Source organism: Chiloscyllium plagiosum, unplaced genomic scaffold (genome assembly GCF_037043375.1).
Source record: "Chiloscyllium plagiosum isolate Xiang-an unplaced genomic scaffold, Cpla_swu_hap1 HiC_scaffold_6, whole genome shotgun sequence".
Taxonomy (NCBI): domain Eukaryota; kingdom Metazoa; phylum Chordata; class Chondrichthyes; order Orectolobiformes; family Hemiscylliidae; genus Chiloscyllium; species Chiloscyllium plagiosum.
The window spans coordinates 13,432,155-13,504,243 of NW_028270144.1; the positions used below are offsets into that span (position 1 = coordinate 13,432,155).

The 72,089-nt window shown below is 41.2% G+C and overlaps 1 protein-coding gene across 2 annotated transcripts; it reads left to right on the forward strand.

The window, feature by feature from the left end:
- The first annotated feature begins 3,685 nt into the window (after window positions 1-3,685).
- LOC122551111 (uncharacterized protein C3orf85-like) lies at window positions 3,686-34,598 on the forward strand. 2 transcript variants are annotated; one of them, XM_087987783.1, is made up of 5 exons: window positions 3,686-3,787; window positions 4,040-4,089; window positions 20,966-21,102; window positions 31,253-31,344; window positions 34,266-34,598. In XM_087987783.1, the coding sequence occupies exons 2-5, from the start codon at window positions 4,041-4,043 to the stop codon at window positions 34,339-34,341; spliced, it is 354 nt and encodes a 117-aa protein (XP_087843909.1). In that variant the 5' UTR covers window positions 3,686-3,787; window position 4,040; the 3' UTR covers window positions 34,342-34,598. The 2 variants fall into 2 exon arrangements, with proteins under 2 accessions (XP_087843909.1, XP_087843910.1); XM_087987784.1 differs by lacking the exon at window positions 3,686-3,787 and adding an exon at window positions 3,817-3,951.
- Window positions 34,599-72,089: the final 37,491 nt, after the last annotated feature.

Below are 72,089 nucleotides of genomic sequence, written 5' to 3' on the forward strand. Positions count from 1 at the left end.
TTTATAGGATCCTTGTTGCATCAGATGTTTTTTGAGAGTCATACAAGTCTTTCAGCCTTCCCCAAATATCACCTGACTTCTGTCATTATGAACTTGTACCTGCTCATTAACTTTAAGTATTTTTGGTAAATCAACTGCTAAATCTCTCTGCTCTTCCCTAATATCTCAATTCAGAAAATACTCTGAATTGCATCACCTTGTATTTCACCATGTACTACAATTTCCCCCCTTCACCGAACCTACCATTGTCCATCTACACTTTTTTTTAACATGAATCGGGAAGTCATTAAGAAGAAAGAGACAGACAGGAAGGGTAATAGCTATGACCTCCATTTGGCCAGGTCTTGCTAAAGGAATCTGTCTTGTTTCAAGAATCACAGAATGGCCATAGCACAAAAGGAGACTATTCAACCCATGTCTTTGCTGGGTCGGAAGGAGCATTCAACTAGTGTCACACCATCACCTTCTCCCCATATCCCTGGACAGTCCTTTGTTTCTTCTAACTCCCTCTTGAATGGCTCAAATGAATTTGCCTTCAATACACAATGACACTGTGCAGGTCCTAACCATTGGCTGCATGAAAATGTTTCTCTTTATGTTTTCATTACTTCTTTTGCTAATTATCCTAAATCTGTGCTGATTGGTACCTGATCCTTTTATTAATTGGAATGTTTTTTTTCCATATCTACTCTCTCCAGATCCCCTAATAACTGGACTAAATTCTTTTTCATGCAGAGGTGGTGCCTGTATGGAATGAGCTGCCAGAGGAAGTGGTGGAGGCTGGTACAATTGCAACATTTAAAAGGCATCTGGATGGATACATGAAGGGGAGGATTTAGAGGGATGTGGGCCAGATCATGGCAAGTGGGACGAGGTCAGATTGGGATGTCTGGTCAACATGGATGAGTTGGATTGAAGAATCTGTTTCCATGCCAAATGGCTCTATAACACTTAAAAGACTTTGGACAGGTATATGGAAAGGAAAGGTTGAGAGGCATATAGACCAAATGCAGACAAATAGAACTAGTTCAGTTTGGGACTCCTATTAGATTTATGATGAAGGGCTTATGCCCAAAATGTTGACTCTCCGCTCTACAGATGCTGCCTGACCTGCTATGCTTTTTCACCGCCACACTTTTCAACTCTGACTCTTCAGCATCTACAGTCTTCACTTTATCCTAATATATATTAAATGGACAAGTTGGACTGAAGGATCTGTGTCCGTGTTATATGACTCTATGAGTCCTCTCAATCTTCTCAAAAAAAAATGTCCCAACTTATCCAATCTAAGTAACCGAAGTTCCTTATCCCTAGAATCGTTTCATAAATCTTTTGTACACAATCCTCTTCTTGATAAAGTCCAGGGTATTAACCATGCTCTCAACCTATCCTGACACCTTTAGTGATTTACTGGACCTCAACCTTTCATTGTATTTATTAATAACAGAGGTATAGGGACAGATTCCTGAAGAAGGGCCTGTGCCCGAAACGTCGAATCTCCTGTTCCCTGGATGCTGCCTGACCTGCTGTGCTGTTCCAGCAATAAAGTTTCAACTTTGATCTCCAGCATCTGCAGACCTCACTTTCTCCTCAATAGGGATGGAGAGCTGTATGTCCTAGTTTGTGAATGATGAGGTCAAATGGCATTGTCTAAATGTTGACTGCAATTCTGTGTTTTATCATTTTTGTTGACAATTTAATTTGTGAAATCTTATCAAAATCATTATGGAAGTCTAGATGGATAACAGCCATGGACATTACACAACTTTATTATGATAGTGACCTCCTCAAAACATTCAAATAAATTTGTTAGGTATGACCTATCATTTACAGATACATAGATCAGAATTATATATTTCCCCTCAGTGCAGGATGGCAGGCTAGAGGTATAAAATTGGATACCATGCCAGTTGTCTGTCTGCTCACTGTTGCTCCGTGAGTATTTTGCCTGCAACGGGAGAAACCCCACATCAAGTCATCAGGCTGCCTGGCAAGACTAGTAAGCTTGGCAGACAGGTTGGGGCTGGGATGACCTTCTGGTCAGGCACCCCTGTGCTCCTTGGAGGCTCTGGCCAATGATGTGAACCTCCCACAGATGCCCCATGGACCAGTCACACCCTCCATCCCATCCTCCATCCCTCCATCCCAAATGGGGAAAGTGTTGATGTGTATGTATAAGCCTCCTGTACTTGAATTCGGTTATATTGAGATGTTGCCTGTACGCACAAATATCCAATATTGTCCAAGCTGCCAAGCTTGTGGACCATTCCTGATGAAGGGCTTATGCATGAAACGTCGATTCCCTTGCTCCTCGGATACTGCCTGACCTGCTGTACTTTTCAAGCACCACACTTTTTGACTTGTGGGCTGTATAATTCTGGAGGCTTCGTGACTAGTTGGTGAGGGAGTGGTCACAATACATGTTAAATCTATAATGCCAATAATTTGTTATTTTTCAAGTCTGCAATGCTACATCAAGATTTTAATTTAAGATTATTTAACAATGAGGGTCCACTGCTAAATGCTTTCCTTTCCAAACTGCAATTACCTCAACCAAAATAAACAATCTTAAAATATAACACAATATCACTGAATTGTCTGAGCTTTGAGGGATGCATAATTCCTTGTAGTTAAGGGATGGCTGTAGCGTTGCCACAACGGTGTCTCAGTTGCTACTTCTGCCTAATATTGGAACTTTAACCTACTTCATCATATGCTGCACAATCCGGATTGGTCATCTTAGGGTAACTAATAGGTGAAGCTGGACAAAAGAAACCCCTGTTTGTTCTTGCTCCAGTGACGTAGTACAACGTTAAAAATGGTGGGTGGGGATGATCTGAAAGAAAATTTTGTCCTGCTATCAGTGAGAGAGGAGAGAGCCTTAGACTAAGGCATCAAAATTAAAAATTACTAAAATGAAGTCTATTTAAGTGCAGTAAGTTTTAGTGATTAAAACCCATAATTATTGTATGTGCTGTGGGAGAGGGATGAGGTTACTGGGAAATTCTGCAAAGGTGTCAACGCCGTTCTTATGTGAAACCTCGTGCTTAATGAACACAATTTGCAGCTTTCCTGGCGCAGTTACCTCAGTTTGAAGTGTTGAGCCCAATACTAATAACACTTGTTTCTCAATAGGCCGTGAATTAGGTGCACAAATCAGGGGTAATGCAGCGCTGCAGTGCCGGAGAAGTGCTGCTTTACCAGTAACAATATTTTTCGATTGAATCTTAAACTGAGTCTGCAAGGTGAGGTGAACCTAAAAGGATAACTGCGCTATTGGAAGAACAGCAACGGGTATTCTTTCTTCCGACCTGGCCCAGTTTTGTGCCATGAACAACATCACCTACAGACAGACTATGAGGCGATTAACTGATTGCAAACCGAACTGCCGTGTCTCCCAGCAACAAAAGTTTCCCTGCTTCAAAAGTGTCTCTCAGTTCGGGAAAGGTGCTATCTAAATTCAGTTTCTCTAAAGCGCCCAAGGCACCCTTTCAAAAACTCCTCTGGGCGGGTACAGATCACCTCCTGTGTTTTGAAGTCATTTGGATTGTCAGGAGAGTAAGGAATTTCCACTCTGCCAGGTGCCAGAGGTGCCTGGGACTCCTGAGGAACCTTTGAACTACAGTCAGGGAGTAGGAGCAGCGTCAATGGAGGTTCCTTGTGAATGGGCAGAGGCGGGGTCACTGTCAACTCTCCAGTCAGTAAAAAAACAGTCTTGGGGTCTCCGGGTGCGAGTCAGTTCGGTTCATGAGAAACTTGAGTTCGAGCATTCAGGGGGGGAAAAAACGTGAGTTGTTGGCTTCCTCATTTTTCTAGGACTAATATAGTGGCCAAACACTTGATTTTTATCTTAAAAACTGCGGATGCTGGAGATTACAATAAGAAGAGTCAAAACGTTAACTCTGCTTTCTCCCCACTGATGCTTTGGGAGCTGCTGAGTTTCTCATGCAGGTTTCTGATTTTGCTTAATTGTATCTGTTCAGTTCTGTCATCATGTGGAAAACTTCCCTGATGAAATCGGTTTTGTGTTTTCTTACAGAATGTGGTTTGTGAGCTTCCAACTGAGTCTCGGCGCTCTGCTCATTCATGGTAAGGTTAAAGATTATTGTCCCTCTCAACTACCTGCCGGTCCCAACAACCCCCCCCCCCCCCCCGTGGAACACTCTTTAGTCACTCAGGATTTGAAATGTTAACAGCAGGACGTTTCTGAAAAGTATCGTTTTATGTCTTCTAATCCACGACACTGAATTACTAAAGAGTCAATTTTGTACACTTTAATTAATGACACTTCTTACAAAAAAGTTAAATGCAATATAAAGACCACATCCCATTCTGCAAAATAGAATATCCTTCTTCTGAGGAAGGGTCACTCGACCCGAAACGTTAACTCTGATTTCACTGCATGGATACCTCCAGACCTGCTGAGCTTTTCCAGCAATTTCTGTTTTTTGTTTCAGGACATTAATCTTTTCAGGTTGTGATACAGACTCACAACACGTAATTCGCAAACTGTCTAAGATGACGTGAAATACATGCTCCACTGCGATATATTCGATATTTAAAATACTTCAAAAATAAGATTGTCTGTATCCTGTTGTGGAATGGTGATTAGATCAGTCTGCCATGCTCCACTTATGAAGAGCTGGAAACTAAAGGTTTGACCAAATTCTGATCAGGTTACCATTGGATTATTCGGTTTGGCATCTGTATAATTTTCTGGCAAATTGTGAATTTTGGAAACCTTCGCAATTAACAAATAGGTCTGGATGATCCATAGGTGTCTGGATTTTTCTATGAACACTGAGCCTGAAGAAGGACAGCTGTCAAGGTATAGCTCTATAACCCTCTGGGTTTGAATGACCATGTCTCTTTCAAGCTTGTTGCACTGGGCTCCAGTCTGACGCAGGGCAGCCTTGACCTGTTTAATAAGCTTGCTGGATGTGAAACCGTCACATGTCTGCACTGGGACACTGAAATGGGCTAAGTCTATAAAAGTTTAAGGTGACGATCATCTTCACTGCTACAGGCAATGGTTGACTCTCTGTTCCCACTGGTCATCCTCCAACATGGTACATAGTTCAATGACTATCAGGTTACGATACACAGTTCAATGACTACCAGGTTTGACATTCACAGTCTGTGGTGACACTGTTACTCCGACAGGATGAGTGCCTTTTACTGAATGTAACCCCTCAGTCATTCCCTTTGCCGCATCCAGATTCAACTCCCTCTGTTTGATGCTGCAGATGAACAGCATTGTAGTTCCTTGTCAGTTTGCACATGGAACTCATGTCCTTGTTTACGAGTGTTGTGTTCAAGGTTGATGCTGCTCTTTATTTCTCTGGCTGGTATCAATGTTATATCCATGATTACAGATTATAAGCAAGCATCTTCTAATCCAACAACCACAATTTAAGCTGGTGCCTAATTCTCAGAGCACAAATGAATCCCAGTCTATGCCCCATTTGGCTTACAAATAAACATAATTAGGTTAATGTTTTGGAGTAGAGGGCTGTTGTTGTACTGTGACAATGTCCCTTTCTCTGATCCAAGATGTGGAGCTGACAGTATTGGACTGGGATGCACAAAGTCTGAAGTCACACACCATCAGGTTATAGTCCAGCAGGTTTATTTGAAAGCACTCCAAAAGCTTGTGGTTTCAAATAAACCTGTTGGACTATAACCTGGAGTCTTGTGACTGCTAACTCTGATCCAGGAGACCTAGGTTCAAGTCCTACCTGCAGCAGTGGTATATAATATGTCTCCAAACAGGTCAATTAGAAAATATCTTAACATCGCAAACTGGACCAACGGTCAATTATTACATTTAGTTAGTCAATCTTTTATAAACAATAGTATTGTTAATGCAATTTTCCAGTTTCTGGTGTTTGCACTTGTGACCATCATTCTCATTTATATTTCTGCAGAGAAGTCTGTTTAAATATTTGGCTTATGTTTTAAAATTACCCAGTCTACTGCATTTCTAACATTACTTGCATAACTGCACTTTTCATTACTATATTGTCAAAGACAGTGTCCTGCTCTGACAATAGTGCATCAACAAAAGAATCAATAAAACAATTGTTAGTAAATTATTTCACAATTGTCTTCTATAACATTTTGAGGAAGCATCACTCTCGTATTGCACATTTCACTCATTCATTTCACTCTAATTCCTTTGTCAAAGCGTACAATTGAATCTGGACAACTAACGTTCTAAATTATTGATCAAAAAATATTCAAATATAGCTCTTCATTTTACAACTTTAACAATTAAATTTTTTCTCGCAATTTGTGAAAATTCATAAACTTTAATTTATTCTTACACATACTTCATGTTAAAAATAAAAAAGAGAAAGTTACACTGTCCCCTACAGTGTTCACATTCTGGAAGAGAAAATCTTCACTTTGGTGTAATTTATTTTAATGAAAGCAACAAATTCTAAATTATCTGCTGTTTCTGCAAGTGTTTTATTAAACATCACAAGTAACCTACTATGATTATTAATATAGCCAATAGAATTCCTCAAACACATCATAATCATAATCATAAACCAAAACCTGTTCTAATGAAGAATCACCGACTCAAAGCATTAAAGCAATTATTTGTTTTACATGAATAATAAAGCATATTTTCATCCAATGTTGACTCAGATTATACACTACTTTCCAAATTATGATTTCCTACTGCTGGTATGCCCATTTAATGTTTTATAGCATTATTATTGTTTGTCACTCTGGGTTGTAGAAACATAGAATCCCTACAATGTGGAAGCAGACCATTTGGTCCATTGATCCAAAGAATATCCCACCCAGACCCAAACCCCCTACCCTATCCCTGTAACCTTGCATTTCCCATGACCAATCCACCTAACCTGCACATCTTTAGACTGTGGAAGGAAACAGAGCAATGGGAGGAGAACTACACAGACACGGGGAGAATGTGCAAACTCCACACAGACACTTGCCTGAGGGCGGAATCGAATCCAAGTCCCTGTGCCACCCTGCTGTGCCAAGTCTTCTAAAGTTAAGCTTAAGATCAAGAGCTAAGAGTGGTATGGAATGGCCAAACTCCCCCATGTGCTTTCAGGCCTTCATGTTGCATCATAGCAGTGACTTGTATCTGACTGATATGGGTTCTGTGGACATTTCCCACTCAGATTGCTCTGTGGGTTTCAAGCAAAATGTTGGATATTCAATATGACCAATATTCAGGCCATGGGGGAGCCTGGAAGACGTGGTTGTGTTGCCCCGTACAATAATCTACTGAAGCCCGGTTCCTACTGTCAGTTTGGTTGCATGGCATGTTTGTAGCTATGTGGTATTACATGGTACATCTGTAGTGAATCCACAGGCAATGTTTCATGGACTATTACTATTGTAATGAGCAATTACTATTGTACAGTAACATTTAATTTGAGTTCAAAACTCCAAGTTACCTGTTTTCCCTGTCATCTTTTATTGTATATCAGAGACGTTTTTGATGTGAACTGTGTCTCCTACAGTCCTCACATATTTTGTTCACATTTGTCACAGCTATGTCTAGGGCCGAAATCCCTGGAACTATTATCCTTCTACTACAGCATGGTAATCCACATGGTAAACATGACAGGCCCTGTTCCAGAAAACGACATCATTGCTCGCACTTATCAAAACAAATCTCAGGTGATCACCATTACAGAATTCAGTTTCTGATTGCTTACAAAGTCTGTTGATCCCATCTGCACCTTATTGAAGAGAAAGTTTTTATACCTAGGATACATGATTGCTAGATAGCTCCCTCAAAGTAGCTAACCAGACCTGTAACAATCAATTTTGTCCGTAATATAATCCACGTGTTGGCAAAATATCGTGAAGAAGAGTCATATCATACTCAAAACATTATCCATGTTGTTCTTTTTGCACAGAGGCTATCAAACTTGCTGAGTTTCTCCAGTATTCTTTGTTGTTATATCAGTAGTATTCACATTTTTACAGTTTTTACATGATTCATGTGAAACTAATTGGTGCACTTTGGATTTTCCCTCTCTGGAATCTGAACTAGATTAACAATAAGACAGGCTCTATCGATTACTGAATTATTGTTTGCCAGTTTAGTTCAAAAACATCTACCATATTTTAAGACTGTGTCTCCAACCTGATGCCCAAATGGTTGAACCTTTATGACAAAATATTTATAAATCTGATTTTTAGGATTTTCCCAAATTATGTGTTGCAAGTTGATTAATCCAAGCATTGAATTCATATTCTTGACCGTGTTTGTTCCCCAAAATTCTTGCCTTAACTTAATTTAAACAAATTTGAACTCGACACAATGCACAGTCTGATCCCTATATTAGTTAAATAAAATTTCAAACTCTATTACACTTTTACCTTGAACATCTTTGATTATTAAAATATTTTTAACACACACCTTTTTAATTCATATTGATTATAATGAATGATTTTGAACTGAAAGCGTCTTGTAGCGAAGGAGCAAAGATACTTTTACAACTTACCTTTTCACTTTCCAGACATTGGTTAGGCCACGTTTGGAGCATCGCATTCAATTCTGGCCTCCGTGCTGGAAAGATGTTGTGAAACTTCAGAAGGTTCAGAAAAGATTTACAAGGATGTTGCCAGGTTTGGAGGGTTTGAACTTTAGGGAGAGGCTGCATAGGCTGGGTCTTTTTTACCCAGTCGGAGGCTGAGGAATGATCTTATAGAGGTTTATAAAATCATGAGGGGCATGGATAGGATAAATAGACAAGGTCATTTCCCTGGGGTAGGGGGGGGGGGTCCAAAACTAGACGACATAGTTTAAGATGAGAGGGGAAAAGTTTAAAAGGGACCTAAGAGGCAACTTTTTCACGCAGAGATTGGTGCATGTCGGGAATGAACTGCCAGAGGAAGTGGTGGAGGCTGGTACAATTACAACATGAAAAAGGCATCTGGATAAGTCCTTGAAAGGAAGGGGTAAGAGGGATATGGACCAAATTCTGGCAAATGGGACTAGATTAATTTAGAATATCTGGTCGGCATGGACGAGTTGGACTGAAGAGCCTATTTCAGTGCTGTACATCTCTATAACCCTATAGCTCTGATCAGATCTGCATAGAGTTAATTAAGTAGTAAAAACATCCAAATACGCCTTCATGCTAATTTCAATTTATTTTTATATAGCCAAGAGACAACCTGAGCTAACTGAGATGTCATTATTGCTGACCATTTCTGGAAATCAAAATTCCAAGTATGTTTGTGCAGTGATCTAATTTTGAAGCAAATACTTAAAATTATTGATCCTTTTTGTTGCTGCATCTACATTGCTAATTTGTAAATAAATGTTTCCTGCAAAAGGAATCAAAATTGGATGAAGTTTGATGCAAGCATGAACAATATTGTTATTTAATGTACTTTTAACAGCTGCCAGCCCAGTAGGTCATACATCCTGTTGAGAAACCAATCTTCTGTAAATTGTTTAGATTATGCTAATTGCCTACAGCCAAGTCATGCAGCTTTGGATATTACATTTAAATTAGTCATATCTATTCTGTGTATTGTTCATAAGAAGTGCTAGATAACATGAATACTTTTGGTCAATAATTCGGAAAGATTGTTTGCTATGTTAAATTGTACTATGAATTCTAATATAAGGGAGGAATAACTTTGCAGTTAAAATTAAAGTGTCCCCTCTAATACATTCACGTTCGTCCAAAAAAATCCTTCCAAAACAAATGAAGCTTCACATCTTTTTTAATTGAAAAGCCAAATCTTTCATCACGGAATCACACGGAATGGTGACTGGACTGCCTTGTTTTCTCTTTGTCAATTAGATCTTATTGATACAGATTTAATTTTAATGTTTAAAATCTTACCTGTAAAATTCATGGATCTGATATGCAATTAATGGGTAGTTTTGTCAAGTCCTGACCCTGTTGCAAATTCCGATGACAGTGTATTTCCAATAAGAATGTAAATAGAGGTGCTTTTTTCAAGTTTCCAGAATGTCACAGGGAATATTAATGCAGTACATCAGGACATCATCTGCTGAATTAGTAGAGGTGGCTCATTTTGATCCAGGCTTTTATTAGGCTGCAAACTCCATGTTAGCTTTGTAAATATGTCCTGAGGTGTGGTGACCCTCAGCTTAAGCCATCTCCAGTCATTAATGTCTCTCATGAGTGGACAGCGAAGAGGGTTCCTTCAGATTACAACAGGATCTTGACCAGATGGGCCAATGGGCTGAGAAGTGGCAGATGGAGTTTAATTCAGATAAATGCGAGGTGCTGCATTTTGGGAAAGCAAATCTTAGCAGGACTTATACACTTAATGGTAAGGTCCTAGGGAGTGTCGCTGAATAAAGAGACCTTAGAGTGCACGTTCATAGCTCCTTGAAAGTGGAGTCGCAGGTAGATAGGATAGTGAAGAAGATGTTTGGTATGCTTTCTTTTATTGGTCAGAGTATTGAGTACAGGAGTTGGGAGGTCATGTTGTGGCTGGACAGGACATTGGTTAGGCCACTTTTGGAATATTGTGTACAATTCTGGTCTCCTTTCTATCAGAAAGATGTTGTGAAACTTGAAAGGGTTCAGAAACGATTTACAAGGATGCTGTCATGGTTGGAGGATTTGAGCTATAGGGAGAGGCTGAACCGGCTGGGACTGTTTTCCCTGGAGGGTCAGAGGCTGATGGGTGACCTTATAGAGGTTTACAAAATTATGAGGGGCATGATAGGATAAATAGATGAAGTCTTTTCCCTGGGGTCGGGGAGTCCAGAACTAGAGGGCATAGGTTTAGGGTGAGAGGGGAAAGATATAAAAGAGACCTAAGGGGCAACTTTTTCATGGAGAGAGTGGTACATGTATGGAATGAGCTGCCAGAGGATGTGGTGGAGGCTAGTACAATTGCAACATTTAAGAGGCATCTGGATGGGTATATGAATAGGAAGGGTTTGGAGGGATATGGGCTGGGTGCTGGCAAGGTGAGACTAGATTGGGTTGGGATATCTGGTCGGCATGGTCAGGTTGGACCGAAGGGCCTGTTTCCATGCTGTACATCTCTATAACTCTATGACTGTATGAGAGAGCAATCCTGGTATGACTATTAGCAACTTTATGGCAGCTACATCCTAAAGCATACTTTCGCTTATCTGCAGGTAAGAAAGATTTCTGTTGGAGGGAATTATATTGTCAGTCCCACTGAACATTGGGTAAATCTTTGACCACCTTGTTCCTAAATTGTGGAATAAATCGGGCACAGTAAGGCCACCTTTGAGGACAAATGTCCAGCTCTCAAAATGTATCAGTAAATCATCCAACCTGAGGTTGGTGGAATTTATTTCCAGCGTTTTATGAGAATGTGAGCCTTGGGGTATGTTCATTTCCAAGAGGTGCGCGATGGCAGAATTCACATCTGGCCAGCAGTAGGCGTCAGGCATCTTACAATGCTTTTGATAGACCACTCAAGACAATTCAGGTTTACTGAAAAGGAGGTGAAAACTTACATGCTGTGCATGAGGATCTGGCTAGGAGATAGAGAGAACACTCAATGTCTGGGGTGGCGAAATTAGTTCTAAGGCAGCAAAGCAGCCATATTGGATAGATTCCAGGTAAAGGACTCATTGAGGACTCAAGAACAGTTGGATTGCTCTTTGCTCGGGGAACCCAGGGGAAAATTCAAGGAATCAGTAAGCAGCTAGATGTTGGAATCAGGTCTCAGACGAAGCCTGGGAAGCTTAGAAAGAGGAATAGTCATTGTGTTTGAGAAGCTGTGATGGGCTCAGAAGAAATCTGAAAGCAATAATGCATCAGAGCAGCTGAGCCAGGGGGGGTTGAAAAGTTCATAAGTATTTGCTTGATGTAACTGAACGAAATTCAGGTGTGGTGGATCACAGGGGCAGTTCTGTGTCAGTGAAGCTAGCTGTCAGTGAAGAGTTTTGGGTTGTATCCTTGAGTGCTCAAGTGTAATTTCCAGAATCCAGGGAAGCATAGAAACAGGATAGGAGACAAATGGACAGGAACGTGGCAGTCATGATGGAATGACATTTGAGGGGAGTTTCAAGGCTAGATTAGCAGAAGTGAAGAATTATAATCTCTTGTGAAGTTTGATGAGATTTGATGGTCTATTGTATCATTAAGTTCTGGGGGGAGTTGTGGAGAAATTTTGATTGCATTTGCTACTTTTTGTGGAATGCGCAATCACTGTTTCAGAGAACACCTCTGGGACACCCGCACCAACCAACCCAACCGCCCCGTGGCTGAACACTTTAATTCCCCCTCCCACTCCGCCAAGGACATGCAGGTCCTTGGCCTCCTCCATCGCCAGACTATGGCAACACGACGCCTGGAGGAAGAGCGACTCATCTTCCGCCTAGGAACCCTCCAGCCACAAGGAATGAATGCAGATTTCTCCAGCTTCCTCATTTCCCCTCCCCCCACCTTTTCTCAGTCCCAACCCTCGGACTTAGCACCGCCTTCTTGACCTGCAATCTTCTTCCCGACCTCTCCGCCCCCACCCCCTCTCCGGCCTATCACCCTCACCTTAACCTCCTTCCACCTATTGCATTCCCAACACCCCTCCCCCAAGTCCCTCCTCCCTACCTTTTATCATAGCCTGCTTGGCACACCTTCCTCATTCCTGAAGAAGGGCTTATGCCCGAAACGTCGATTCTCCTTCTTCTTTGATGCTGCCTGACCTGCTGCGTTTTCCAGCAACATATTTTTAAGCTCTGATCCCCAGCATCTGCAGTCCTCACTTTCACCTCTGATATCTGTCCTATATTTGTGGGTGGCACGGTGGCACAGTGGTTAGCACTGCTGCCTCACAGCGCCAGAGATCCGGGTTCAATTCCTGCCTCAGGTAACTGTCTGTGTGGAGTTTGCACATTCTCCCTGAGTTTGCGTGGGTTTTCTCTGGGTGCTCCGGTTTCCTCCCACAGTCCAAAAATGTGCAGGTTAGGTGAGTTGGCCATGCTAAATTGCCTGTAGTGTTAGGTGAAGAGGTAAATGTAGGGGAATGGGTCTGGGTTGGTTGCGCTTCAGCGGGTCAGTGTGGACTTGTTGGGCTGAAGGGCCTGTTTCCACACTGTAAGTAATCTAATCTAATCTAATATCCATCACCCCTCAATTTGAAGCTATGCCCCCTCATGCTATCCATCACCATCCTCAGAAAAAGGCTCACACTGTCCACCCTTTCCATCCCTCTAATTATCTTTTATATGTCTCAATTAAGTTACCTCTCAACCTTCTTCTCTGTAATGAAAACAGCCACACGTCCCTCAACCTTTCTTTGTAAGACCGTCCCTCCATACTGGGCAACATCCTTGTAAATCTCCTCTGAATCCTTTCCAAAGCCTCCACATCCTTCCTATAATGTAGTGTCCAGAACTGTATGCAATGCTCAAAGTGCGGCCGCACCAGAGTTTTGTACAGCTGCAACAGGACCTCATAGCTCTGAAACTCAAACCCCCTACTAATAAAAGCTAACACACTGTATGCCTTCCTAACAGCTCTATCTACCTGGGTGGCGATTTTGAGGGATGTATGTACATGGACACCGAAATCTCTCTGCCCATCTACATACTAAGAAGTTTACCATTTGCCCAGTGCTCTGCATTCCTGTTACTCCTTCCAAAGTGAATCACCTCACACTTTTCCACATTAAACTCCACTTGCCACCTCTCAGTGCAACTCTGCAGCTTATCTGTGTTCCTCTGTAACCTACAAAATCCTCCGGCACTATCCACAAATGAAACGACCTTAGTGTTTATCCGCAAATTTACTAAGCTTCTTCAGAGATGAGCCAAAATACTGTTACCTCGCTGTGTTGTGGGTGCACTTTCTTTCCACAGATTGCAGTAGCTCAGATCATACCGATCTCCGAGTAGAAACTGGGCTATTGGACTGTTGTGACTGTTCCATCATTCAATGAAAGTATGTCTGATCTGCCACCTAATTTCCCACATCCACTTTGTCTCACATTCCTTCTATTTTTGGACAGTAAAGAATGATCAATCTCTGATTTAATATTTCCAATATCATCTAGCCTCATTTGCAGTTGTAGAAGAAAGTTCTAACTGTCTATTATCTGTAAAATTTGGAGAGGTAATATCAACTCCCCTCTTGTTAACCTCCTAGGTTGACCACAACAAAGACTTGAATTCCTTTCAGAGCTCAGCTATATGGGACAGCAAACACACAAATACAAAGAATAAAGTTTAACAATGAAAGAGGACAAGAAAAAGCAGATAAAAAATGCAGTTTAAAGTCCTTTGAGGATCATTGAGAGGCGAGGTTTTAACATGAGACCCCGGTTGTTTAATTAATCCTCAGCAACAACAAATACTGTCGATACAATCCTCGCTTTGAGTTGTCCCATTTTAGCATTGCTTTATTTTCATCTTATTTTTCTGACATGCATCACCTATCATCATTTGAACGTCATTTGTGTGCAGTGTTGATGTTGAGGTTGTATATCATTGTCATAGATCAGTGTACCAACTACCTCCAAGACACAATTCTGGCGGAGGGAAAAAGGGGTGTCACCACACTGATGTATTCAGACCATTTCTGGCATCATCCATTTGCACTGAAGCTGGGGAGGAAAGTGAATGAGGATCAAGGTGAGAAGAGGGTATTCTGACTACTCAGTGGCGAGATAGAGCAGGGAAGAGATTCCTATCCAGGAACAAGATGGAATGTATAAATGGCTGAGATTAGGAGTGGAACAGATGGCGCCAGAGGTGACAACTGGGCACTGTGGGCAGTGCTGTAGTCACAACTTCGTGTTTTCAGGGCCCAGCCTGAGGGTTCTCCACCCTCACATACCAGGAGCTGGAGGAGGGATGGGGGGAGCAGTAACTCCCATTGAGGAAACTTAGAGCATCCTCAATTTCCCACTCCTGGGTTTCTAGTGACTGTGAGGCATGAAACAGAAAAGAACATCCCAGGAAGAGAAAGACAAAGGCAGCTTAACATGATCCAGTCTTCAAAAAATGCAACTTCCTTCACATTTAGCTTTTCCTTCTCATTTTGAATGGCTTTTAATGGTTTTTAATTTTAAATTGGAGCTCTAATATTATTTGTTGATATTATCCTATTTGTTGGGCGCTCTGCTATAGGAAGGATGTTATTAAATTGGAGAGAGATCAGAAAAGATGTACCAGGATGTTGCTGGGAATGGAGGGTTTGAGTTATAAAAATAGGCTGGAACTTTTTTCACTGGAGCATAGAAGGTTGAGTGAGTGACCTTATAGAGGTTTATAAAATCATGAAGGGCGTAGATAAGGTGAATAGCAAGAGTCTTTTCCCTAAGGTGGGGGTGTTCAAAGCTAGAAGACATATTTTTATGGTGAGAGGAGAAAGTTTTAAAAGGGACATGAGGAGCAACTTTTTTTACACAGAGAGTGGGTCGTGTGAGGAATGAACTTCCAAAGGAAGTTGTGAATGCGGGTACGGTTACAACATTTAACAGATATTTGGATAAGCACATGAATAGGAAAGGTTTGGAGGGATATGGGCCAAATGCAGGCAGGTGGGACTAGTTTAGTATGGGAACTTGGTCAGCGTGGACTAGTTGGATCAAAGGGTCTGTTTCCGTGCTGTATGACTCTATGGCAGAGAGACTGCCCACTGAGTTACCAGAAATGCCCATTTTAAAACCTATTCTGCAAATTGCAATGTTTTCTCTTCAATTAAAATGCTAGTTCTTTATCATTTGGAAACCTAGTTCATTTTGAAAATTATTTCAGCTAATAACGCACAGCATTGCACAGGTATAGTACAGTATATGGACTGTATATTGTTTTTTCTGTGCAAAATGTCCAAAATATCTTAAGTCTGACTTCAACGTTGAATCCTGTGAGAACGTATGATTCACTTAAAGTTTTTCTTTCCCTTAAACAGGCAATCAAATTGAATGCAACCATAACAATAACATGATGCTATATCTTTAACTTCTTGGTGAATGGATTTTTTTTTCCGATTTGTTTTATCACTAGCATCAAGAGAAAGCAAGGAGTGGAAGGGTCTGCCTTCTCCAGCTCCACCCACAAATCTGTATGTTTCTCTGCTGCTGAGCTAAATCTGCTGCTTGAAGTGCAGTTCATTCATGTATTCCCATATCTGGGTCAATTGTTTTCTGAGCTGGACAATTTGACCACATTACCTCAAAAATATTTTAAAAGTCCATAGAGGTAGAAATCAAACAGGGAATACGGTTCTCAATTTCAAAGCCTTTTGAAAACATTCATTTTGGCTTTGTCTATCTCATATGAAGCTGAGCTAACTTGTGGTTAGCTGATTGCTGTGACCATTTTAAGTCAGTACTTTTCCTTCTACTTCCTGAAGGTGCTAAGTATTAAAATCAAATGATGGCAACTGAAAATCGAATGCCCTTATTATACAACTATCATTACAGAATGTAATGATTACTCATTTCAATCCTGAAAGAATTCGTTCCAATTTTTCAATACAACACCAGTCCTCAATTGTGCAACCAGCAATAGTAGTTTATCTCAATCTACCCTTTCTGTTCTCCTTTAATATCTTGAAATCATTGAGCAAATTGCCCTTCTAAATTTCAGGAAATGTTTCTCTAATCTCCTTTTGCAATTTAAACCGATGACATTAGATATCATTCTTGTAAATCACGGCTACACTCCCTCCAGGGCTAATGTTATCCTCCCAAAAATGTGGTGCACTGAACTGCTTTCAGTACTCCCAGGTGTGATGTAACCAGGAATTTGTGTTGCTGCTGAATAGCTTCCAGTGCTTTGTTTCTCAACAGTTCAAGAAGAAAGGACATTATCACCTTTTAAATGTGTTTAGAATTTGACAGTAAATATCAATCATAGCAAACCATAACAAAATCACAGCAACTTTTTAAAAATCCCTGTTCTTTGGATGGCACCTTCCGCAAGTCTAAAAGCTCTTTCACAACTGCTGAGCTAGTTTTAAATTCTAACTTAGCAGGGATGACTTGGGTGGCTCAAATGACACCACGCCTGGAGAAAGAGAATGCAACAACATTTTTGTTCGAGCAATCAGGCCAGAAGTTAATATTGCCGGAGATGTGTTGCTGGAAAAGCGCAGCAGGTCAGGCAGCATCCAGGGGACAGGAGAATCGACGTTTCGGGCATAAGCCCTTCTTCAGGAAGGACTTATGCCCGAAATGTCGATTCTCCTGTTCCCTGGATGCTGCCTGACCTGCTGCACTTTTCCAGCAACACATCTCCGGCTCTGATCTCCAGCATCTGCAGACCTCACTTTCTCCCCAGAAGTTAATATTGTACATTAGGGGGAGTTGATGGTCCAGTGCTATAATTGTTCGACTATTCATCCAGAGTCCCAGTGTATGCTCTGGGGACCTGGGTTACAATCCTGCCATGAAAAATGGTAGAATTTGAATTCATTAAAAAAAATCTTGGATTAAGTGTCGAATGATGACTGTCAGGAAAAAGACTCATCTGATATCCTCATGCCCCTTATGGAAGGAAGTCTATCATCCTTACCTGGTCTGGATTACATGTGACTTCAGATCCATAGCAACGTGGTTGACTCTGAACTTCTGTCTGGCCAGTTAGGGACGGACAATAAATGTTGGCCTAGCCAACAACATCCACATCCTATGAAAGACTAAAACATAGTTATTTCCTGCCTGAATTTGGCAGGAATGATGTAGAGTCAGCAGGTGTGAAGTGAATGGTGCTAGGACTGAACAGAGTTAACCTCGCGCTACGGTATTTGGTGGAGGGAGTGTGTGTGGGAAGGGACTGCTTGCAGAGATGATGTAAATGTGGGAAAGGAGAGAAGTAATCACAGCAGGAGGTGCCCAAAAGGTCTTTGAAGCATTTAAAGATAGCTCGATTCTCCAGGTGCACAATGTCTAAAAGATCAATTTGCATTTTGTGGTTGTTCTCCCTCCCACTGAGCTTTGGAAGGGAGATTTGCTATGCTGGGAATGTCCCCCTGATTTCCAGTGAACATAGTGTTGTGCTGGTCATGTCAACAAGTCATGGCATTTACATTTAAAATGGACACTTATCTTGATTGGGAGTATTGATTGCCTTGAATGTTGATAAAGGCTGAGCATAAATAGAGATTTCATACTGCTAAGTTACCTTCTTCAATTTAATGCTACCACTCACCATTCCCACCTGATCAAGTGCAGCATTCAGTGATTAAAACCACTGTTTTTTAAGGAAGATGTTGCAGTCAGATCCAACAAACAACAACCAGAGAAATTGCTGGTTAATCTGCTCTTGGTGGCATTGGTCAAGAAATGAACATTAACTGGGAGAACTCTCTACTACAGTGGGAGCTGCAGTTGGCATTAGTTTCAGACAGTCCACTCATCATCTACCCTCCCACCAGAGGAAGGAGGTTGACTGGGCAATGTCAGTGGTACTGCACCCTATTTTATTATTCGACCGACTAGCTTTTGCACCAGTGGGTGTCCAACAAAATTCAGCCAATGACGCTGCAAAAATGTATTTATATGTGATAACTGTCACATGTTGGAAACAGAATGCTATGTCTCCAATTGCTCATATGGAAATGACCTATTCCTGATGTTCAAACTTCCAAGTGAAGATATCATCAATTAAGTTTGAATCTCACGTGAAAGACTGTACCTGAAAATACAGCAATCCCTCGGTACTACACTAAACTATTAATTTAAGTTATATGTTTGAGTAATGGATTAGGACTGCTACTCTCAAACATCTAATGCACAGAAAAGTGCTTTCAATGAAGATGAATTAACTGATGTCAGGGAAACTAGTTAAGGAAAGAGCATTTGTGGCACTAAATTCAGACACAATTAGCTTTGGGAGATCGGTTGTAACACTGTGGTATATGCGATAAGACAGTAGTTTCAAGAAACAAGCTGTTGTTTAAATGTGTCATTGAAATTCAAAAAATTTTCTAGCTGATGTGCAATGGTATTTTAGTCATTTTAATTCACAAAGTTAGCACTGTAAATGCATACAAATTTAGTTGGTTCCTTGCTTTTTTGTAGACTTGGAACACATTTTGAAAATACTGCTGCCTCTGTTAGAGGTTTGTTTTTTATGTTTTATGTCTTATTTATTTAAGTTCCTTTACGTATTCTGGAACAGCATTCACACACAAGTAGAACCAAGACAGCATTCATGGTATCAGGAAAACCTCAGCATTTACTGAAGTTGGGCAATGCTTCAACGTGTGTGTGTGTGTGTGTGTGTGTGTGTGTGTGCGCGCGCGCGCTAGGGACAGCTTTGGACTCAGTTGTCATTGTCTGTCCCATAGCCTGCTGGTTCCTCCACTGAAGCTGGGACATGGAGGATGACAAGTTAAGCCAAGTACTGAGGAGCCTGTAGAATCTTAATCTCACTGTCACTTGAGGAAAGGCAAAGAGGCATAACTGGTTACTAAGCTTTGAGAGGATCCATCACCTGGACGATCTTCCACGCGCTGAAGAAAACACCTCCAGTCTTTCACTGAAAGCCCAGTTGAGTACACATGGCCATTTGAAAGGCAACATCCCAGAACAGTGGGAGGCACAGTGGCTCTGTGGTTAGCACTGCTGTCTCACAGCATCAAGGATCCGGGTTCAATTGCAGCCTCAGGCAACTGTCTGTGTAAAGTTTGCACATTCTTCCTGTGTCTGCGTGGGTTTCCTCTAGGTGCTCCAGTTTCCTCCCACAGTCCAAAGATGTGCAGGATACATAAATTGACCATGCTAAATTGCCCATGGTGTTCAGGGATGTGTAGGTTATGTGCATTTGTGTAGGGTAGGGGAACGGGTTACTCTTCTGAGGGTCGATGTGGACTTGTTGGGCCAAATGGCCTGTTTCCACACTGTAGGGATTTAATGATAACAGCAAGGAGGAGATTAGCTTGTTTAATGTTAATGCAATGAGTGCATGGACTAGAAGGTCAATCTTCTGAGGTAGTTCTACTCAGTCCAACAGCACAATTATAGACAAAGTTAATGTATTATCCAACCTGCATGTGGGACAGTCTAGTGGACTGCAGGACACCATGTTATTGCTAGCCATGCTGTAATGTATGTTCTTGGGGAGACACCAGTTTGTAGTGCAATGATATAGTGATGGATAGAAGTATTTCTATCTTTGGCATATAGTGTGGAATAGATCTCTGGATATCATAGTTTAGTTTGTATAATCAATCTGAAAATTGTTCAACAAATATAACTGTATTAGTTACAAGATGCTGTCTGATACGGCAGTGATGCAGACCAGAAAATAAGGACAGAGACCAATGTGCTTTATTTGCACCATTCCCTCTTCTATTGTTGTCTGTCTTGTTCCTGAGGTTAGTGAAATCTTCTTGCTATACTTTTCCTAGCACTGTCTATTCTCCAACCTTGTCTAAATGGGTTGTTTTTGTCTTGGAAAGTCAAGATTGGACATGACAATAAACTATTTGCAGCTGCAAGTTCTCATCCAGTATCTGTTTCCACACATGATTGGAAATCATATAATTTTGTTGCAAATGATTTCAACCACTTGTCACGAGTCTAGCCTTTGCTAAGACTAGCTACCTCAGCACAAAGTGGAAATAGTTGTCTATATCAGATAGTTTTAAGTATTCCAGAGATGTTATGGGATGTGGACATTGCTGGCTAGACCAGTATCTGTCTTTCATCCCTAATTTCCTAGAGTTAACCACATTGTTGTAAGTCTGGATTGTGTGTAAGTCAGATCAGGTAAGGATGGAAGATTTCCTTCCTAAAGAACATTGGGGTATCAGATGGGTTTTACAACAATCAGCAATGATTACCTGGTTGCCACTAAGATGACCTAATTTTTAAATCTTGATTTTTATTGAATTTGAATTGCACCATCTGCCATGTTGGGTTCCAACCTCACGTCCCCAGAACGTGAGTCTCGGGTTCTGGGTTATTATTCCTGTAATGGTATCACTATGCTACCACCTTGCCTCTTGTTGTACAGTTAATATTAACACTATTGTCTGTTTGTCAGGGATTGCAGCTGCACCGTTTTTGACTGATGAGGAAGCCCATCACTTCATCCGGAACAAAAGGCAAGCTAATACAATGCAAGGATACTGGGACCCAAACAGTGCAAATAATGTATGGGGAGTCACTCATGCAGAACACGTAAGTCTTGTATATGATGAACTCTGACCTGGTTGAGTGAGATAATTCACCTATATATTCTTCAGAAATTGGGATGATTTGTGTATGTTTGTAAGAAATAACTTAGGTCATTTAGAGAATCACCCTCACAATACAATGGGCTGTCCTTTGGCACACTGAGGGAGATTTGAGTGGGAGGTTTGTCTGCCTGGAGGAATTTATCTGCTTGATTGATCCCTTGAGTCAGTCAGGTTAAGTTTTGAATGAGAGTAGATTTAAAGACAATTCATGTCAGTAATCTCCGTATGAGTAATTGGAGACATAACATGCTGTTTCCAAACATGTGACAGTTATCCCATGTGAGTGTGTTTTTCCAGCATCATTGGCTGAATTCAGTGGGACACCCACAGGTGGAAAAGTAGATCCATGAAATAAGGTGCAGTGCCCATTGTTCCCAGTCCCTACTCAACCTCCTTCCATGCTGGAGGAAGCAGACTGTCTGAGATTCAAGATGGAAATGTGTTGCTGGAAAAGCGCAGCAGGTCAGGCAGCATCTAGGGAACAGGAGAATCGACGTTTCGGGCATTAGCCCTTCTTCACCTGTCTGAGATTCAAGCTGACTTCAGGTCCTAATGCCATTTAGCAGGAAGTAGGAGAGTCAGTGCCTGACTCCCAGCCCAGCAGGACAGTTCTACAAGGTGCTCCTCCGAGAAAGGGGGTGGGGGGGTCTTGCCTCCTTTGTGGGCCCCATTGAAATTGCAGATCTTCCATCATAGATTTTCCCCAATCGCCTACACCCCATCCAACATACCTCCACACTCACCTGGATGAGGCTTTACAGAAAGCCATGGTAAGTTCCCAGATGACAACATAACAAGGTTTCTCTTCCTTCCAGACTTTCGGCTGTGCTGGCAGTGGTCACCACTCCTGGTGGTGATACCAGTACTTGCAAACTGACTTACCCCTAATTAGTTGGCAGCTCTATGAGGCAAGACCTGCTAAGGGAGAAACACTGCAGTCTTACCTTATCGTAATTAAATAAGACTCTTCAGCAAAATTGAGGCAGGCTTGATCCTGACATTTGCGTTGAAGCATGAGAAAGCTGCCCTGAATGTATAATCCAGCCTCCACGTCTCACAGACTTACTGCTGTAGTTTGTTAATGATCAGTTTTATCGTATACCTACAGGAGAAGTTGGTGCACTGGGTAGTTCTTTGACTTGCTAACAACAGTCATGTTTCTTAGCATTACAGTCTATTTAAGATTCATTTTGATCAAACTGTTTGCAACCAGTTTCAGCAACATTGTTTGTGCTTCATGAGAAGATGCAAGTCAATAGAACTTGTTAATTTGCCTGCAGTCGTTCAAAAGAATTATTTAGCAATGGCACACTTTAAGAAGTGAGTTGTTGGACAGAGCTGCAAGTGAATGAATCAATCTTGCTGTATTGTGGCTTTAGTAACCCGTGTTCATTGCTGAATTTTCTTTTAACTTCCACTAGGTAGTGACACAGTCCATCCTACTTTTCTTGATACATGTTAGAATGGTTTAAGCACTTGTTAAATGACAATCATATTCTGAATGATATAATTTTTTAACAAAAATATAGTAATGGTGGCATTTTGTCTTGACAATCTTGCTGATTTAAAAATGAAACTCCCAATACTTGGACAGACAGCTCACATGGAATACCGAAGGAGTTCTGAAGTCAAAAATAGAGTTGTAATGAAGAAGATATCCTCACAAACCCTTCAGGTGAGGAACGAACAGTTATTGATCAATTGGTGGTACCAGCCAAGTATCATAAAGAGATTTGGTGAAGAGAGCATGAAGGTCCTATGTCAGGACATGTCGGCATGCAGAAAACCCAAGCAGTGAATAACAGGTATTTTATCTGGTCAAAATTTCATACGAATGTTAGGCAGTTCTGTAAAATATGCCAGAGGTGTCAGGTAATAAGAAAATCTTCATCATTAAAAAAGATTAACTAGATTTTTTCACAGTATGGGCTACCAATAGAAATCAAGCAGACTAAGGTTCTAGCCTTTTCTCGAAAATTTTTGAACAGTACATAAGGCATTTAGGTATGAAATATTTGAAGTTCACTGCACATCATTTGCAAAGACAAGAAGCTGTCAAGAGATACCATCAGAGTCTCTGGATTATGATTAAAAGGAAAATCCATTATAGTCCTTATGGATCATAGGGCTGCTATCTTATTAAAGTTAAAAATCACACAACAGCAGGTTATAGTCCAACAGGCTCATTTGGAAACACTAGCTTTCGGAGCACTGCTCCTTTGTGAGGTAGCTAGTGGGACAGGATCATAATTCACAGAATTTATAGCACAAGATCATAGTGTCATGCAACTGATATGATATAGTGAACAAACCTAGATTGCTGTTAAGTCTTGCATCTTTTAGAATGGGTTGCAGGTTTCAATTCATTAATATGTAAATCCCAGAAATTCTTTCAAGCCACAGTCACAAGATAACTTGCAAAAATAAGATGACATTTCAACTCAGTGCATTAGAGGAATACATACAGACTCTAACCTCATACCTTTCATGCATTGTCTAAGCTAAGATGTCACCTTTTTCTATAAAACCTTAAGTCATCTCAGAACTGTGACTTGAAAGGAGTTCTGGGATTTATTAATAATTGGAAACCTGACAAAGGAGCAGTGCTCCAAAATAAACCTGTTGGACTATAACCTGCTGTTGTGTGATTTTTAACTTTGTTCACCCTAGTCCAACGCTGGCTCCTCCTCATCTTATTAGAGGGAGATGACCTGGTGATAGTTTAACCTGAGGGTCACCATGTTTCAAGTGAAGGGGTGAGGTTGAGAAGGAAAGTCTGTCATGGTAATCTCTGGCTATTATGGGAATCGAACATACACAGTTGGCATCACTAACCAACCAACTATCCAGCCCACTGAGCTAACCAACACCCTTGGATAATGGTTAGCGCACTGCTAGAAGTTTTTTTTTATTTGACTTAAATTAGTACTTTTTTTCGCAAAAGAAGCTTTCATCTGCACACAGCAAGAGGTGCTTGGGATAAACACACTACAATTAATCATTTTGCATCAATAATAACTCAACGAAAAACTAATGTAGTGGAGTGTAAAATGGGCGGCTGATTCTCTATCACCATTGTGTTCTACTGTGCAGCAGTTGTTTGATTCTACAATACCTTTCAGTTTGAAAATTTGTCCCTGGCTGTAGATCTCCACTGTAATTTTCGGAGTTCCTGCAAACAGCAAAGCCCCAAATGAAATGGGCGTCTACCACTGATCCAACTTGTTTTTAGTTGTGTGAACATCTGATATGAATCAATTGGGCAGATGATAGTTAAAACTGAAAATTGTGCAAAAGCCATTTTATAATTCATTAATAGCTGTGAGCAACATGTACAGCATTGTTTGTTGGCTGCTGAGCATTATTAATTGTGGTCACTATAATTAATTAGATACTATTAATATTCTAGATGTCACTTGGGCAACCCTTGTGTCATAGTTGATGCATTACTGCTTTTTAAAGACTTCAGCTCCTTTTCGATCTCTCACTAGGAATGCTTTTAACTACCAATTAAGTAACTGTGTAGAAACGGTGAAAATCATTTTGCAAAGCTGTTTCGTAATAATAGGTGTCAGGAATCACACCTTCACAAGTAGGTGGTAGGTCATGGGCATCCTTAGTATGTGTGACTTTTCCTTGTCAGGATATTCTTCCACATGGTATGGTTGAGACATTGAATGATAGTACATTACAAATGAGTCCACATGGACCCAAAGCCATGAAGTGCAGGAAGCCTCATTTCACAACCAGATGGTCTTCATAACAACAGCGCCATTTGCCTGATACAGATTTGCCTGTTATAACTTGAATTGTTACTTAAAGACATTACTCCCAGCAGTGTGGCGTTGCATTTTGGAATGTGTGAAAAGCAAGAGTACGCTCCATTTTTTTAAAACTATGTGAATTAATGTAAAAAAATTAGACACTTTCTGATTTGGACTGATGACAGTCAGAAAATAATCACAATACAAGTAAAAAATCTATAATTAAATCATAGTTTGATAATTTTAATGCAAATCTGTCAACTTGTCATTCAAAGACAAAATTAGGTACTTACCATAATACTTTAATGTATTAATAGTAAAAGATAGGATAATCAGGAATTTTAGCATATAAGTCATTGCATGATACATCTCATACTCTTCCTGGTGTCCCCCTCATTAGAGATACCAATCTTCAGTCAATTCAATTCACTCCATGTGATATAAAGAAATTACTAACACACTAGATGCATAAAAGACTATGGACCCTGAGAGCATCCCTGTTGTGAACACTTTGGTGAGAAAAAAAAATGAGATTGTGAATTGCTTCAGGATTGGACAGTAAATCTGAAGCTGAGCAGTGTTGAACTTGCTTTGCTCCATTGAATAGGTAGCAGACAAAGTTATTGCAAGACAGGGCATTGGTGAGACCTCAAGTACACTGAATAAGTTTTAAAAGTCTTCAACAGCCATTTTAATCTGAGGAGAAATTGAACTCTGGAAAGGAAAATGCCGAAAGAAGGATCTAGTGACTGGGTGAACCAGTAAATCAGTTTATTGATGATGTCTGAAGGATGTAAGTATGAAGACCAAAACACATCATTAATGGGAGACCACATTGCTGTTGGTGTTGCTGACAAATCTCTATCAGACTTATTACAATCTAAAGAAGACCACACCTTAGGAAAAGTGATATAACTGCTGAGACAAATAAAATCCTTGATCAGAACAGGGTAATATAACTGGCGAAGAGAAACCTTGGCTCAGAAAACCTACAATTTTAAGCAATAAAATTCCTTAAACACACGAATATAAAAGAAGTCTCACAGTCTCACATGAATAGAATCCTGTAAACTTTGCAGAATACCTTTTCCAAAGAAAAATTTATCATTTTGGGTGGCATGGTGGTTTAATGGTTAGCACTGCTACCTCACAGCGCCAGGGGCCTGGGTACAGTTCCAGCCTCGGGTGACTGTCAGTGTGGAGTTTGCACACTCTCCCTGTGTCTGTGTGGGTTTCCTCCTGGTGGTCCAGTTTCCTCCCACAGACCAAAGATGTGCAGGTTTTGTGCATTGGCTGTGTGAAATGCAGGGTCACAGGGTAGGGTAGGAGGGTAAGTCTGGGTGGGATGCACTTCAATGAGTTGGTGTGGACTTGATAGACTGAATGGCTTGCTTTCACACTGTAGGAACTCGATAATTTTCATAATTTGTACTGGACTGAAACTTCTACCTTTTCAGGTTTCAAAGAGTTAGCATAGAGATACCAATGAAGTTGAATAATATCCACCAGAAGAGGAACTTTTTTTTTCTGGTGAGTTCCTTGACCCCAATGATGTACCGTAGAACACAGATATAAAAATAGCAGTGGATATACCATCAACTTTAAACAAGCTACTGGAGGAAGTGTAACTGTTTAAGATAAGACATGAATCCTGGTTAACAACATATTGACTGAGCCAATGGAAACCCAATTACAAAGTCCAAGAGGGATCAAACTAAGTGTAAAGAGAAAGTCTCAAGTGTCATCTAGTAAAGGGGAAAGTGAATTTTTGAAACGTTATATATTATACAGAATCAGGAATTCTCTCTTTTAAGTACAAGAACTTGTACAGACATCAATCTTACCAGGAAAGTCAACAACATTAATGAGCAAGAAAAACCTTCCCAACTGATTTACTGGTCTGGGAAAGCTGCATATAGCATTATTTTGTGATAAAATGCTAAACTTGAGTTTTTTTCAGCCCTCACAAGAAACCACACTCATAAATGAAACAGGTCTAACTACAGAGTCAGGAGATGTGAAGCTGGAACAGCACAGCAATTCACAAAGCATCTGAGGAGCGGGAAAGTCAGTGTTTCGGGCTGAAACCCTTCATCAGGATTTAGGCCCAAAACGTTGACATTCCTGCTCCTCGGATGCTGTCTGAGCTTCTGTGCTCTTCCAGCTTCACGTCTACTGACTTTGCCTTCCAGCATCTGCAGTCCTTGCTGTCTCCAGGTCGAACTACAACTGGAAGAGATGACCAGGATGGGAGTCATTACTCCTGTCACCAAGCCTACAGAGTCGTGTATCTGGAATTATGATAGTTCCCAAACTTAACAGGAATCTTTGTTTACATGTGGACTTAAGTCAACTTAATAAGGCCATAGCAAAGGAAGGTCTTTCAACACTTTTGGTGAATGAAAGCTTGGTAAATTCCTCCCAAAGATATCCTGGTTACACAATAGGTTGCCAACATGCTCTTCTGGTAGGTGTCTTTGAATGAGATGACAGAATTACCAATGGTCTTCATTACTTGGCTTTATTTCAATTGCTTACCATTTGGAATAATTGGAAGCTTGGGAAGCATTTAGAATTTTCTACCTCAGAGGACTGTGGAAGCTCTGTCTTTGAATATTTTTAAGGTAGACATTAATAGATTTTTGATGACGAGTGGCATACAAGGTTATGGGGATGGAGTGGGGAAAAGGCTAAGTGGTCAATCAGCCATGATCATATTGAATGGCCAGGCAGGCTCAGTGAGCTGAATGGCCTACTCCTGTTACTATCTTCTTAATTCCAATGTTGGGGTATCAGCAGTGGAAATTATCCAAAGAGCATAAGTAACATTCTGCAGGACCTTGAAAGTGTTATCTGTCATATGGAGGACATTATTTAGTATTTAATAAACTACTTGATGGGGTTGTTGCAGTAATGTTCCTAACGGTAGGCCAGTAGTGTCAAAGAGTCATAAAGATGCACAGCATGGAAACAGACCCTTCGGTCCAACTCATCCATGCCAACCAGACATCCCAACCCAAACTAGTCCCACCTGCCAGCACCCGGCCCATATCCCTACAAACCCTTCCTATTCATATACCCATCCAGATGCCTTTTAAATGTTGCAGTTGTACCAGCCTCTACCACTTCCTCTGGCAGCTCAATCCACACATGCACCATCCTCTGCATGAAAACGTTGCCCCTTAGGGCTCTTTTATATCTTGCCCCTCTCACCCTAAACCTATGCCCACTAGTTCTTGACTCCACCAACCCAGGGAAAAGACTTTGTCTATTTATCCTATCCATGCCCCTCATGATTTAATAAACCTTAATCAGGTCATCCCTCAGCCTCCGTTGCTCCAGGGAAAACAGTCCCAGCCGATTCAACCTCACCCTATAGTTCAAATCCTCCAACCCTTGCAACATCCTTGTAAATCTTTTCTGAACCCTTTCAAATTTCACAACATCTTTCCGGTTGGAAGGAGATCAGAATTGCACGCAATATTCCAACAGTGGCCTAACCAATGTTCTGTACAGCCGCAACATGACCTCCCAACTCCTGTACTCAGTACTCTGACCAATAAAGGAAAGCATACCCAATGCCTTCTTCACTATCCTATCTACCTGCGACTCCACTTTCAAGGAGCTATGAACCTACACTCCAAAGTCTCTTTGTTCAGCAACACTCCTTCGGATCTTACCATTACGTGCATAAGCCCAGCTAAGATTTGCTTTCCCAAAATGCAGCACCTTGCATTTATCTGAATTAAACTCCATCTGCCACTTCTCAGCCCATTGGCCCATCTGATGCAGATGCTGTTGTAATCTGAGGTAACATTCTTTACTGTCCACTACACCTCCAATTATGGTGTCATCTGTAAACTTACTAACCACAGGGGAATCTCGAATATCTGAACAAGATGGACGTGCACTATTTTGTTTGGATAATTGTTTATTTGGTTAATCGATTCAGTGCCTTTCCTCTGGGCTCGGAGTTTTCTATTAAGTCTGCTCCCTGTTCAGGAGACAAACAATAGCACAGTGTGCACGTGGCTCCGCTCCTGCCCACTCCAATCCTGTCCAACACTGCCCTCCGCCCACCCCCACCCCCTGCCCGCTCCCCCATCCATCCCCAACACTGCCCCTCGCCCACCCCCTGTCCACCCACTGCCTGCCCCCCCCCCCTCACCACACCCCCGTCCCCCCGTCTGTCACCCGCCCCCGCCTGACCCAACTCTTTGAGGGGCTCTATTCTCTCCCTGGTTACCCTTTTGTCCTTATTGTATTTGTAAAAATCCTTTGGATTTTTTTAACCCTAGTTGCCAAAGCTATCTTATGTCCTCTTTTTGCCCTCCTGATTTACCTCTTAAGTATACTCCTACTGCCTTTATACTCTTCTAAGGATTCACTCGATCTACACCTAACATATGCTTCCTTCTTTTTCTTAACCAAACCCTCAATGTCTCTAGTCATCCAGCATTCCCTACACCTACTAGCTTTTCCTTTCACCCTGACAGGAATATACTTTCTCTGGACTCTTGTTATCTCATTTCTGAAAGCTTCCCATTTTCCAGCCGTCCCTTTACCTGCGAACATCGGCCCCCAATCAGCTTTTGAAGGTTCTTGCCTAATTCTGTCAAAATTAGCCTTCCTCCAGTTCAGAACTTCGACTTTTAGATCTGGTCTATCCTTTCCCATCATTATTTTTAAACTAATAGAATTATGGTTGCTGGCCCTAAAGTGCTCTCCCACTGACACCTCAGCCACCTGCCCTGCCTTATTATCCAAGAATAGGTCAGGTTTTGCACCTTCTCTAGTAGGTACAGCCACTTCTGAATCAGAAAATGTACACACTTAACAAATTTCTCTCCATCTAAACCCTTAACACTATGGCAGTCCCAGTCTATGTTTGGAAAGTTAAAATCCCCTACCATAACCACCCTATTATTCTTACAGATAACAGAGATCTCCGTACAAGTTTGTTTCTAAATTTCCCTCTGACTATTGGGGGTCTATAATACAATCCCAATAAGGTTATCATTCCTTTCTTATTTCTCAGTTCCACCCAAATAACTTCCCTGGATGTAGTTCTGGGAATATCCTTCCTTAGTACAACTGTAATGCTATCCCTTATCAAAAACACCACTCCCCCTCATTTCTTGCCTCCCTTTCAGTCCTTCCTATTCGTACCCTGGAACATTAAGGTACCAGTCCTGCCCATCCCTGAGCCATGTCTGCGTAATTGATATGATGTCTCAGTCCCATGTTCCTAACCATGCCCTGAGTTCATCTGCCTTCCCTGTTAGGCCTCTTGCATTGAAATAAATGCAGATTAATTGATCAATCCTACCTTGTTCTTTGCTTTGTCCCTGCTTTCCCTGACTGTTTGAGTCTCTTCGTTTCTCAACTGTACCAGTCTCAGATTGATCTCTTTCCTCACTGTCTCCCTGGGTCCCACCACCCCCACCTTACTAGTTTAAATCCTCCGAAGCAGCTCTAGCAAATCTCCCTGTCAGTATATTGTCCCCTTCCAATTCAAGTGCAATCCATCCTTCTTGTACAAGTCACTTCTACCACAGAGAAGATTGCAATGATCCAAAAATATGAATCCTTCTCCCATGCTCCTCAGCCATGCATTCATCTGCTCTATCATCCTATTCCTTCCCTCACTAGCTCGTAGCACCAGGAATAATTCAGATATTACTACTCTCAAGAACCTTCTTTTTAAATTCCTGCCTAACTCTCTATATTCTCCCTTCAGAATCTCATCCTTTTCCCTTCCTATGTCATTGGTTCCAATGTGTACAATGACCTCCTGCTGGGTCCTCTCCACCTTGAGAACATTCTGCACCCTCTCCGAGATTTTAAGTCCCAAATGCTCCCGAGGTGTGTAATAATGCCTCTAAGCTAGTTGATTAGGAAATATCTAAACTACTTGTCCATTCAGTGATCATTCCAAACTAAAGTAACCAGGTCCAGTTTAATCTGGAGTCTTTCCCCTTTATACTGTAGATTCAGAACTGGCTTACCCTGGTCATTCCTGTCTCCCCTGCAGGATTGCACTCACCCCTGGTTTATCAGCGGTCACACTTTCAATCTCCTTCGGGTTCCCAATTAGTTCTGGTTTTACCCGGGTTTTGCCTCTCTCCCACATTTTTGATTTTAGCCTGGGTCTCCCCCCAGGCAAATATACACAGCCAAGCTGATCTGTAATTGTGAAAAAATTTACAAAATAATTTTTAAAAAATGTATCTTATTCCCTTAAAACTAGACGGCATTATATCATTCACTTTATTGTCCATTTTTCCATTGTCAATTTTTTGGCTGAATGTGTTTGATATTATTTAGGCAAGTGAATACTGGACGTCATTAAGGGACACAGCGCAGTACTACATAGGATTAAGTTCGATCGGCTTTGCATCAGATCCATCTGTTGTGCAGTAAGTACTGGATCAGTTGTTTTATGTAAATATTGTGTTAAAAAGAAATAGCTTGTTGTGAATGGGAATGCGGACTAAACACTTAAAAAAATGCATCATATTTGCAACAAGCAAAGCAGGTATGCTGGGCTTATGCAAGGAGAGCAGCTTTGTGCCAGCAGTGTGCACGCTACTTGTAATGAGGCTAGTTGGCCTGATCAAGCTTGACATTTTAATTTCTAGCTGCAAAAGGCAGCAATTCCAGGAAGCTGAGATACTAGAAAGCACTGACTTCAAAAAAACTAAAGTTGACTATTCAACTAAATTTTATAGTGTATCCCGTAGTGAATTGCATAAGATCTTGTGAGGCACATTTCCACAGTCACTGAATGTAAAGTTGGGAAATTGTCCTTTATTTTTTCCAAGCTTTGTGGCCTGGCCCCATACAATACAATGGCATGGGTACATGAATTAAGTAGCTGAAACCTCCTGTGCCTCGTGGTTATGACACCACCAACATCAGATAAGTGGAGCTGCGGGACAAAAATCTTAAAATTATGTCCAAAAGTCATAAACAAGATGATGACTGTTCTTTTGCAAACAAAAACTTCTCTATTTCCTAATGCTGTCTGCAATAGCTGTCTAACTTGAGAAGTTAAATCATTCAATCGAGTGAAACGTGACTGATGAGAATAAACAGCTCAGCTTCAAGGTTGATGTTGTTTCTGAATTTTGCACAGAGGTGAACTTAAAGATCTGATAATGCGTGTTAAATTGAAATGCAGAGCTGATCAATTGTTTTGCATAGTTACGCTCATACACTGATATATAGTTTGCAGTTAGATCAGGTCTCACTCAGGAGAGTGAGCATGAACAGGTTTTATCGAACGTAACCATACACAGGAATGGAAAGAGAGGACATGTTAGTGAAACTACAAATGGTCAGCTCCCACTTCCAACTTGTCCCATCATCTTCATGTTGCAACTGCTTATGCACGTACTCTGAAGGTGCCACTAGAGTGGAAGTATAGTTAATCCTCCACTTCACAAAGGCATGAACTTCATATGAAGTTTTATATGAAGACTCATATGAACTTTTAGATTAAGCAATAATGGGAATTAATAGGGGCCCAAATAAAATGGATAGCAGGAATCTACTTCCCATAGAAGAGAGGTCAATTCAGGAAGGGTATGGAGTTAAAGTAATTAATAGATTCAAAGAGAATTGAGAAGCTATATTTTCACCTGGAGGGTGGTTGGCATCTGGAACTCTGCCTTAAAGGGTGGTAGAGGCAGAAAACTTAATTATATTTAGAAAGTAAGGTACTATAGACGACTGCAAGATGGGATTGGGAGAGATAACCCTATTGGCCTGTGGGCACTGCTGTTGTTCTCTCTTTTGAATTGAATACAAACTTGCCTCAATCCAGTAGATCATGGCTCTCCACAACTGTAAGCTTCTACAGATCATCTCTTATATAATCATGAAAGGTGCTGAAACAGATGAGCATTTCAAGCAGCATTGATGGTGAGGAATCGCATTTAATCATCGACCGTCCATCCAGAACGGAAGAAAAATAAAAATGCAAGAGTTTTTAATCCGATCAAACTAGGGTAGGAGCAGGTAGAACCATGGAAAAGCCTCAAACGTCAGCTCTGTTTTGCTCCACAAAGACCTGCTGAGGTTTTCCAGCATTTTTCTTCTCAAAGTTTGTGAGAAGATTTGTAGCTCGGGTGCTCGTTGTTGTGGTTCTGTTCGCCGAGCTGGGAATTTGTGTTGCAGACGTTTTGTCTCCTGTCTAGGTGACATCCTCAGTGCTTGGGAGCCTCCTGTGAAGCGCTTCTGTGTTGTTTCCTCTGGCATTTATAGTGCACTATAAATGCCGGAGGAAACATCACAGAAGCGCTTCACAGGAGGCTCCCAAGCACTGAGGATGTCACCTAGACAGGGGACGAAACGTCTGCAACACAAATTCCCAGCTCGGCGAACAGAACCACAACATTTTTCTTCTCATTTCAGATTTTCAACATCTGCGCCATTTTGCTTTTGCATCTAATCTCTGGGTTGTTATTTTTTATAACTAAGGACACCTTTATGTAGTGGAAGTTAGCAGTGAACTTTACATTAGCAGAAGCAGTGAACTTCTCCTGGTGACTCCCGCCTTTCGAAGTTGTCTGTTTTGGATGGTCCCGATGAAAGTTGTATTCACAAAGCTGTGGGATAAAAAGCGTCTTCAAATCTTCCTGCCATCTCTAGGAGTGAGCGTGGAATTGGGATTCTGAGCAGTACAGGGTGTTTTATTTCAAACTTTTTCCTCTATTGAAGGTTAAGTTGCTGCACTGCTCAGATTAAAATTTTCTCCACGTCTAATTTGCCAAAGTGTCCCCTGTGCATCATTTCTGCAGCTTGCATTACTTTAAAGTTCCTCCTTCTTTGCACGTTCTCTTAACAACCGGCATTAATATTACAAGTGAATAACCCCTGTCCACATGTAATTTCTTGAGCACAGAGTCAGTCTGACAGCTATCTTCCTCCAAAGGAATCAATTCATTCCTCAGATCATGTCAGGCAGATTTATGCACTGGAATATTTTAGGTGAGGTCTACATGGTTAAGAAACGATGTCTGTGAGTTTCTGAAATGCAATCTACTGAAGCAAAATCACAAAAGCTTCAGAAAAATTAAAGCCTGGTGTAAGAGATTTATTTTGCTGTAGTATATTTCAGGTTTGTTAGGAAATGGAGTGAGTAGCAAATGCCAGAATATACCTGGAGAAAATATGCAATTGCGCAATACATTGCAATGTTGATTTCTATTTTATCTGAAGATTGTCATTGTAGCATTGTAGCTTGTTTGGAAAACTCGTTTTTGCCTTCAGAAAGATTTGTGCTAATACAACCATTGTTGTCTGCCTAAGCCTTCATTTCAACTGTCTTTTGTAGGGAACATATCAAAAGCTATATGGATTACCTGCGACAAACGAGCGTTTACCTTCAACAGCAAGCCACGTACAAATAATTCCAAAGAACTGAAGGATACAAAAGATGTCAAAAATTTCCAATTGCATGATTAATTCAAAGTAGACTGTGCGAGCTCAGAAAGCATGTCATTACCAATCAATCCACCCTGACAACGTGGAATGCCTTCTGCTCATTACAAAGCACAATATAACCACAGCTCAATGAGCTCTAACTGTGCTGAGATTTATCCAGAGTAGGTGCGTGTGTTAAGCATTTCATGAAAAATGTTAATCAATAAATATTGATGGTAACAAGTTTCGCTCTGCGTTGTGATGTTATTTATCTCACAGAACTGGATTTTATTTGGAATGATTTATGACGTTTGCTGACATCTTAGAGCTAAATAAACTGACTGTCTTCCACAGCAAGAAAAGGATAACAGTTTTCCCTATGGCAGCACAATACATGTTTGGCCTAATTCCCCAGTTGTGTGTCTGAATCTTACTATACTTTGGAAAAATGTCATTTTCACAGAGTTTCTCTCTGCGAGGGCTGGTGGAATTTCTCACACAATAATCCAAAGCCTACCTCATTAACTACCTACCCTGCCCCATGCAACCCTCTAATCCAACGTTAGCTCAATTTTCCCACTTGTCAGGTTATTCTAGCATAAACCAGCATCCCCGGCATCGATGTCATCTTGGAACCCCAGACATACACCCAGGCACATTTGGCAGTCCAGAATTTCCCTTCAACGTAGTACCCACAGCAGCTGCAAACCAAAATTTCACTTCAAAGCACTTAAGTGGCTTACCTGCAACCTTCTAGCACATACCACACCTCCCTACAGTTATGGCTATTTATGCACAAGGCTACACTACTCACTGGTCCTTGGCCACATCCCATCTTGCAAACCTCTCAAAGTCTCAAAAACAGTAGAGGTGCATAGAAGAGTTAGGAATGGCTGCTGTCTGAAATGAGAAAGGGAAAAAGAGTTTAGAAACAAAAACAGCAAAATTAAGGAGCAAAATTGGAATCAGGGGCTGCAACCTGAAATTATTGAACTCAGAGGTGAGTGTGTAAGATGCCCAGTGAGAAAATATGGTTCTTCAATGTCAAACATTATTGAAACATTGCAGCAAGACTAAAGCAGAGATGTCAAATTGAGAGCAGAGTTGAGAATTAGAGTGACTGGTGGCTGAAAGTGTAGGTGATACCTTATGGAATGAATGGAGGTATTCCCCAAATGAGTTATGAAATCTGCATTTTCTCGTAACCTACTGAGGTAGTGAACTAAAAATAAAACCCAATTCTACACATATGAAAAGATATTGTCAAACTACCCAACTTACTTGACTAATGAACTCAGGTAAAAGAAAATACTTTTCAAGTTTCTCTACTTAAGAAAATGACTATTTATTATGAACAAATTGTTTTTAATCAATAGCAATTTAGAAATATGAATTGATCACATATGACTCCACAACTTAAATGCTACCCTTTCGAAGTTTCTCCCTCTCACGTACTGATGGACATGAAGACAGACAAGGCATGGACAGTGTGAGTGAAAAAGGAAAAATAAAAATAAAAAAAATAAAATAAGTTCAATAACACTAGTCTAACCCACAGGATTCAATGAATTGCCTTCTTTCTCTTCCTTTCAATCCCTTTTAAGCTCTTTACCAACAGACAAGATTGTTTGCTCCCTAACGTTCTCTTTCATTTGCTGATTGACAATAGGTCATTTCACTGTCTTCAAAGATGTTTAATCCCTCCATCAATAGGCATTCTCAGAAAAAGGTGACAAGAAGACATTTAGCCATTACTGGAGACTTTCTGATACCTCTACACAAAGAGAGCGAGAAAAAGAAATTTTGTATTTTGTTTTTTACAAGACAACTTACTTCAAGACTCTTGTGTCTCTCGAGACTCCATGGCATTAATCATGAGAAAGCTTTCCAAGGTATAAAGTCTGTCACAAGGCTATAGATGCGATGAACAGTCTGATTTGTTTGCTGATCCAGAACCAACAGCAGTCTGGGTTTCTGTTGCTGTGTTTGGCTTATATTAGCAACTGTCCTTGTGTGAAAATCAAATGACAAACGGAATAGGGCATTGGGCAGTAATGTAACCCATAAGAATAGCCATGGTGGGCAATATTCAGCATGTAATGAAGAACTCTGTCACAAAGTTCAGAGTTCGTTCACCATTGATCTGTATTCAATAGGAGTGAAATCTGTGATGGACTGTGGATTGGTGGCACCATATTTGGAGAGGATGTATAAGGGTGGAATGGTTATCTACCTGCAATTTGTTTCTGAAGCTAATTAAAAAGAAAATTCAGACCATTTATGGGAGGCTGATTGAAATTTACCAGACAGCCTGGACATACAAGTCTTCCCAGGCAGTGGGAGCAGCACTCCAGAAGGCAAACTGTGAGGTGGTGCTCCAGGATGGCTAAGAACCCCAGCTCTTCCACAAGCCCGATCTCTTTTCAACTCCCCCCCCCCCCCCCCCCCCCCCCCTGCTCCCCCCACCACCACCTACATTGAACACTGACTTCTGATACACAATGAAAATAAGAAGTCCTCTGAAGGTGATCCAATTCATCTGATCCAGCAAGTGCTGGAAAAAAACCTAGCAAGTCTGGTAGCATCTGTTAACGTTTCAGGGCCAGTGAGGCTTCTTCAGAACACAGGTCATTGGACCCGAAACATTACTTCTGTTTCTCTCTCCACAGACCCTGCTGAGTTTCTGCAACCAGTTCTGATTTTGTTTCTGATTTCCAGCATCTGCATTTTTTTACATCTGATCCAGTTCTCAATAGTTCACCAGCAGATATCACTGTTTGCTTAAATTAACTTTCCGTCTTGGTGGAAAATGATAAATATTTACTGATGGAAATATTTTAGAGAAGTTGGATTCAGAAGAGATTAAAATAGGACAATATAACCAGCTGCTCTGTCAGTTCTATTTCATGTTTCCTGTGAGTAAAGAATTCATTACCATTAAGGTTCTTCCATTATCTCAAGACCCATTTGTTGATAGGGTCATCTCAGATTTATAGCATCCACAGATTTAAGTCAGAATTAAAATATTTGTGCATCAGCGCTCTGACTTTGCAATTCTTGTGACTCAAGTCCAAGCATGGAACATTGCTTTTCCCTTTAACAAAAAAAAATTAATTCCTCATTACTGCCTGTTGTTTTCCACATGATTTGCAGATATATTCTGCTGGACATAAGGACAATGGGACGTCTGATGTGCTTAAGCTAAAGGAAGAACATATTATACCTTTTATAACCTCAAGATGGTCCAAAATGCTTCACAGTCAATTGCATACTTCTGACGCTGTTGTAATGTCAGGAAACCTGGCACTTAAATTGCACATATCAAGGTTCAACAAACAGAAATGAAATAAACAGCCAAATAATTGTTATTAATTGATGCATACGTTTTTTTTCGCAAGAGTACTCACCTGCTCTGGTCTGGTAAGTGACAAGGGGATTTTTACATTCGCCAAAGAGATTGGATGAGGTTTCAGTTTAATTTCTCCATTAAAGAAAACAAACTTGCACCAATTTAATGGAGTGTTACTTTTAAGTGAAGGCTGGTCTTTTCTCACATAAGCACAACTGGAGCTGGCACTTTGAATTCACAGGATTCTCATAGAGCCCTGGATAGAGTCATAGAGATGTGCAGTATGGAAACAGACTCTTTGGTCCAACTCATCATGCTGACCAGGTATCCCAACCTAATCTAGTCCCACTTGCCAGCACCCGGCCCATGTCCATCTAAGCCCTATCTATTCAGATACCCATCCAGATGCCTTTTAATGTTGCAATTGTACTAACCTCCAGCACTTCCTCTGGCAGTTCATTCCATACACATACCACCCTCTGAGTGAAAAAGTTGCCCTTTAGGTTTCTTTTATATCTTTCCCCTCTCACCATAAACCTATGCAGTCTAGTTCTGGACTCCACCATCCCAGGAAAAGACTTTGTCTATTTATCTTATCCATGTCCCTCATGATTTTATAAACCTCTATAAGGTCACCCCCTCATCCTGCGATGCTCCAGGGAAAACATCCCCAGCCTGTTCAGCCTCTCCCTATAGCTCAAATCCTCCAACCCTGGCAACATCCTTGTAAATCTTTTCTGAACCCTTTCAAGTTTCACAACATCCTTCCGATAGGAAGGAGATCAGATTTGCTCGCAATATTCCAAAAGTGGCCTAACCAATGTCCTGTACAGCTGCAACATGACCTCTCAACTCCTGTACTCAATACTCTGACCAATAAAGGAAAGCATACCAAACGCCTTCTTCACTATCCTATCTACCTGAGACTCTATTTTCAAGGAGCTATGAACCTGCATTCCAAGGTGTCTTTGTTCATGACCATCTGTACCAACCAATCCAGGCATTACACATGAATCAAAAGCTAGCTGACAGTTCCTGGGTCCAAAGTTAAGACTATTTTTTGTACAGTAACTGATCAATACAATCTTTGAAATGATGAGAAATAGAAGTACAATTCTTACTGACGTTTAGGAATGTGGTGGGGTGTTGGGGTGAAGTGGTAAAAAATCTATATAGGAACATTGTTTGGGGGATTAAGGGGGTTTAGTTGACCAGGTTATTGGTCTGCAGAGCAGTGTGATGTTAACAGCGTAGTTTAAATCCCATCACCGGCTTGAGGTTACCATGAAGGACTCTCCTTCTCAATCTCTTCCCTCGCCTGATGTCTGGTGGCCCTCACGTTCAATCACCACCAGTTGCTTCTCTTGAATAAGACAGCAGCCCCCTGTGGTCTGGTAAAACTATGGCAACAAAACAACATTGCAGGATTAAAGGTTGGAGATGGAATGGAGGATGATGAGTGTCATTAGGAGATGGCATTGTTTTCTTTTAGCTTATCCACCTTACCATTTTTACTGCAGGAACCAGGATGTAAGGTTGTGTAGTTTAGACAACATCCACATTGATGCTGAATTAAAGTTGCCTGGCAACTGCTCACTCAGTTGGAGCTGCAAGGCAGCCATTGCTGCTTCAGAGGTCATGACCTTAGAATATTACCCCATGGCCCCATTTGGTGTCACAGTCCCTGCTTTAGAAAACCCTGCCATACCAACTCGCGATGTTGGTTGCAAGTTGAGAGACATCGATGTTATGTGTGTTTTTTGCCTCTGAATCCAGTCCAATTGTATGAAAAGAAATAATTCCCCTTCCACACACACTTCTCTTCACTGCTATCCCCGAACTGATAACAGAGGCTGAAGATAATACTCTAGGGACAAGGATTCAAACACAACCATGCCAGCTGGAGGGTATTTAAATTCACTGAAGTGGGACTAGTGTAATTTATTGCATTATTGGCAGTATAGACTTGATGGGCCAAAGGACCTCTGTACTGTATGATTCATTAAATCACAAAAAACAAAAGCAAAGCTGGAATTGAAAGGTGGTCTCACTAATGGTGACCATGAAACTATTACCAATTTGTGTAAAAAAATTCACCTGGTTTACCCATGTCCTTCAGGGAAGAAAATTTGCCATCCTTACCTGGTTTGACCATCATGCAACTCCGGACCCACAGCAATGTTAAATGACTCTTAATTACCATCTAGGAAACCATTTAATTTGAAGGCACACTGGGACAGGCAAATATTTATCCTGCCAATGATGTAAACATCCTAAAGACTAAAAAAGCCTCTCTTTCCCTCCCTCCACAGGTATATAAAATGAATGTTATTGGACCATTTTCTCCCACGTCATTTACCCTCAGATTGACTTTGATGGAATGGAAAACAGTGTAAACATGTAATTCTTAACAAGAGACTGATCCACCGCAGCTCACCTTACACCTTTGATGGAAATGTATATTGCAGGCAGGTTGAGAATTGTATCTATTGCCCCTAATGATATTGTTACAAAATAATTAACAGGTTAATATTAAATAAAAGCACAAAGAACTGTGGATGCTATAAATCAGGAACAAAAACAAAAGCAGGTCTGGCAGCATCTGTGAAGAGAAATCCAAGTTAATATGTTGGGTCCATTGACCCGTCCTGAGGAAGGGTGTCAGACTTGCTGAGCTTTTCCAGCAATTTCTGTTTTTGTAACAGGTTAATGCTTTGTTAAACATTCATTAATATCTAGAGATGATAGTTACAGGTCACAGCTAGAACAACTCTGCCTTTGAAAAAGGTAGAAGAGGAAAAGAGATGAATGAAGGAGAGAAAGACAAGAGGACAAGAGTGGAGAGAGACGGTGTAAATTGAAAAGAGAAAGTAGAGACATTTACATGTTACCATATCATAGAATGTCTACAATGCAGAAGCAGGCCATTCACCCATTGAGTTCATGCCAATCCTCTGAACAGCAGACCACCCTGACTCACCCCAAATCTGTAACTTTGTATTTCCCATGGCTAATCCACCTAGCCTACACATCCCTGGACTCTATGGGCAATTTAGCATGGCCAATCCACCTAACCTGCACATCGGTGGACTGTGGGAGGAAACCAGAGCACCTGGAGGAATTCCACACATACACAGGGAGAATGTGTAAGCTCCACATAGACAGTCACCCAAGGGTGGAATTGAACCCAGCTTCCTGGCACTGTAAGGCAGCAGTGCTCACCACTGAGCCACAATCCCACCATATTGCAAAGTATTTCACATATTTTGAATTATTTGAGATGCAGTAACTGCTAAAGACAAGCATGCAACCAATAACAATAGAGAATGACTTGGCTTTATATAATCTTTTTAATCACCTTCAGAAATCCCAATTTGTTTTACAACCCCCTCCATTTCTCTCTCAGCCCCCTTGGGCCACCCCCTCATTCCTGATGAAGAGCTTATGTCCGAAACATCGATTCTCCTGCTCCTCGGATGCTGCCTGACCTGCTGTGCTTTCCCAGCACCACACTTTTTGACTCTGATCTCCAGCATCTGCAGCCCTCACTTTTCCCACAGATGCTGCCAGACCTATTGAGTTTCGCCAGCAATTTCTGTTTTCGTTTCAGATTTGGAATGTCTGCAGTTCTTTTATTTTCATACTTTTAAAAGCTGGAATCTTACATTTTAGTGCAGCTTTAAGTTGAGAACCAATTCTCAGCCATTCCGTCAGGCAGGCAACAATTAAAGATCACTTACTTTACCTCAAGCGGAGAATGCAGATCGGGGTATGAATCATCCCAGGCTGTCACTCACATATCATCTGGCCATTGGCTTTATTGTATGATTGCAAAAGGCCTGGGAGCTGCTTACAAAGCTGCCACCTCAAATGATTCCAAACATTTGAAACATGGAATGAACTGTTACATAAGGCAAATATGGGGAAAAAGGTGAAAGAGTTGGGATAGGATTCCAATATGCTGTTTCCATTTGCCAGGTTGTCAGGTCACATACTCTCAACAAAGTAGATGATCCAATAGAGACTATTGTTGAATATGGCTTTTCAGAAGAAAAATTGTAAGATACCAGTTGAGAAGGATTTTTTAAAAAGATGGATTTTAAAATTCTGGCTATCTGGCCCTTGCCATGTGAGGGGTGTAACACACCAACGAAAGCATTTTGTGATTGTATGAGATGCATATATTTCATTAAATTTCATTAATTGGTGTTTGGTATTTATGTACAGCATGCTTCACTAATTGAGATGGCTGATACATTACTTTGAGACACATTTCAAAATGTTTGAATTATTAAAGTCCACAAACAGCCATTGATTTGTTCTGTTAAACTGGAGCCTGTATAATACCTTTTGGGTCTTTTGAAGGAGGATTATTTTACCATGCCTGATCGGTTCTGATGTAAAATCCAAGTTGAGCAGGCAGCCGTCATAGAATCCCTACAGTGTGGAAATAGACACTTTGGCCCAACAAGTCCACACTGACCCTCTGAAAAGAAGCCTACCCAGTACGTTATTACTCTACATTTACCCCTGACTAATGCACCTAACCTATGATTCGGAGATGCCGGTGTTGGACTGGGGTGCACAAAGTTAAAAATCACACAACATCAGGTTATAGTCCAACAGGTTTAATTGGAAGCACACTAGCTTTCGGAGCGACGCTCCTTCATCAGGTGATTGTGGAGGGCTCGATCGTAACACAGAATTTATAGCAAAAATTTGCAGTGTGATGTAACTGAAATTATACATTGAAGAATTGATTGTCTGTTAAGCCTTTCATCTGTTAGAATACAGTGATAACTGCAACTTTAAAAAAAAAGGGTTTTGTGATTTACACATGAAAGAAGTGAAACTATCACTGTATTCTAACAGACGAAAGGCTTAACAGACAATCAATTCTTCAATGTATAATTTCAGTTACATCACACTGCAAATTTTTGCTATAAATTCTGTGTTACGATCGAGCCCTCCACAATCACCTGATGAAGGAGCGTCGCTCCGAAAGCTAATGTGCTTCCAATTAAACCTGTTGGACTATAACCTGGGTGTTGTGTGATTTTTAACTTTGTGCACCTAACCTACACATTCATGTACACTATGGACTATTTAACACAGCCAATTCACCAAACTGGCACATTTTTGGATTGTTGGGGGAAAACCAGAGCACCAGGAGGAAATGCATGCAGGCATGAAGAGAATGTGTAAACTCCACACAGACAGTCACCCGAGACTGGAATCGAGCCCAGGTCCCTGGTACTGTGAGGTAGCAGTCCTAACCACTGAGCCACTATGAGTTGGATTAATGGGGTTAGAAAAATAAGTGAATCTTGTCACATTGTAGATTCTTGTGCTTCTGTATGATCCAGATCTTCCCAATACCATGCTACATGTTAACAAGTCCTAAGAATCACACCAGAGCACTCTCAATCAGTATGTTAAGTATCAGAATGTTTTGTATCAGATGTTGGCATGCAATTTCCCTCCCTCCAACAGGGTGATTGCATTTATAGACCCATATTCACACTCCAAACCAACAACTTAAAAATGTACAGGAAAATGAACATGATGCATTATACAGAATTGTCTGCTGCACTATTGTTCTTGCTATATTAACAAGAATGGGCAACATGGTGGCTCAGTGGTTAGCACTCCTGCCCATACAGTGCCAGGGACCTGCATTCAACCCCACCCTTGGGCAACGGTTTGTGTGCAGTTAGTATGTGCTCCCTGTGTCTGTGTGGGTTTCCTACAAGAGCTCTATTTTCCTCCCAATGATGTGCAGGTTAGGCGGATTGGCCGTGCTAAATAGCTTATAGTGTCCTAGGATTGCAGTGATAGGGTACTGGGGGTGGGATGCTCTTTGAAGGGTCAGTGTGGATTCATTGGGATGAATGGTCTGCTTCCACACATGTAAGGGATTTAATGATCTTAGCATGATATCAGTGAATTTGTTTGGCCTGATTAAAAAAGATTTTGACACATCCTCAAAACTAACTCTGCTTCTGTGTTTGTCAATAGTAATTTAAACAGAAGTCTGCTACTGGGTAAAAAACTGAAAAGCAGCTTTGCCCATAACAGTACTATATACAAAACAAATGACCAGCAGCGCATATTGCATGCTATACTACGTAAGGTCTGGAGTCATTTGATCTGGTGTTCAATTCATATTTTATGAAGCTCACTATAAAATTTGAGCTCATGACCTTTCCTTTCAGGAAAGCTCTATTTGACTTTGGGTTTTAACTGCTACACTTGGAAATGAGAAGAAATAAGTTAAAAATTAAAATCAAATAAAACATTTGTTGCTTTTCATAAAGAAATGTGAAATTTGCTTCCCAAATGTCAGAGAAACATTGTGTTAGAATCTGTTCTACTTACTTTTATTGTATTTCAGATTGCCTAAGTTTAAGAATAATCCATAGATATGCCTAAAATTGGGACCTTTCTCCCCGAGAATGGAACAAAATGTTCAGTGAAGATTCCATTCTATAAATGTTCTGTCTGACGGCAGGTTCCTGGCTCAGTCTCTGCTGATGCCTCACCTTAAGTTACTTTTCTTGGTAGATTTTGTTCATGGTGGCTTACTATTGCCTTTCACCCTCAAGGTAGGAAGCAGAGATTAGAATAGAATAGCTTTAAATGTCACATGCACTCAAATGAGTGCAGTGAAAAGTTTGTAATGTTGCCATCTTAGATACAGAGTACTTTGGTACAGATACTTCAAGTGTTGTTACAGAATAAAAACAAAGTAAGCTAGCATGGGAACAGAGTTTAAAAAGTCCAGAATGATAATAGAAAATGACCATAAAATAATAAGGAAAGATAGGTTCCCCATCTATCTCAGCTGGAATAGGAATCAAATTAAGCTAACAGCATCACTCTGAACACTGTATATGCTAACCATCTGCCAACCAAGCTAGCAAGGCCCCTTCAGATAAGATGGAGGAGGACAATCAAGAGTGAAAATACCAAAAAAGGAAGAAATTGTCGTGTTGGAAAGAGGGATGTCCTTGAGCAGCAAGGGCAGAATCCATTGGGTTAGAATTGGGAAGCAATGCGACTGGGGGAAATCTATGAGACTCCAAGTAGTGAAAAAGAGAGGAACAAATCTGCAGAAAAGGCACAGATTTGTGCAAGAAATACAAAGTGATGATATTTGGAGGACATTAATTACTCAAGTACCAATTGAGATAATATTAGACCAAAGGGAAAGCTATGCCATGGTGGGGATGTGTTTGAAAGTTTTTGAGTGTTTTTTTCAAAATGTTCTCAAACAATATGAAACTTCCTTGAACAGTATATGTCATACAGAGTCATACAGCATGGAAACAGACCTATCGGTCTAACTATTCCACGCCGACCATGTTCCCAAACTAAACTAGCCCCACCTGCCTGAATTTGGCCCATATCCATCTAAGCCTTTCCCATTTGTGTACTTATCCAAATGCCTTTTAAACATTGCAATGGTACCTCTACAGTAACTGGGAAAGAGGCCTTCCTGGATCTGACACTCAGGAATAGGGTGGATCAAGTAGAGAAGATGATTTCGAAAGAATACATGAGTAAGAATGATCATGATAAGATCAAAAGCCACATGACACCAGGTTATAGTCCAACAGGTTTACTTGAAATCACAAGCTTGCAGAGCACTGACCCTTTGTCAAATGCACTGAGTTGAAAGTGGAAGAAAACGATAAGTTTGGTGAAGAAAGAATATGAAAATACAATGGTAGTTAACATAAAAGATCATCTAAAAGTCTTGTACTGCAACAGCTAACATGAACTGAATTGAGTTCTATTATGGACAATGACAGTGATATGTGTGTAAATGTATAAAGGACAACTAGAATACATCATTTCTTTTATTCACTTGCAGGAAAAGGACACTGACTAGCCTTTTATTAGCATTCATTAGCCTTCCCCAATTGCCCAGAGGGCAGTTGAGAGTCAAGTGCATTGCTGAGGGCCTGGAGACACATGCATGCCAGATCAGGTAAGGATGGCAGTTTTCTTCCTACAAGGACATTAGTGAGCCAGGTGGGTTTTTATCTGACAATTGACAATGTATTCATGGTCAACATTAGACTCTTAATTCCAGATATTTATTGAATTCTGCTGTAGCAGGATTATGAACCCAGGTCCCCAGAACATTAGCTGGGTCTCTGGATTAACATTCCAGCAATAATACCATGAGGTCATTGCCTCCCCTCATGTTCCAGGTGTTCCTGAATATGGCAATCCTGGGCACATTACGCATGCCCATTAACCAGTCTCTGGGCCAACAATACCACCTGTTCCTGAAGCAAAAATGCAGGTGTAGCAGAGTTAAGGAAAATTGGAGGGGAGGGGAGATTAAACTCATTTTTACAAAAGCAGCTGCCTTTTCAGGGAGGTTTTTAATAAGATTACATGTGAGAATGATTGTAGTTTGCTGAATGGGTGGGTGTGTGAGGTCAATATGTGGTATGTAAATGGGTTGTGGTAAAGTCACATGGTTGGGATTGGTTTATCGATCAGGGGTCTCGTCAGGTGGTCGTGGGTATCGGTGTACGCAATTGATCAGTGGCAAAGGCAGGAACCATAATCATGGGTCTCAGTGATGCTCCTGAGCTGGGACACTCAACCTATCCCTGTCACCCAAGCTGAATACAGAGTGCCCCACCCCAAGCACAAGCACATTGGGTCTCCTGGAGTCCTGAGCCCCAGTTATTGGGTCATGGTGGAACTATCTGTTCTGGGCTCTGATTATGGATGTAGTCAGGACAAGGACATTTCCAGCAATTATAGACTCATTATCAATGGAAACAATAGCCAGAGAAAAATTCAACAGGTTCTTCTAAAGGTTTGAGATAATTAAAGAAAATCTGCACAGATTTGTAAAAGGCAGATCTATTAGACTAATCTAAATGAATACTTTGATGAAAGGAAGTTGCATACAGAGGAAGTTTTTGACAAAGTATCGTGTAAAAAGCTACTTAATAAAATTGAGGAACAAGGGAATTACTGTCAATTTGGGTTAAAAGTCAGCCTGAGAACAGAAAAATAAACTGACAGTAAATGGCTCTTTATTTGAATGGAAGATGGTAGACATGTTGGAATCACTTTTCTTTGTTTCTGTACAAATGGTGTGGATATTGAAATACACAGTCGTATTGTGAAATGCATCTGTGATATCAAACTTGAGAGTGACCTACAATGGCGATGATCCTAATTGAATAACAACATATAGCATACCGGAAACGTTGACTTCTCCACCTCCTGACTGGTTTGCTGTGTTCTTCCAGCCTCTGGCTTGTCTACTTTGGATTCCAGCATCTGCTGCTTTTTTGTCTCCCACAGACAACTGGCAGGCTGATCTGAGACAGAATTGTCAGATGATGGTTTTTGACAGATGGATATAAGGGGAGACAATATGGACTTAATTGCATAACCCAAACAGTACGAATAGACAGAGGGATGTGGGGTTTATGTATGGAGTAGGTAAAATTATCATATTCCCAGTGCATGTTAGGGTTGCACTGTCTTGGAGAGACACATTTGGTGGTGAGTTTAACCTGAGGGTTACCACACCTCAGGTAAGGAGCAAGATTAAGAAGACAGAGCCTTTACGTTAAGTTCAGCTGCTATTGGAGTTGAACTTGTACTATTGACACTGGCATTGCAAACAAGCCATCCAGTCAACTGAGCTAACTGGTCCCTGAGCTTTGATGGCAGGACACAGAGTAGTGAGAAAAAGGTTGCAACTTGTTGGAGGATTTGAGCTATAGGAAGAGGCTGAATAGGCTGGGGCTGTTTTCCCTGGAGCGTCGGAGGCTGAGGGGTGACCTTATAGAGGTTTACAAAATTATGAGGGGCATGGATAGGGTAAATAGGCAAAGTCTTTTCCCTGGGATCGGGGAGTCCAGAACCAGAGGGCATAAGTTTAGGGTAAGAGGGGAAAGAAATAAAAAGCACTTATGGGGCAACCTTTTCACACAGAGGGTGGTACGTGCATGGAATGAACTGCCAGAGGAAGTGGTGGAGGCTGGTACAATGCAACATTTAAGAGGCATTTGGATGGGTATATTAATAGGAAGGGTTTGGAGGGATATGGGCCGGGTGCTGGCAGGTGGGACTAGATTGGGTTGGGATATCCGGTCGGCATGGACGGGTTGGACCGAAGGGTCTGTTTCCATGCTGTACATCTCTATGACTCTAAATACACAGGCCCCGATTTTCCTCTTACAAAATAGTCATCGCAGAATATGCCCTGAAAGGATCCACTCAGATATCTGAAGCACTACGACCCGGTAATTGTCTGGGAAATTTAACTCCTAATGGGCAAAGTCACTACACCTGGAATCTACAGAAAAAAATCCACAGTCTTTGGAATGGAATTCCGAAAGGTTGCAATTTATCTACACGAATAAATAGCCATGAAATGTTGGAGTAATACCTACTTTAACTCCTGGGTACCTATAACACTGACACCACCCCATCTTTGACTCACCACTGACCCTGCTGTCTTTAATCGAGTAGCCCCTGACTCAAGACCCCGCTCCAACACCCCCAGCTTGATCTGATCCTTCAATTTGACACCTCATGACCCAAAGTCCTCCTGTGATCTGAAAGCTCCCGTAACCTCCCTGACATGGTTGCCACATCTTCCCCCAGCTCCAGTAACCAACTAATCTGCCACCCTATCCATCAGCCAATGTACCCACCTTACTTAGTTGCTACCCTTTGCCCCTCTTACCCACATCTTGACACAGTTAAGGTAGATCAAGAAAAACAAACGGTTCTCATTATCTGACCTGACAAGAACTTGGGGATAGAGATTTTTATACAAATAAAAGCAAAAGGTTCTGAGACACTCATCAGGTCTGGCAGCATCTGTGGAGAGAGAAACAGAATGAAATGTTTTAAGTCATGTGACCCTTCAGGATTAGTTCAGAAAAGGTGGTATTTCTATTGATGACGGTATGATGTCCCCTCAGAAGATCAGCTGGATGTTCCTGACAGAAATGTGTTTTACAAATTCCAAGAGAGATTAGTGCTTTAGGACTATAAACCTTTGGTGTTATTGTCTTTGTTTAATTTCCTACATTCTTAAATGATCAAAAATCACTTTAATGAAGGGATTTATACATCTGCAATATAATTTAACGTCTCAGGTTCAGGAAGTGAACAATTGCAACAATGGTAATTTATTCTAACAAATTGTGAGTTGTTGAAGCAGACGTTCAGGATGCTTACTAAGTACATTTAGAGGAAAAAGAATACTCAAGTACAGATGTTAGATGCAAGGAAACCAGCAGCCTTAACACAATAACAATTGAAGGAGAAATTGAGGTTGAAGACAGGTGAGGGAGAAGAACTGATGAGAGTGGCTCTGTGCTTAGCACTGCTGCCTCACAGCGCCAGGGACCCGGGTTTGATTCCAGCCTCAGGTGACTGTCTGTGTGGAGTTTGCACATTGTCTCTGTGTCTGCTTGGGTTTCCTCCCACAATCCAATGATGTGCAGGTTAAGTGAATTGGCTAAGTTAAATTGCCTGTTGTGTCCAGGGATGTGTGGGTTAGCCATAGGAAATGCAGAGGTGGGGGATGGGTTTAAGTGGTGATCTGCAGAGGGTTGGGGTGTCGACTTGTTGGGCTGAATGGCCTATTTCCACATCGTGGGGATTTTGTTCCATTAAAAATACCCAAATTAGTAGATTATATTGAGACGTGAATTGAGGGAGGCTTAAACAAGCTGAAGAAGAAGCAAAATATTGCCTGCAGGCCTGCTTAAGGCAAAGTTGAAAGTGAATAAAGAAGTAAATTATCTTTTGAGAAGTTTTTCTTTAAATATTTACAAATCTTTTTTGTACTTTGCCATTCTCTTCACTTTCTTTGCTTGAATTTTCTTAATCCAAACCTTTTATGGATCTGACTCTATTTCCTTTCCCGTTCAACCTGTTTCACAATCCTTAATGTCACAGTAGTTAAGGAGAAGATGTGTGGTTCTGCTGGTCACTGTGATTCCAAATGTCCCAGTCACCTTCAGCACAGATTCCACCTTGCAATCCCAGCTTACTTAGTTGCCACCCTTTGCCCCTCTTACCCACATCTTGACACAGATAAGGTAGGAGAAAGTGAGGTCTGCAGATGCTGGAGATCAGAGCTGGAAATGTGTTGCTGGAAAAGCGCAGCAGGTCAGGCAGCATCCAGGGAACAGGAGAATCGACGTTTCGGGCATAAGCCCTTCTTCAGGAATGAGGAAAGTTTGTCCAGCAGGCTAAGATAAAAGGTAGGGAGGAGGGACTTGGGAGAGGGGCGTCGGAAATGTGATAGGTGGAAAGAGGTCAAGGTGAGGGTGATAGGTCAGACTGGGGTGGGGGCGGAGAGGTCGGGAAGAAGATCTCAGGTTAGGAAGGCGGTGCTGAATTTGATGGATTTGACTGAGACAGGGTGGGGGGAGGGGAAATGAGGAAACTGGTGAAATCCGAGTTCATCCCTTGTGGTTGGAGGGTTCCTAGCCGGAAGATGAGGCGTTCTTCCTCCAACCGTCGTTTTGTTGTGGTCTGACGATGGAGGAGTCCAAAGACCTGCATATCCTTGGTGGAGTGGGAGGGGGAATTGAAATGTTGAGCTACAGGGTGGTTGGGTTGGTTGGTCCGGGTGTCCCAGAGGTGTTCTCTGAAACGCTCCGCAAGTAGCCGGCCTGTCTCCCCTACAGATAAGGTAGATCAAGAAAAAAAAGTTCTCATTATATGACCTTACAAGAACTTGGGGATAAAGATTTAATACAAATAAAAGCAGACACTGAGCTGAGCTGAAAATGTTGTTGTACAGCAGCAAGAGATAGCCCACTAGCAAGGCTTGTTCTAATACCTTTCCAGTGCCCTTTCAGTCTGACAAAATTCAGATGCACTTCGAAATCTGTGAAAATAAATAAGCTACAAGGTATGCATGAGCATAAAGGAGGTATGAAATTATCACTCATACTGTACCGAGGTTATTAACATATAGCATTTGAAGATGCATTCACAAATCTTTGCCATTCATCGGGTCATTGAATGTTTGCACTGGGGACTAGGTCTAGAAACCAGGATCGATGCCCAGCATTGGTCTCTAAGGTTATTCCTTAGCAAGACCATTTCACCCTGTGTCTGAGTGGGTCTCCTTCCTCCTTGCAAATCCTTTTGCAGCTCCTTCATGAGAGTGCTCAGAGCAGCCTTTCATTCTCTCTTGTTCTCCTAGTCTCTCTCTACCAGGTCAAGGTTCTGTTTCACCGTGACTCCTAGATCCCACTCAAACTGCAATGTATGCTCCTTTAAAAGGCAGGCTGGTTTTAAACAGTACACATTAATGTTAATTGGTACTAGAATCTCATTATTGGCCCCTGCTTATGCAGACAGCAAATGAACAGTGCGGTCAGCACTGGCGAGACGCAGAGTTATAAATGAGCAAGCAATGTGCATGCTGTCTGCATTACAATCAATGGTATGGGTTAATCACACATCAAGATTCCTGCACCACGTTTAATGGAAATTTAATTTAGTCCCATATAGTGTTCAAGCAAGACAGCATCATTCACATAAGATGAACCCATCAAACCGACCCATTACAATTCTTGAATCACAGGGAGCTTACATTTCATTATCCACATTTACAGATGCACAAAAATGGCTGCATTTGACTGTCTGCAGAAGACACACTACAGCAGACCTGAGGAGATAGGTTGAGTGAGTGGGGCAAAAATGGCAAATGGTGAATAATGCGGGATAATGTGAAATTGTTTAGACTAGTAGAAAAAAATAAAAAACAGAATATTCCTTCAACCACTGGAATTCCAAGATGCAGAAAGATCTAGGTGTTCACAGAATACTCAACCTATCCCTGTCTGCAATCTTCTATGTCCTCTTCACAATATATTTTCCAACCTGTCTTTGCACCATCTGTAAATTAATAATTTGCAATCAATTGTTCATGAGTCACAAGACATTAAGATGCATGTATGTAGAAGCCTAATGAATGCTATCCTTAATTAAGAGCAGCATGGTGGCTCAGTGGTTAACACTGTTGCCTCACATTGCCAGGGAGCCAGGCTCAAATCCAGCCTCAGTCGACCGTCTGTGGGTAGTTTGCACGTTCTCCCTGTGTCTGCGTGGGTTTCCTCCGGGTGCTCCAGTTTCTTCCCACAATCCAACGATGAGCAGGTTAGGTGAATTGGCCAAGCTAAATTTCCCGTAGTGTTAAGGGATGTGTAGGTTAGGTACATTAGTCAGGGGTAAATATAGGGTAGGGAAACAGGTCTGGGTAGGTTACTCTTTAGAGGGTCAGTATGGACGTGTTGGGCTGAAGGGCCTGTTTCCACACTGTAGGGATTCTATGATTGACCATGCAAGCAAGGATGTTATACAGGGTGTGTTGGACTGGGGTGGATGAAGTCACATGATGGCAGATTATAGTCCAACAGATTTATTTAAAATTGCAAGCTTTCAGAGTACTGCGTTTTCATCAGGTGAAGTCACTTTACCCAAAGGAGCAGCTCCGAAATCTTGTGGTTTAAAAAAAACTTGTTGGACTATAACCTAGTGTTGTGTGACTTTTGATGTTACACAGGGCATTGATGAGACCACATAGAGTCATAGAGATGTACAGCATGGAAACAGACCCTTCGGTCCAACTCGTCCATGCCGACCAGGTATCCTAACCTAATCTAGTTCCATTTGCCAGCACTTGGCCCATATTCCTCCAAACCCTTCCTATTCATATACCTATCCAGGCGCCTTTTAAATGCTGTCATTGTACCAGCCTCCACCACTTTCTCTGGCTTGTGGAGTTTTTGTCTTCTTATTTAAAAAAGGATGAAAATACATTGGAGACAGTTTAGAAGATGTTTAGTAGATTGATACCTGGAGTGAGTGAGTTGTCTTATGAGGGAAGAATAGATATTTCCACAGGAGACTAGAAGAATGAGGAATGATAGAAGTGCATAAATCCTGAGCAATCCTGACAAGGTAGAAATGGAAAGGTTTCCTCTTTAGTGGCGTCAGAACTAGAGTACATTATGTAAAAATAGTGGTCACCCATTCCAAACAGAGCTTGGGTGACTTTCTTATTCTGAGCTGTGCAACTGTGGAATGGGGTAGAGACAGGGTCCTTGATTATTTTTAAGGCCAAGGTAGATAGTTTCTTGTTCAGGTAGAGCACCAAATTTTATTGCAATAGATGAAAATGTGGAATTCAAACTACAAATAGATCAACCATAATGTTATTGAATTTTGGGACAGAATTGAGGGGCTGGATGATTTGCTTCTTTTAATTAGTGTACTTGTTCTGTAATTATTATTATTAATATGAGTAATGAACAACATGCCTAGAATAGTATATGATCAATGCTTAATAAGAAAGAAAAGCCACAGGGCAAGGCTAAAAAGGCTGGGGCTATTGTCCATGGAGCTTTGGAGACTGAGGGATGACCGTATAGAAATTTATAGAATTATGAAGGGCATGAATTGGGTGAATAGCAGGTATTGTTTCCCCCAGTGTAGGGGAGACCAAAACAAGAGGGCATAGGTTTAAGGTGGGAGGGGAAAAGGTTTAAAAAGGGCCACTTTTTCACACAGACGGTGGTGCATGTATGGAATGTGCAACCAGAGAAGGTGATGGAGGCTGGTACAATTACAATGTTTAAAAGATATCTGGATGGGTAAATGATTAGGAAGGGTCAAATTTTGGCAAATGGACTAGATTAATTTAGGATCTCTGATTGGCATGAATGAGTTGAACTGAAGGTTCTGTATCCAAGCTGTACAACTCGATGACTCCAAAAGTCTCTTTACCAACTGGGCTACGTCTTTATTCAATAGACCACTGGGTGGCGCATTCAACCACCGCGTTGTGGATTAAAACAATGTAACATTGACTCTACGTTTTACATTTGTCCAACGTATATATAGTCCCACTCAGAACAGAAGTGGAGCCTGAGACTAAATGAGAAGGCAAGTGAGTGAGAGTAGAGTGGCCCTCTGTCACAAAGGAGCCATCGATTTCCCCTCCTAATCTCTCCTGATGACTGGATCATATATACTTTTTATAAAGAATTAACTAAAACAAAACTTGGGCGGCACAGTGACACAGTGGTTAGCACTACTGCCTCGCAGCGTCAGCGACCTGGGTTCAATTCCCGCCTCAGGCAACTGTCTGTGTAGAGTTTGCACATTGTCTGCGTGGGTTTCCTCTGGTTTCCTCCCACAGTCCAAAAATGTGCAGGCTAGGTGAGTTGGCCATGCTAAATTGCCTGTAGTGTTAGGTGAAGAGGTAAATGTAAGGGAATGGGTCTGGGTGGGTTGTGCTTCGGAGGGTCGGTGTGGACTTGTTAGGCCGAAGGGCCTGTTTCCACACTGTAAGTAATCTAATCTAAACATGTAGTGAGACAAAAAAGAACATATGACGGAGGAAAGGCTGAAAGAGTATAAAAGAGAAAAGTTCAAACGCTGAAAGGTTGTGTCAAAAACAGAAACAGTGCAATTCTACAAAATCTATCAAATACTTTACTCTTTATAAATATACTTCGCTTTCAAATTTGTTGAAGGTGTATTTATATCTGTAAACAGGTAGATATCAAAGATTTTTAAATGAGCATGTATCTTAATTGTGAGCGTCTCTCTCACAGTCTGTAGCCGCAGGCTCCTGTCTCAGTGGAGACTAGCGTTAGAGTGCACTGATATGTATGAGGAGCCTCTCAGCTCTCAACCTTTTCATATTGAGCTGACAACCTTGGCCAGGCGCACTGAAGGACAGACAGCCCTTTCAAACCGACCATGCAAATTATCAATGGAGCAGACAGGGAACTATAATGCAAATCTAGCACCTAATCTCGCCATCATGTCTTAATGGAGTATGTCAATGGCTGTGACATATAGTCCTAAACAATTCTTGATTCTAAGGTTGAATCAGTATCTCTCTCTAAAAACATTTCTGTGGATTATTTTCCTTGCTCTATATGCCTATTCACAATCACCTTTATCCAACACAGTGACATGTTCTCACAATTTGCTGGGGCATGGAGTTAGCAAATAGCAAAAAAAAACTAAATGTTTTCTAAAATAAGATTGATAAGTACAATAAATTAGTCATGAAGTGATATTTTTTCTGTCATTTAAATTGATATTTCTTGTCCCAAACCTTTTGTGATCTGATATCAACATGCATGCATCCACATTTTAATTGTTTTTATTTATTCATTTGTGGGGTATGGATGTCGCTGGCTGGGCCATCGTTTATTGCCTGTCCCTAGTTGCCCTTTGAGAAGGTGGTGTGAGCTATCATCTTGAACCGCAGCAATCCACCTGCTGTGGGTTGACCCACGATGCCATTAGGGAGGGAATAAATTGTCAATTTAATATTTATTTCCCTTTCCACACTCCTAATTATGTCTTCCCATTGCTTACCTTTGGGATTAGGTGAGTCTTTTGATTTTGGTTTTCAATTGCGCCTGGTGACCAGGAACCATAGACAGATGTATTCCCTTCAATGATCCTTCCTATTAGCAATCAGCACCCCTCATCCTCCAAAAGAAAGTCCTGGCTCGTCAACGTGTAGCACGATTGCATAAATATGTCCAAAGCTCATACAATTGTCATCAAAGTTGGTCTTGCCTTTTACATGCTGACATTTAGGTAATCGTCAGAAGTTTAAATCAAGCAGTCTAAGATGACAATAAGTACCATTCCAGTTTTGCCAATATAGCGCCTGACTGAGGACAATTGAAATTAAGGACGATCCTGGGAACCACGGTTTAAGTTAATCAACATTAAAATATTGTTCTCAACTGACAAATACCCTTGAAAAATCAGGCAGAAATCTTTTTTTGTTTAAATGAGCAGGTGGAAAATTGCAAATAGCTTGTGGTTGATTGAGTGATAGAGCTGGTGAAGGCTTCACAGCGTGTCAGAGGGACTGAAGGAGGACATCTACATCCTTGTAATTGTATAATACAGATGATCATATAAATGCTGGCCTCTAAACTTGAGATTTTTGGTTTAAAATAAACTAAACATTCAATAGGATAACAATGCTTCAGAAAATAATAGGGGCAATATAGTATCTGGAAATTAAAAACTATTAATATTTTCACACATTATCCTACATACTGAATGTAATTCTTATATTACACTGCATCCCAAATGGCATACGTCTCTAATCTATCGAATTTGATTTTTTTTCACATAGTGACTGGGCTCATTAACTTGGGGTCAATATTGTATTGTAGACTGTATCCACTGAGAGTTGACAGCAGCTGCTTAACCACCTGCAGTCATGTCATCCATTTCCTTTCATCTGTAGAAAGACTGTCCACCACTCAACTGCTTGCTGTTGACAATTCAAATGACCACACGGCCACAGGGTTACCAATGAAAAGAATACAAATATCTTTTTAATCTGTAAACTTGAAATTTGATAAATCCCTTAAATATTTGCTTCAAAGCTGAAATGTCTGTGCAATATTGTTGATCAACATGGTGGTTGTTTGGTAACTGTGAGAGAAATTAGATTCAACAAGAGCCTAGGCTTATGTTAATTAGCAGAGCTTATGTTAACACAAGAGCTGCAATCCTGAAGATAAGCATTTACATACTGGAAAAATGAGGCAAAAAATAAAATTTGTGCAGAACAAAAATATACACTTAAACTGGTGACTTAATCTGTAATTTGCACCAAGTGATTTTTTTTGTGAAACTGCAGATGTAGCACAAAACCAAGTGAAACCAAGAACTGCTGCTGGCACTGTGGCTCGGTGTTTAGCACTGCTGCCTTGTGACACCAGGGGCCAGGTTTAGTTCTACCCTCGGGTGATTGTCTGTGTGGAGTTTTGTACATTCTCTCTGTTTCTACGTGCGTGTGCTCCTGTTTCCTCCTGTCATCCAAAGATGTGAATCTTAGATGGATTGACCATGTAAGTTGCCCATAGTGTCCAGGGATGGGTAGATTAAGTGGACTAGCCAAGGGAAATGCTGGGTTACAGGGATGGGGCGATTCATCAGAGGGTTGGTGAACCCTCTGGTTCATTCATTTTGAATTGTCAACAGCAAGCAGTTGAGTGGTGGACAGTCTTTGATGGCCTGCCTCCCCACTGTAGGGATTCTATGAATTGATGTTAATTATAATGTTAAATTTTCAATTATTATAATGTCTCTCTCTTTGCAATTTTTATCATGCCTTGAACTAGCATAGAATATCATAGAATAAAAAGCATAGGCTATTACTGCCCCCGCTCTAATTGTTTATGCTTCCTTAAAACGTTTCCCAGCCTTTCTCATCTAACTCTGTCTGCTGAACCCTCCATTCCTTTCTTCCCCTTTTATCTATCTAACCTCTTATTACATGCAAGTAAATCAATCTGCCTCAACCAATCCCAGAATTCCACATCCTAACACTTCCCTGGATCAAGATTTTTCTTCTAAATTCCCTATTAGATGTGCTGGTGACTATTTTATATTGACATCCTCTAGTTTTACTCCTCCCCACAAATGAATAAACATTCTCCATGCAGGCTAGCAGCAATTTTCCCTCTGATTCCCCTATTAATTTTTACATTTAATTTAAATTTTAATAACTTCTATCAGTTCAGACATTAGCCTTCCCTTTCAAAGAGATCAGAGAGACAACCAAACATCCTTTCCTAATGCGTCTGACCATACATTTCTGGTACCACCTTGTAAACCATTCTGAAAATCTTTCTAGTGTCTCTATTTCCTGCTGAACTAAACTATGTACAGTAATCCAAATCCTGTCCAAGTGTCGTATTCTCCCCTGCTGTCTATCATTCGTAATGTATGCCTCTTCCCTCCCTCATAATTTTTCCCTTACATCTTTATTCATTCTCATTGCCTAATGAGACTTTAGTTTGCTTTCATTTATTTGTGGAAAATATTTTTCCTCGATTCTGTTGAAAACCATTTTAAATGTTTAGCATTATTGCTCAACATCTCTGTTTGCTCACATTCTTGTTCATTCAATTTGTGCATATTCTACTCTCAGCTCCTCAAAACTGGCTTTCCTCTATTCTGGATCAGTGGTGCTGGAAGAGCACCGCAGTTCAGGCAGCATCCAAGGAGCTTCGAAATCGATATTTTGGGCAAAAGCCCTTCATCTCGTTGGCTTTCCTCTAACCTATTCCTCTTTGTGTCCTTCTCAATAATCATTTTGAAGCCTATTATGTCATGGTCACTTTTGCCTGGATAATCACACATATTTAAATTCCTTATCAGGTCTGCATTAGATCCAACAGAAATCTTCCCTTGCTGGGTTTCTTATTTACCGGGTTAGAAAGGCAGCCCATAGACTCCATTCCCTCATCTCCTTTGTTTGCCATGTCAGACCAATTACATTAAAATCCTCCATCATTATCTTATGTCATTTACTCATTTTCCTCATTTGTTGTGTCTAGACTAGTGCCCCGAACTAGGAGGCACTGTTTTAAAATTAGAGGTTTTTTTAGACAAGAGATGAAGAAATTTTTTTTCTCTCTGAGGGTGATTTTGGAATGCTGTACCTCACAAGGTGGCAGAGATAGGGTCATTAGATATGCGCAAGGCCAAGATAGATAGATTCGTGGAGGGCAAGGGAATCAATTTTAAATTATTGCGAATAGGTGGGAAAGTGCCATTTAAACACTAAACAGTAATGATTGTAATGAATTGTGGGGTGGTTTGAGGGGCATGATAGTTTATTTTGTGTTTTTATTTTGTATATTTGCACTTTTTCCCCCTAACCTCTCCTCCATTATTAGCTGGTTTGTTGATTATACCTTTTAATTACTTGACAAGGTTGTAAATCCTCCCACTCATTGCTGTTTATGATGTAAGATCATTGAACCCCTACAATGTTCCAAGAGTCATAAACAAAGGCAGGAGAGGCTGGAACTTGTTTTGATAGAGCGGAGGAGGTTGAGAAACAACCTGATAGAAGTTTATAAAATAATGAAAGGTATAGATAGAATTAATGGTAGTTGTCCTTTCCCTAGGATGGGGAATTTTAAGACTAGGGGTTTATTGTGGAGGCAGATTATGGCTTTGGCTGTAATATGAATGTTCAAGATCAATATGCATTGGGACAGCATAGTGGTTCAGTGGTTAGTATTGCTGCCTCATAGTTTCGAGGACCCAGATTCGATTCCAGCCTCAGGCAACTGTATATGTGGAGCTTGCACATTCTCCTTAGGGCTGTGTGGGTTTCCTCCCATAGTCCAAAGATTTTTAAGGTGAGGGGGAGAAATTTTAAAAAAGACATAAGAGGCAATTTTTTTTACACAGAGGATGGTTTACGTGTGGAATGAGCTACCTGAGTAAGTGGTGGATGTGGATACAATTATAATGTTTAAAGACATTTGGGTAAGTATATGAATAGGAAAGGTTTGGAGGGATTTGGGGTAGGAGTAGGCAGGTGGTTTAGTTTAATTTGGGATTATGTTCAACAGGGACTGGTTGGACCAAAGTGTCTGTTTCTGTGCTGTGTGACTATATAAGTCTGTACCGACCCTCTGAAAAGCATCCCACCTAGTCCCCTACTCCCATAATCAAACCACCTAACCGACACACAGGACAACTTAACACAGCCAATCCACCTAACCAGCACATCTTTGGACTAAGGAAGGAAACCGGACCACCAGAGGAAATCCACGTAGACATGGGTATTACGTGCAAACTCCACACAGGCAGTCATCCGAGACTGGAATCAAACCTGGGTCCTCAGAACTATGAGGCAGCACTGCTGACCACCCAGCCACCCTGATGCATGTTGATCTTGAACATTCATATTACAGTCATAATCTGCATCCAGAATAAATTTTGTCGAGAATCTTAGAAACTTACAGCACAGAAAGATTTACCTCATACCAGAACTTTGAAATAGCTTTCCAAGCAGCTTCACTCTCTTACCCTGCAACATTTTCCCTTTCAAATACCTACCAAATTCCTTTCTGAAAGTAATGAATTGAACTCAATTCATTTTGAAATTTCTTGAATATTTCTGTGTGGTTGTCAACAAAAACTATGCTCTGCACAGGATCTAGTATGAACTAGGCTAATATCACTGTCCAATATAAATTTCACTGGCTGTGGAGTCAATTGTAAATGACACTGGTTGTATTGACCATCATAAATTGCATTGCGAAAGCAAGGATGCAGCTGAACAATTGATTCAAGTCTGGTATTCATGGACAGACTTGATTTGTTTCTGATTCCAACGATCCAGTTCTTCATTCACTACTGTCCCACAGCTTACTTTCCCTTGTCAACAACACAACTACAAACAATGTGGAAACAGTAGCCACTACAGAAGAAACGTTGCAAGTCAAATTTGTAAATATAATCACACCATATTGCATCCAAAATTTAAGAATCACAATTGCAAATAACCCAATTTGTTTCTTCACTGTGCCATTGATAGTCCTGGTGCTGTTGTGCGGTTTTACCTTGGTACCTGCAGTATGGCTGAGGGAAGACTATTGCCCGTCAGTGAGGTGGACACAGATGGCTTTGCAAGATGAACCTCGACCAGCTCATTGCGACAGTGACAACTCAATCCCAGTAATTTATTGCTGGGCTGCAGTGACAACCTACAAATCCCTTTGTATCCTGTAATCTATAGCTAGAATGGGAATAGCTTGCATCGCAACACTTGGATGTGGGTGACAACTGCTACACTGGAAGCGGTGGTCTCAGTTATCCGAATCTGCTTGGCCTCCATTGCAGCATGGTGCCCAGGCTCCTACATGGTATGCCACTGTTAAATGTTTGTTTGGTCACTCACTTCCTGCAAGACTGCCTGTGCTAACTCTAGTCACAAAGCACCCGTACTTTAAGAGGTTAAAACAGAAAAGGTTAAAATACACAAATCAGACAGCAACTCTGGAGAGAAAAACAAAGCTAATAGATTGATTTTTTTGCCCAGACTCGGTGATGTGGCTTTGGAGATGGAGTGTGCAGGTAATGAAGAAAATGCATGAGGCATACTGTCAGATCCATGTGTTATATGTCAGGTGGTGGGTCATAATAGCTGCAAACAGCTGCAGCTCACAGTTCTCTGGTCTTCTCATACAGAAGCCCTGAATTCACTTCTTAGAGACTGATATCTGGCTAATGCAGTTCTTGCTGAATATTGGTAGCCACTGCACAAAACTGCACTGCAAATAATCACGAACTCTCATGTTGCTGGTTCCACAGCAGAACTTGCACTACACAGGCAGCAGCAGGTCCTATCCATGAGATCATACTGAGTTAGGATCTCTTAATGTGCGGTAATGGGGCACCCAGCATTAGGTAGCAAACATGGGAGAGGCCACTGAACGAGGGAGTTGGAAGAGATGTATTTACCAGGAAGAGGCTGCATAGTAGTTTGGGAGGAGGGGGTGGTGAAAATACAGAGAGACAGAAAAAAAAGCATGACCTACAGGTTTCATTCAATCAAAATATCTCGGAGTTGGGGTGGGGGGTGGGGGGAGGGGGGGAGGTTGGGTTGTGGGGGTGATGGTGTAGAGGTTTCACAGGAGCATGGTAAGTTATAATGCACTACTTTTAATAGTTTGTTCCAAAGAGATGTTTCCAAAATGTTTGAACTGAAAGTTTCAGAGATGTGGAGAGGTATCTGAAGCCAACAGTGGGTATGCTGCTCAATTACTGAGATGACCCACAATGAAATGTTGCGGCTCACTTTAAATGAGTCACTGCAGAGTCCTCTTAAACATGGCTCTACAACTTCTGCAGGCATGTGTGGTCTCCTCCACTGTGAAATAAAACTATACAGGCCAGTATCCTGTAACTCATGTTTCATTTACACATACACACACACACACACAACAGAAGTTGCTGGAAAAGCTCAGCAGGCTTCGCAACATCTGTGAAGAGTAATCAGAATTAATGTTCGGGTTTTTCCCGAACTCACATTTTATTTACACGTCCATGATAGTTGACATTGGTCCGGTTTCCTCAGAGCCAGCTTTCAGAGTCAACAGAGCCTCTGATATTCCTGTTCTTATCTGTCAGCCAGGTCAACAGCCCCAATCAGGGAACTCATATTCTATGAGGTCCACCTGGCTGACCTCATTACGATCACTACACTCTGTACTTTTGAAGTTTTAATGGTTGACATGATATCACTTTTCTTGAAAGCATGACACACGTGCAGGAATCATCAAAGAACACTCTGACATCATTGTCAATGGTATGTGCAGAAGACCAATTATCCAACTGGAATTTCAATGCCTGCTTCCATTACTTGGGTACATCAGGTGGCGCCTTACAATAGTGTGGTTACATGTTGTCCACTGCTCAATTTCACTTTCCAAAAAAGACTCACCCTTAAGTCTGGAGTCAAACTGAAAGAGCAAATTGTTAAGACTCATGTACGTCACATGGAGCTCAATGGAGTTCTGCCTCTTGGAGAATGGATGGCAGCACAAGCATCCATTGTCGCTATGGCAGCGAGAGATTTGTTGGTTGCAGCAGCTTTTGCTGCTTAAATCTGCCAGATGGTTGGATCTCCCTCTGTAACTCCCTCCTTGTATATGTCCATCCCCCATTGTGTATATTCCTCCTTCTCTCCTAGAATGTTAAGGAGACTGCTGCTAAATATGTAAACAAATGGCTTTTATCTGGAAATAGGAACCTTTTTCAGAGGTCATGTATCGCCTGTGCTTTTTTTTATTTCTGATTCTTTGATTGCGTGATGATAAATAAAAATATTTCCTCGCTGTGCAAAAGTGGGCTATTAACATTTGAACTGTCATAGCTTAAATACAGCTGTGCAAAAATATTGTACAGAATCCACTGAAAATACACTAAAAACAATGGAAATGTCTTGACACAATGCAACGAAAGATTTTGAAATGCTCCTTAATGAATAGGGCCTTCAGGAAAGTGAACCATGAGATGAAAAAGTACAATGCTAAATGTGCAGTTAAAAGTGAGTATCAACGTAAAGGGCAAGCCATTGGAATAGGCAGAATATCCCCCATGTAGCGATACCCAAGCAGGGAAAGAGCTGCAGTAGCATTATGAGATGGAATGCGATTATTGATGTGGAACCTCAATCCTCCTCCATTTTCCTCTCGACGATGAAGGAACCTTCTCAGTCCTGAATGCAAGCTCAGAGCCAGATGTCTTTGCTATGGCCAGAGGTTACAAGGGTTTTTTTAGTCAGATGGTGCAGTTGCTGGAGTCCCAGGCAAAATCTATTGCTGGATATACTCCAAAAACTACCTCTGGAACTCAGAGTTCTGCAGCAGAAATAGCCAAAACCAGTTCAAGGTGTCCTGTCACATTCTGGATGGACTACACCCGATCCATTTTCAATTCAAATGGGGCCATGCAGCCGAACGGTACACACATTTGTTGAAGGAGCACCGTATCATTCTGAAGAACCTCATAATGGGTGTTGTGGTGATGCCGTTGCCATGGCGATAGCTCATCCTGTGCTGACAATGACCACAGTTAGACAATAAACAATAGACAATAGGTGCAGGAGTAGGCCATTCGGCCCTTCGAGCCAGCACTACCATTCATTATGATCATGGCTGATCATCCACAATCAGTATCCTGTTCCTGCTTTATCCCCATAACCCTTGATTCCACTATCTTTAAGAGCACTATCCATCTCTTTCTTGAAAGTATCCCGAGACTTGACCTCCACTGCCTTCTGGGGCAGAGCATTCCATATATCCACCACTCTCTGGGTGAAGAAGTTTCCCCTCAACTCTGTTCTAAATGGCCGACCCCTTATTCTAAACTGTGTCCTCTGGTTCGGCATTCACCCATCAGCAGAAACATGCTTCCTGCCTCCAGAGTGTCCGATCCTTTAATAATCTTATACGTCTCAATCAGATCCCCTGTTGATATAAGAGGACCTTCCATTGCGGCAATTACATTATCACACCCTGCACTCTCCTGAATCGTAGATAGATCTAAATTTAAAAAAAACACTGTCCTCATCATTAGCAGTTGTAGGTAAATGAAACCAAGGCTGCTGCTAATGCAGGTGCCAACAATCATTCATCCAAATGCCTTAACTGGATATTCAAGATCAACAGTCATCTCCACGGTCCTTAAGAATGTATTTCTTTCAGTCTTGCTCTGTTATCAGTCTAAAGCATCAATAAGGAAAGTCTAGGAAACCTTATTGCAGACCCACCCATTAAACACTACCCTGTGTGGAGTTTGCATATTCTCCCCATGTCTGCAGGGTTTCCTCCAGGTGCTCCAGTTTCCTTCCACAGTCTGAAGCTGTACAGGTAAAGTGGATTGGCCATGCTAAATTGCCCATAGTGTCCAAGGATTTGTAACTTGGATGGATTAGCCATGGAAACTGCAGGGTCACAGGGATAGGATCGGGGTGGCGGGGGTGGGGGAGGGGGGGGGTGAATCTGGCTGGAAGGCTGTTTGGAAGGTTGGGCTGAACGACCTGCTTCCACACTGTCCACACTGTCTGGATCCTATGCTTCTATGATCAATGTCAGAGGCAGGCATGTCCTCAGAGTGCCTCCCACCCTCCCTCCTTCACATCACTGGGTTGTGCTCCCCTCTGTTTCATCCACAATACTTTCTGATCTGTCAGCATGTGAAGGCAATGGATGTACATTGTGAGTCAAGGTCCCTGCAGGCTGTGTCAGAGGACAGAAATTATGCACATTCATTGTTTGTCACAAAGACTGGTGCAAGCATTACTTGTCTGATTGACTCATCTCTGTTAGCAATGTCTGAAGCTGCACTGGTCACAGTGGGATTCTCCAGGCTAAACTGCACTCACTCCTTCTGTTTCAGCAACTCCTCCACCAGCAAAACAATGTTCTTAGTATCACATGGCAACTTCAACTAAAGAGGCATATGGAGCGCATGTTAATTAATTCTCCCCTGAAATGTAACTGAAGTTAATTTAAAAAAACACAAAGGTACCACTGTGAGACCTCCAGACCACATGCATTTTACGATATCTCATAAAATCAGTTACTAACACTGACCGTTCAGCATCCAGCCCATTAATAATGAGGTTCAAGTGAAGTTACAACCATCTCCAAGACAACTGCATTTTCTGATCTGCCTGCCACACCCAACTCACAAAACAGGAGAGTTGGCTTTTCAAAACAACTGAGATTTTGACTCATAATTGCTGCAGAGATGATGGTGGATATTTCCTTCCACTTTGAATTTCCTTGGTAGTCCAGACTTTGAAATACCAAAATTTCTCCTTTGGCTTCAATCCATTTCAGACAAAACTGGATTTCTGTCTTCGTTGGTGACACAAAGTCATCGAGTCATACAGCACAGAAACAGACCCTTCGGTCCAAACAGTCCATGCTGACCATAATCTCAAACTAAAATGGTCACACTTGCCCGCACTTGGCCCATATCCCTTCCAAAAATTTCTTACTAATGTACTTATCCAAATGTCATTTTAATGTTGTAACTGTACCCACAACCACCACTTCCTCTGAACGTTCATTCCATATATGAACCACTCTCTGTGTAAAGAAGCTGACCCTCATGCCTTTTTTTAAATCTTTCTCCCTTCACTTTAAAAATATGTCCCCTAATCTTGAAATCCCCAAAACGAGGGATTTATATGCTATTCACCTTACCTATACCCCTCATGATTTATAAACTGTATGAGGTCATCACTCAACCTCCTATGTTCCAGTGAAAAAGGTCCCAGCCTATCCTTATAACTTATTATTCCTGGCAACATCATGCTAAATCTTTTCTGAACCCTCTAAATAATATCCTTCCTATCTCGGGGCAATCAGAACTGAACACAGTACTCCTTGGCACTGCCTCTTCACCAGGTCTCTTGACCTGCCACATTCTGCCAACGGACTATGTGATACCAGAACATTACCAGCAGAATCACTCAATCATTTCAAAACATTTTTAAAATACATATGAGGGACTAATTAAATTAAAAACAAAATCAATTAAGAATACCATCACGTTTGTTTTTAATCATTAGAATTTGTTTGAAATATACTGTTCAGAAAAATTATCATACACCTCTGGAGCAGGTGAGACTTGAACTCCGTCCTCCTGGTTCAAGGTACGGCCACTACCACTGTGCCACCAGTTCTCCTAATTATTTGAACACGTTTTCATTGAAGTCATAAAAGTGACATTAATAGTTAAACTATTTTCAGACTAATTACATCTAATCTTTGAGACTGATACTTAACCTGGATGGGCTGCCCCATATACCATGACTCCAGTCTGTTGGAGTGGAATGCGGACCTTAAACAGCACTCTCCCCAGCAATGCCCTTACCTGTGCACATGGTTGCTTCAAGCACTCAACAAAAGGCCTCAGTTGCGGCTCCGATGACACCTTCAGGGACTAGTCTTGGAGCAGAATCCAGGCCAGAAATCCATTTAAAGATAAGTTGACCTCATGTCTTCTTTAACTCTTTCTCCCTTCACTTTAAAAATATATGCCCTAGTCTTGAAATCCCCAAACCTTCACTTTATCTATGCCCATCGTGGTTTATAAAGTCATCCCTTAACCTCCTATACTCCAGTGAAAACGTTCCCGGCCTATCCAGCCTCTCTTTTCTTTTCCTTTTTGAGGGTTTGGCTGGTTTGGTTTCAGGAGGGGAGGTTCCTAGTCATGGAGTTTCTCTCATTGGCAGCTAAGTACAGGTTGCACTGATATGATAGACATGAGGATCTGGACAGTAGGCCTGACTTCTTCAATGGCCTGTTCTTGCACAGGGCTGTTTAACATCATCATGATTAGTGGTGCTGAAGGGACTCCTCAGTATTAACCTTTTCAGCCCCTTGCCTCTTTATACATCACACTCCTTTAAGCCCCCTCAGAAATGTATTTGTTTCAGAAGATGAACTGCTTTATTGCAGAGTATGGGCCCAATTTTTCCACACAAGTCAAATCTTCATTCCTGGGATCAGCCGCGTGAGTGTTCTTGAACTGCCTCCACTCAAGTTTATCCCTCTCTAAGTAAGTAGACCAAAACTGTACTCTTGTTGCAGTCTCACCAATGTCCTGTACAGTTGAAGCAAGACTTCCCTAACTTTATACATCATGCCCCTTGCAATAAAGGTCAACATTATTTGCTTTCTTATTTACTTAGAGTCGTAGAGTCATAGATATGTACAGCACGGAAACAGACCCTTCGGTTCAACTCGTCCCATGCCGACCAGATGTCCTAACTTAGTCTAGTCCCATTTGTCAGCACTTGACCCATATACCTCTAAACTCTTCCTATTCATATAACCATCTAGATGCCTCTTAAATGCTGCAGTTGTACCAGCCTCAACCACTTCCTCTGGCAGCTCATTCCATACACGTACCACCCTCTGCGTGAGAAAGTTTCCTCTTCGGTCCCTTTTGTATCTTTCCCATCTCACCCTAAACCTATGCCCTCTAGTTCTGGACTCCCCCACCCCAGGGAAAAGACTTTCTCTACTTATCCTATCCATGCCCCTCATGATTTTATAAACCTTGTTGATTCATGAGCAAGGATGTCCAGATCTCTTTGTATTTTTCAAGCTTTCTCAATTCAAAAATTTATTCCACCATTTTTTAAAGTTATTTCCATGTAAATAGACAGTCTCATATATATCCACATCATTGTCCAACTCTCAAATGTTTTGCTTGCTCAGTTAATCTCAAATACCCCTTTTAGACTCTTTACATCCTCCTCACGACTTGTTTTGCTCACTGTCTTTCTATTGTTGGATTACAATATAGTCAGCCTCTTCACCTAAGAAATCAATATAGATTGTAAGTAGCTAAGACCCAGCCCTGATCCCAAAGGCAGTCCACGACAGTTGCAATTCCATTACATTTTGTCAACCTTAAAATGGCACATTTAGTCCAACCTCCTATTTTCTGTTAGATCGCCAATCCAAACTGATTTACCATCCCCAACACCATCCTGTGACCTTTTTATATGGAATCTTCTCATTTTTGTTTTGAAAATTAAAGTGCACTACGTCTATTGGTTCCCCTTCATCTATGTTGTCTATTATATCATAGAATTATTGAGATGTACAGCATAAAAACAGACCCTTCAGTCCAACCCATCCATGCCGACCAGATATCCCAACCCAATTTAGTCCCACCTGCCAGCAGCTGGCCCATATCCCTCCAAACCCTTCCTATTCATATACACACCCAAATGCTTTTTAAATGTTGCAATTGTACTGACCTCCACCACTTCCTCTGCCAGCTCATTTCATACACGTACCACTCTCTGTGTGAAAAAGTTTCCCCTTAGGTCTCTTTTATATCTTTACCCTCTCACCCTAAACCTATGCCCTCAAGTTCTGAACTCCCCGACCCCAGGGAAAAGACTTTGTCTATTTATCCTATCCATGCCCCTCATAATTTTGTAAACCTCTATAAGGTCACCCCTCAGCCTCCGACGCTCCAGGGAAAACAGCCCCAGCCTGTTCAGCCTCTCCTTATAGCTCAAATATCCTCAAAGTATTTACTAAATTTGTCAAGTTCAACACTCAGTCCTAAGTAGGTAACCTATAATACTAAGATTGCAAATCTCTAATCCAACACCAACAGCCTGAGAAAACATCCAAGATTGTCCCTCCACAAAATGTTAAGGATTTTATATGTTTCAATGTGGTCATCATTCATTCTTGTAGAGTCTAGTAATATAGAACCACTCTACTCAATTCCTCCTCATCAGATAACCTCCTTGCTCTTAGTATCAACACATTGAAGTAAAAGTAGAAAATGCTAGAAACAATCCACAGGTCACGCAGAGGCTGTGGAGAGAAACAGATAATATTTCATGCCAATGAGCATTGGGGTTATAAGATGTTTTGATCAAAATTTTCAAGAGAAGCAAGTAACAGGTAAGTCGAGTTTTCTTCTGCTAGTTTGGGGGTATAGCACTCTGAGTTATAATAGCAATTAAAATTATCAAAATGAGAAGCAGACCTTTCACAAATGAAATTCAAAACACAAAGTAAGGTAGGATTGTAGAACGCTTCTGTAAATGATCATTGATGCTCGGTCGATTATTAAATGTAAAACTGAGAAATTTGTTACCAAAGCTGTTATAGCTTATGGGTCAAATGTGTTTTATGGAGTTAGATTACACATCAGCTGTGATCTCATAGAATGCTGGAACAGAGGGGATAAATGATTTATTCGAATAAATTCTTTTTCTGGCTTCTTATCTTCTATTTGTGATCATTAGGAGACTACATAGAGGTTAAAAAATCGAGTGCAAAAGAGCTCAATTTCTCACTGTCTCCAGCGAAAAAGACGCTTTTGTCATTTTGCAATGGGTTGAGAGAATTTTAAGTGGATTGGATTGAATCAATCAGAAAGAAGGGAAGAAGCAATTGTCATTTATTTTATTGCATCCTCAGCATGCCCCGAGGTGTTTAACAATCAGTGGATTTCTTTTGAATTGCAGTCACTGCTATCATTTTGCCAAACACAATAGTCAAGATTTATTGACAGGCAGATCCCACAAACAGCAAATGAATGATTAACCAGTTAATCTGTTATTGCTCAATATCAGCAATTCCCCAGCCTCTGTAGATTGCACTGCACCGTAGGTAGAGATTTAAGGCATTTAATCAGATGGTAGTTGACACTGATTTAATTTAACATGTTAGTTTATGCCAGTTACATGACTGAAAACACCAGGAATGGAAAATGCTCTGAATGGAAGGTGAGAAATAACACAGGAGCTCACGCTTCAGAATAGCTATCTTTTATACATCTATTTTTAGTAGCTTTTAAGCAGCTGCCCAAGCTGCTCCAGCCACTTCACTCGACTATAGCATAACGTACTCAGCAGCCAGTATTATTATGTATTATTAACAAGGTAAAATCTACAGAAATGGCCAAGTCCGTTCAACAACAAAAATCAGAACATGACAAAAAGATTAATATTATATCCACCTCGTGCCACAACTGTGTTCGGGCGGTTAGTCACCTCAACAAAGCCTGGTCCTAAATGCACTACCAACTCTGCACAGCCTTAAAAAGGTTTATAAGATCATGAGGGGCATGAATAGGGTAAATACCCAAAATCTTTTTCCCAAGTTGGGGCAGTTCAAAAGTTGAGGGCATGGATTTAGAGCGAGAGGGGAAAGATTTAAAATGGCCCTAACTGGCAACCTTCTCATGCAGAGGTGGTGAAAGAGGAAGTGGTGGAGGCAGGTAAAACTACAACATTTAAAAAGCATTTGGAAGGATATATGAAGGGTTTAGAGGGATACTGGTCAAATGCTGGCAAGTGGGAACCAGACTAATTTAGGATATCTGGTCAGCATGGACGAGTTGGACCGAAGGATCTGTTTCCATGCTGTAAAACTCTATGTGATCAAAATAGGAACCAGAAGCAGGAATTGCCTCAATGGAGATCCGTGCCCCATCCTCCTGCCAGGCAATCAGGGTCAACCACTGTAGAAGAGAGGGCAAGACATATCGGTGCAAAGTGAAGGATGCCTTAATCTTGGGCGGCACGGGTGGCTCAGTGGTGGGCACTGCTGCCTCAGAGCACCAGAGATTCCAGCCTCAGGCGACTGTCTGTGTGGAGCTTGCACATTCTCCCCATGTCTGTCAGAGGGTGCTCTGGTTTCCTTCCACAATCCAAAGATGTGCAGGTTAGTTGAATTGACCATGCTAAATTACCCACAGTGTTCAGGGATGTGTCGGTTACAGGTATTAGGCAGGTGTAAATGTAGAGTAATAGGGTAGGGAAATGGGTTTGGGTGGGTTACTCTTCTGAGGGTCAGTGTGGACTTGTTGGGCCAAATGGCCTGTTTTCACACTGTAGTGATTCAATGATTCTTTGATGAAACCCCTCAGCCAGAGAAAGCAGAGTTGATGGAAGAGAACAAGCAGCAACAGAACAAGGAGAGGTGTGACGAGCAATGGAAAAGGAAAACATAAACAGAAAAATACTATAGAAGCAAACATTTGCTGGCTAGCAAATGTTCCAGGTGCTCCAACAGACATTGGTGGCTTGAAATGAGGAAGGACAAGAAAGCTGTCAAATGAAATTGCTCTTTTTTGTGGCTTTCTGTTGACCTTCAAAACTTTCCCAATCTTCTAGTTTCCCGCTGATCCTAGCCACTTTGTATGCCTTCACTTTCAATTTGATAGCCACCCTTATTGCCTGAGACACCCATGGTAGATTACCCCTTTTCCTACAGTCCTTCGTTTTCACTGGTAGATACTTCTGCTGAGCACTTTGAAAAATTGCTTTGAAAACCCTCCACTGCTTGTCAACTGTCCCACTGTAAAGTCTTTGCTTCTAGTCTACTTTAGCCAACTCCTCCCTCATCCTATTGTAATCTCCTTTGCTTGAGGGTCAACTTCTTGAGTCTATAATCAAGGAACAATAACAAAACATCTAGATAGAAATTCTCCCATTGGACAGACACAGCATTGGTTCATAAAGGGCAGGTCATGCTTAACTAATCTTTTAGAATTCTATGAATATGTTTTAAAAAGCTGGACAACGGGGACCCAGTAGATGCGGTGTATCTAGATTTTCAAAAGGCATTTGACAAGGTGCAGCACAAAAGGCTGCTGCATAAGATGAAGATGCATGGCATTATGGGTAAAGTATTATCATCGATAGAGGATTGGTTGACTGACAGGAAACAAAGAGTGGGAATAAATGAATGCTATTCTGGTTGGCAATCAGTGACTAGTGGTGTGTCTCAGGGATCAGTGTTGAGACCGCAATTATTCACAATTTATATGGATGATTTGGAGTTGGGGACCACGAGCAGTGTGTCAAAGCTTGCAGATGACACTGAGTGGCAGAACAAAGTGAGCAGAGGACTGTGAAACTTTGCAAAGGGATATAGATAGTCTAAGCAAGTGGGCAAAGATCTGTCAGATAGAATACAATGTTAATAAATGTGAAGTTATCCATTTTGGTAGAGTAATAGGAAAAAGGACTATTACTTGAATGATAAAAAAGATGCAGCATGCTGCTATGCAGAGGGACCTGGGTGTCCTTGTGCATGAGTCACAGAAGGTTGGTCTGCAGGTACAACAAGTAATTGAGTTTAAAAGCAGAGAGGTTATGTTGCAGCTGTACAAGGTGCTGGTGAGGCCACTGTGTGTAGTTTTGATCTCCTTACTTGAGAAAGGATGTACTGGTACTGGAGGGGTACAGACTCCTCTGGGATTCACGAGGTTGATTCCAGAGTTGAGGGGGTTGGCTTATGAGGATAGACTGAGTAGACAGGGATTATATTCATTGGACTTTAGAAGAATGAGGGAGATCTTATAGAAACATTAAATTATGAAGGGAATAGATAAGATAGCAGTACAGAGGATGTTTCACTGGCAGGTGAAACTAGGACAAGAGGGCATAGCCTCAAAATTTGAGGGAGCAGACTTAGGACTGAATTAAGAAGCAAC

Coding starts and splice junctions, on each gene's coding strand:
- LOC122551111 (XM_087987784.1), top strand. CDS start 3,920: ATGCTTTGGGAGCTGCTGAGTTTCTCATGCAG. Junction 4,090..20,965: donor CGGCGCTCTGCTCATTCATG/GTAAGGTTAAAG, acceptor TCTGTTTGTCAG/GGATTGCAGCTGCACCGTTT. Junction 21,103..31,252: donor GAGTCACTCATGCAGAACAC/GTAAGTCTTGTA, acceptor GATATTATTTAG/GCAAGTGAATACTGGACGTC.